Genomic DNA, 54,282 nt, shown 5'->3' on the forward strand with positions numbered 1-54,282 from the left:
CTGTGCTTCAGTGGTCACGCTCCTAGTCCGCCTTCATGTTCCATCGTGTACACCTGGCTCTGCCTTCTAGATAGCAGTAGTCAATTAGTGAAAGTACTAAAAGTCTCTGATATGCAGAAATAATGGCATAAGCTGTCTTTCTCTCTGTCTCCTCTCCCTCTTTGCCTTGGCTGCCAGGCAGGGAAGGGCCCCCTGTCCAGTGGACACGTGACCCATGTGACCTTACCTATTATTGGAGATGGCTCACACTATTTACCCTGCCCCTTTTGCTTTGTATCCAATAAATAACAGCGCAGCCAGACATTCGGGGCCACTACCGGTCTCTACGCATTGGTGGTAGTGGTCCCCCGGACCCAGCTGTCTTTTCTTTTATCTCTTTGTCTTGTGTCTTTATTTCTACACTCTCTTGTCGCCGCACACGGGGAGAGACCCACCGACCCTGTGGGGCTAGTCCCTACAGGCTGGGGCTGAACCGGCTAGGAACAGGTTTTAACAGGAGGGGTTTGGGTGGAGGAATGGCTCCTGCAAAGGCCCTGCCAGAGTCGGGTCAGGTGGATGGGCGAGAGGACCGGTGTGGCCAGGCTGCGGAAGCCAGCACAGGAGACAAGGGCGGGGGCTGTACATTACAGAGACTGCTGGGGGCTTGTCCAAAGAGCAGCAGGGGGCACGGAAGGGCCTGGGGACACAGACACGATCAGACTTGCATTTCATCAGGCATTCTTTAGCTGCCTGCAGGGTGGCTGGGCTGTGTGAGATGACCCTTCTTTGACCAGGTTAGGAATTATGACTGGTTTCCAGAGAGAACATTGGTTAGCAGTTGGCTATGGGGGGAGAGGGGGCATTGAGACAACTGGGGTCCCCCTGAAGTGCCAGCAAAGTCTCTGGTTTTCTCCAGGATCTGTTTCCTCAGTCCCTGGCAGGATTGGCTCCCCTGCAGGCCATGTCTTTGTGATCCCTTCCAGACAGAAACCAGGAGTGAATAAAGTGAATAATGACAAGCGCTCAGGCCACTGCCGTGGAGGGCGGTCCACAACCCAGAGCTGGTCATGCGCCGGGCACCCTGGCCTCCAGGTCCCTCAGAATGTCAGGAGCTGGAGGTGGGACTCGAGATTGTGGGAGCTGAGCCTGTAAGCGAGTAACCAGGAGCCAGCTGGGGCTGGGCTTGGTCACTGTCACCTCCCCCGGAGGTCGTGAGTGGGATGAGCAGCTGGGTGAAGATGCCTGCCTGTTTCACCAGTGTCCCTGCCCTCAGTCCCCCAGTCCATGAAGGGTGTCTGTGTGGAGACTGGGAGGATAAAGGGCAGCCCCACGTGACAATGATATGTGCTGTGGCCAGCTGGGCAACACTGTCGCCAGCTCCGGGGTCTGCCAGGTGGGGTGGGGACTGTGAGCCACAGCAGGAGCAGGCCAGGCCTCGGTTTGGACACCTGCTCCTCTGCCTTGTCCGGGTGCTGATGCAGGAAGACCCCTTCTCCAACCCTTGGTGCAACGTCTGACCTGACCAGCTTCCCCAGCCCAGCAACACTGCTCCCCTAATGTGGATGTCAACCTAAAGAAACAAACTAAACCACAGTTCATATAGAGAGTTTGTGTGGACCAAGGCTGACAGAGCTGCCCAGGACACACCAAGTTGCCGTGGGAGTGCTTCATTCAGCCTTATTACAACAAGTTTTTAAAGACTGAAGGGGACAAGGAGTGGGTTGATACGAAGTTAGCAGGAATTCTGACTGCTTTCCAGAGAGAACCTTAGTGACTGGCTATACAGTGTTGGACTACAGGGTAAGAGTTATGGTGTCCAGCGTCTGGCTTTTTATGTCTACTTGGCGTCAGTCTGGAACCCACAGAGCAATTGGCTTCAAGAGGTCTTTAGCTCAAGTGGGAGTGACATGTGACTGCTGTTTCATTCCAGTGCCTCTCTGGGCCAGATAATTAAAGGGGGCTCGCATTCCTCATATAAAAAGTTATTTTCTTTTGCATGGACATGAGCAGTGGGTCACTCAGGCATGGGGACTCCTGTGGGTCTTCAGGGAGGAGTCTCATCCCCCAGAGCCCCAGGGATGGGTGATGTGTGTGTAGGAATGGGGGAGCTGTGCGCAGACATGCGTGTCCCCTGTGTGTGTGCACACAGTGGGCCCCACGGCTCTTTACATCAGGTGGTATCCACCGAAGGCCTTTGCTCTGTGGCCACTGTCCACCTCCACTTAGCCTCCCAAGTCCTCCAGGCTGGCTGGTGACACCTTGGGTTAGTGTGGGGTGACTGGTGTGTGTTGGGGAGCTGCAGGTCCCCTATCTCTGACACAGGTGTGTCTGGGCAAACACCAAGTCTGTGGTTTGAAGGGATGGGAGCCTGTGTGTATGTGTGTGCACGTGCATGTGTGGCAAAAGGCTTTGCTGCGTGGCTTTTGTGTGGGTCTGTCTTTGAGTGTCACGTGTGCCTTTCTGTGTTTCTCTGTGAGTTTTTGTGTGTCAGGTTGTGTGTCCATTGTGTGGGCGGAGAAGCAGCTCTGCCGTGGGGCCTTCAGCCATTGCAGGATCCCCATAGGCCACGCAGAGGTGCACACAGCAGCTGACCTAAGCCTGTTCCTCCCAGAACATCAGGCTGCACCCAGGACACCACTCACTCCCTCTGTCTCCCGAGACTGTTCCTCACTGCCTGCCTCACTGGCCCTGGTGAGGGTGAGGCTCCCTGCCCCCCGCCCTCACAACAGAGCTGCAGATGAGGACGCCCCCCAGCTGCAGTCTCAAGGGGCTACTCCACTGTGGGTGTCCCGCAACGCATGCCCTCTGACCCCTTTTGTTTCAGTGCTGTCCATTTTAGTGTGTGGCACCAGGACGGCAGGGAGCTGCCACCTCAGGCTTCTCTTATTTTTACTCTGTGAGTAATAAGCTCTGAATGAGAGGGGCTCATTGTGTCTTTATTGTCAAGTCAGTCAGGCCTTGGCCTTGGCGTGTCTTGCGTGTGCTTGACAAATGTATTGCCCATGGGGTCTGGTGGAGGCACAGCACCCTTTTAGAAGACAGGGTCTGTGCGGACCAGTTACAGGTGACATTTCCTGGGCACAGCTCTTGCCTAAGTGGTGTGGGATGGGAGGAGGGCGGGGCCTCCCACTGTCCCACCAGCAAAATGGGCTGTGTGGCCAGCTCCTCAGGACCCGAAAGCATTTGCTCCAGGTTGATAAAATGTTGCGGTGTTGGGTGGCAAGAGTAGGATTGAAACCAGCCACCCAGTTGGTGCTTTGTTACCATCAGAAGTGTTTGCTGAGTCAAAGCAAATGGCCACTCAAAACCGAGTGGGCTGAGTGCGGTGACTCACACCTGTAATCCCAGCACTTTGGGAGGCCAAGGTGGGCAGATGGCTTGAGGCCAGGAGTTCAAGACCAGCCTGGGCAAAAGGGTGAGAGCCTGTCTTTACAAAAAATTCAAAAAATTAGCTGGCATAGTGGCATGTGCCTGAAGTCCCAGCTACTTGGGAGACTGAGGTGGGATCACTTGAGCCCAGGAGGTCCAGGCTGCAGTGAGCTGAGATCACACCACTGCACTGCAGCCTGGGCAACAGAACAAGAACCAAATAATAAATAAGTAAGTAAGTAAGTAAATCCATCCATCCACCCCAGAGTGAGTCAGCCGGGGCTGCTGTGTTGCTCCTCCCTCACCCACAGGATTCCCTGGTTCCAGCCAGGAGACGATGGTCAACAGCCACTGCTATAGTGGTGCCTAGTTAAAACTCTTTGGTTTCTGTTTCTGTAAAAAAAACTGTCTAATTGCATTTGGGCAAAAAACTTGCAGTGAAGAGAGAAAAAGAGATGAAAGCAACCTGTGAGGGAGGCTCGGGTTGACGTGCGGCATGTGCTGTTGTGTGAGTGTGATGGGTGTGTCGGTTTGCACTGTAGATGCTCAGGAAGTGAGGATGTGTGGAGTACTGACTGTATACATGACGCCTCCACTGGCTGGCCGAGTAGAGTTTCATGAAACAATGTTGGTGGACTCAGCCCTGAATCCCTCAGGCAGTCAGAGAGCAACCTCTGTCTTTTTCTTTTTCTTTTCTTTTCTTTTATTATTATTATTATTTTTTTTTGAGATGGAGGCTCGCTCTGTTGCCCAGGCTGGAGTGCGGTGGCGCGATCTCGTTTCACTGTAACCTCTGCCTCCCAGTTTCAAGTGATTCTCCTGCCTCAGCCTCCTGAGTAGCTGGGATTACAGGCGCGCGCCACCATGCCCGGCCTTCTCTGTCTGTTACAAAGTAAAGAACTTGAGGTTCCTCATGCCAAAGCTGCAACTCCTGTAAAAGCAGGTGTGTTTGTTTTGCAGAAAAGAGGCCACATGCCACAGGGCTTTGCCCTGCGTGCTCCAGAGAGATTTTAGAATGGAAAACAGGCCTGCCCAGATGAAGAGATGTCACTGTGTGTGTGTGTCTATGGGCTACCATAACAAAGGACCACAGATGGAGGCCAACAACAGGAATGTGTTTTCTTACAGTTCTGATGGCCAGAGGGCTGAGATCAAGTTGTTGGTAGGGTTGGGTTCTGTAAACCAAAAATAAAATTCTAAGACCCCTTCTCTTGGCCAAGGGCATTCCAGAGTTCAGGCAGTGATGAGAAGCAGAGGTTGGACATGTCTCGTTTTACCCTTCTCCCTTTTGGAATTCAGGAAAAGCTGACCAACATTAACATCAATATAGACCTTAAGTCTGATCAGAAACATTTATAATCTACTCTCTCTGAAGCCTGCTACCTGGAGGCTTCATCTGCATAAAACTTTGCTCTCCATAATCCTTTATCATCATAACCCAGACATTCCTCTCTATTGATGCCAGGTCTTTAGATAATAACTTCACTCTTTCAACCAATTGCCAATCAGAAAACCTTTAAATCTACCTATGACCCCAAAGCCCCCTGCTTTGAGTTGCTCTGCCCTTCCAGACCGAGCCGATTGTAAATCTGATCTGTACTGATTGATGTCTCATGTCTCCCTAAAAAGTATAAAAGCAAGCTGTACCCTGACCACCTTGGCCATGTGTCATCAGGACCTCCTGAGGCTGTGTCATAGGTGTATCCTTAACCTTGGCAAAATGGACTTGCTAACTGGATTGAGACCTGTCTCAGATACTTCTGGGCTCACAGTTCCTTCTGAGGGATGTAAGGGAAGGATCTGCTCTAGGACTCTCCTTGGCTTGTTGATGGCTGACATCTCCCTGTGTCTTCACAATGTCTTCCCTCTGTGTGTCTTGTTAAAAGAAAAATTTCAGCCAAATTACATTTAAAAGAGTTTAACTGAGCAAAGAACAATTTGTGAGTTGGCAGCCTCCCAAGCCAGAGTAGGCTCAGAGACTCCAGCACAGGCACGTAGTGAAAGACTTATGGACAGAAAAAGGAGAGTGACCTACAGAAAACAGAAGTGAGGAACAGAAACAACCGGATTGGTTATGGCTCGGCGTTTGCCTCATTTCAACACAGTTTGAACAGTTGGCCACATTTAATTGGCCAAAACTCAGTCATTGGCGCAAAAGTAGGCTAGAGTCTGTTTACAGTTCCATTTAGGTTATAGTTTACAATGTGCAGAGAAACCTTTAGGCTAAACTTAAAATACGTAATGAGGTAGTTTTAGACTAAACTTGATTTAACAGTCTGTTTCCAAATTTCTTCTGCTAAAGACACCAGTTATAGAGTGGGATTAGGGTTCGCCTCAATGACCATGAGGTCATTTAACTTAATTACTTCTGTAAAGACCCTATCTCCAAATACAGTCACCTCCTGGGATAACTGGAGGTCAGGACTTCAACACATGAATTAGAAGGGAGACAAAATTGAACCCATCACAGTCACAAGGGTCAGATTGATGAGTTTGTTCCATCAGCACCTCCAGGCTGTTGGGGAACGTGCAATCTTCTCTTGGCCCCACAGTCAGCCTTTGGGAAACTCTTCAGCTCCTGGCAACAAGCTCCTGGAGTGGAAGAGTAGACCCAGGCCAAGGGAAATGCCCTTCTGTGTAAGGCAGAGAAAAGGGCCACAGTGGAAAATCCAGACTAGGCTGGAGGACCCTGTGGGCCTGGTTGTGACACCAGGGTATTTCCAAAGAGATCGGTGATCTGCCCACAAGGGAGGTTCTCTCCCAGGCCATGGAAGGACCACACATTTAAAGATCCCCATCTCGGCCAGGTGCAGCGGCTCACGCCTGTAATCCCAACACTTTGGGAGGCCGAGGCGGGTGGATCCCCTGAGGTTAGGAGTTTGAGACCAGCATGGTCAACATGGTGAAACCCCGTCTCTACTAAAAATACAAAAATTAGCTAGGTGTGATGGTGGGCGCCTGTAATCCCAGCTACTCGGGAGACTGAGGCAGGAGAATCGCTTGAACCCCAGAGGCAGAGGTTGCAGTGAGCCCAGATTGTGCCATTGAACTCCAGCCTGGATGACAAGAGTGAAACTCCGTTAAAAAAAAAAAAAAAAAAAAAAAAAAAACGTAAATAAAAATAAAGATCCCCGTCTCCTTTGGTGTTTGCTGGGCGCGATCAGAGGCCTGGAGGCCCCAGACCCCTCCTGAGGCCTGTGCTGCTCTAACTGGTGTCTGTCCATCCAACACCTTCACACTTCCCTCCCTAGGCCTGAGAACCAGGGGAGCGGATGTGGAAATGCCAGTTTGAGGGCAGGAGAAAATGAGATGAGATGTCCAGCTCCAGTAGTGAGGGAGGGAAAAGGGAAGTGAATTCTCCTTCCCCAGCCTTTGTGCCACTCAGGCCCTCAGTGGATTGGGTGATGCCTGTCACACTGGGAAGGGCTGTCTGCTTTACCCACTGGCTAACATGCTAAATGCACCTGGAAATGCTCCCATGGACACAGGTGGAACAGTGTGCAATCCGGGCATGCTATGGCCCAGCCAGGATGGTCAACATAAAATCAACCATCACAGGACCATGGGGGTTGGTGAACGATCTCTGAGCTCACTAGAGAGAAACCTCCAGTGAACGAAGAGGAGGCACCAATACTCTGATTCCGATTTGCTTGCTCAAGTATTGGCGGCAGCTCACGCCTCACCTGGAGACCTTGCTCAGCTCATCACATAAGATCTTTTAAAAGGCAGCCACTTTTGCGTCGCAATTCAGCCAACAAGCCTAGAAACCATCCAACAGGCCATGCGTGTGGCCTTTGTGCTCGGTCCGGGCCTGCCGTGCACTGGCTGTGCACCAAGCCTGGTCTGGGAGGGGGTTTTCTCCTGTCAGCCCTGCCAAGTAAAGCCTTTGTTATTGCCTGTGGTCAGGACTGACAAATCACACACAGGAGCCGGACTCAATTATGACACTATGTGACATGTGTCATCACAAATAGCCAAAACTACGGACACAGACCTAAGACACATTATGCTGCTTTATAACATATGCTATTGTGAAAGTAGATAAAATGTAAAAGCTGCTGGGACCCCCCCAGACACTCTGAGCCTTGAGATAGATGTGACTCATCTGAGCCACATAAGCAGGTAGTTGCAACTTCAGCTTCTTAGATCATAAATTCTCTCTTCCTCATTGTTCATGTTCTGTAAATGACCAGGAGAAACCAGAGACCAGGCCTCCCCTTCTAGTCACTGATCTTTGTCATAGATTAACTGTGTCCTTTATTGTCCTGTACCTAACTCAGACGAGATGGTGCAAAAGATCCCATGCCTTTTACATCTTCATTGTGGAATGTTAAATGCCTTTCTCAAAAGGAATACTACCTTGACTAATCAGATTACTGTAACTGCGTGCTAGCCTTGAGGGAATATGTTGAAACCCTGCTAAGCTTCCCAAACCTTATTTATGTAAACGAGCCCCAAAACTTCTCCACTTTGGAGCACTGAATTCCATTCTTTGGAATCTGTGTTCCTAGGTGGCTGCCATCAAGGTTTGTGCTCAAATAAACTCTACATTTAACCATATTTCCTGAGACTTGTTATTTAAGGTTGACAATATCATATGGCAGCCAAGAGATGGCCTGCAGATGTGAGTCACATTGTATCACTGGATGACTTATTTTAATTTTTTATTTTTGAGGCAGGGTCTAGCTTTGTTGCCCGGGCTGGAGTGCAGTAGCACAATCTCGGCTCACTACAGCCTCTGCTTCCTCAGCTCAAGCCATCCTCCCACCTCAGCCTCCTGAGTAGGTGGGAATGCAGACACACACCACCAGGCCTGGCTAATTTTTGTATTTTTAGTAGAAACAGGGTTTCACCATGTTGCCCAGGCTGGTCTCGAACTCCTGAGCTCAAGCAATCTACCCACCTCGGACTCCCAAAGTGTGGGGATTATAGGTGTGAGCCACCGTGCCTGGCCCACTGGATGACTTATGATATCATGTGTGACACTGTGACATCATGTGAGTCAGGGATGTACCCCATTCTCAGCTGCTATATGCTATGTTACACTGACAGAATGGGAATGAGGAATGTGTCCCACTCTCTCAGCTGTTGTATTATATCATACAAGGTGCAGTGACTAAATATGTCAGCTGTGTCCTCATCCTACATAGCATATGAGAGTGTGTGACAGGAGATAGGATGCAGACCTGAGAAGCATTAAACATCTAGGCAATAAAGGTGCCAACATCAGCTGAGAGCGCAGGCAGACCTCAGTCACATTTGTCACTGTGTAACTAAAAATACAAAATTAGCTGGGTGAGGTGGTGCACGCCTGTGGTCCCCACTACTCAGGAGCCTGAGGCAGGAGAATTGCTTGAACCCAGGAGGCAGAGGTTGCAGTGAGCTGAGATTGCACCACTGCACTCCAGCCTTGGGGACAGAGTGAGACTGTATCTCAAAAAAAAAAATAAAATAAAATAATCTAGGACAACCAAGAGAGGGACTCAGGCTCACCTTACTCTATGTCACATGTGATATATAACACTTGAGGGGGACACACACTTGTCACTTTGTATCACTATGTCCTATATGATAGCCAATGATAACCCAAGAGGGGGAGGCAGCCCTGTTCACACCATGTCACTTATGATATTATATGACATCAAGGAGCCCAGACCTCAGTTGCATTATGTCACTATGGCACATACAGTATCATACAACAACTGACAGAAGGGTTGCAGGCCTGATTCACAGTGTATGTGAGTCACAAATGTCACTTATGACATCATACAGCAGGAGAGGTGATAGTCATTACTCACCTCGGATCACATTGTCACACATGATACCATATGATAGCAGAGGGGGATGCAGAACTGAGTTGTATTATGTCACTATGTAACCTGTGATAGATGATAGCTGATGGGGGTGAAGACCAAAGTCACATTTTGTACCTACATTATATGAAATATACAACATGCATGAGGGAGATGCAGACACAAATCACACTGTGTGCTGTGTCCCATATATGTGTTTAATTTCTGTGTTTAAGAGAGCTGGGTTCATGAATGAACTTAGTCACTGCACCTTGTATGATATAATACAACAGCTGAGAGAGTGGGACACACTCCTCATTCCCATTCTGTCAGTGAGTGACCACACCTTGTGTTAACTGTATGAGCCACTGTGTTTGGCCGTGTATAGTGCATGTGGCACATTGTTCACTGATACATATTTGCTCCGTATTGAAGTGAGGCAGATGCATGAGTGATTGAGAATAATGCTACCTCGGTGAAGCATTGCATTAGAAGCATGAGGTTCAGGTACTACCGTCTTCTGTGATCCATATTTAAATGTTAATTTTAACAGTTAGGTCTACCATGAGTGAATGAGCCTCACATTATCTTTGAGAATCGATGTGTTTATCAGGGTGTGGTTCATCTAAGATAGCCTTCTTTAATACATGTTCACTATCTGTGTTTATTAGAAATAGGTTTGTGAGTGACTTAGCATAGTGTTTTCCCTATGAAACCCTGTTTATTTATTTATTTTTTTTTTGAGATGGAGTTTTGCTCTTGTCACCCAGGCTGGAGTGCAATGGTGTGGTCTCGGATCACTGCAACATCTGCCTCCCAGGTTCAAGCAATTCTCCTGCCTCAGCTTCCTGATTAGCTGGGATTACAGGCGTCTGCCACAACACCCAGCTAATTTTTGTATTTTTAGTAGAGATGGGGTTTCACCATGTTGACCAGGCTGGTCTCCAGCTCATGACCTCAGGTGATCTGCCCGCCTCAACCTCCCAAAGTGCTGGAATTACAGGTGTGAGCTACCACACCCGGCCGAAACCCTGTTTTAAGAAGTGTGTGGTGCAGGTCCTACATTCTTTGTTGTTCCAAGTTCAAACCCTGTGTTTAACAGAGACAGGTACAAGATTGCCTAGGTGTAGCATAGACTCTTGGAAATACTGTGGTTAGCATTCTGTGTTTTCTGTAGTATAGTTTCAGTGATGCCTGTTTAGATAGTTTATCAGATCTAGGTACTAGTGTTATCTCAGTGAAACACTGTTTAGCTGCATGTGGTGCATGTAATACTTCGTTCATTGATATTTGTTTAAATCAATCAGTGTCTACCAGAATTAGATATATGAGTTACTGAGAATAGCCTAATCGCTGAAAATGTTTTCCAGCCTATGGTGCATGTAATATACTCTTCTATGGTACCTCTTTCCAATTTTTTTATTGTGGCAAAATATACATAACAGATTATACCATTTTTAAGTGTAGAATTTAGTGGTAGTAAATTTAGAGAGAATCTTGAAAGCAGCAAGAGAAAAGTGACTTCTCATGTGCAAGGGAGCCTCTAGAAGATTATCAGTGGATATTTCAGCAGAAACTCTGCAGGCCAGAAGGTGGTGGGATGATACATTGAAAGTACTGAAAGAGTAAAGCCTGCCAACTGAGAATACTATATTTGACAAAACTGTCCTTCAAAAGTAAAGGAGAAATTATGACAGTCCCAGATAAATAAAAGCTGAAGGAGTTTATTACCACTAGACCTGACCAATAAGAAATAATAAAGGGGCTAGGCACAGTGGCTCACGTCTGTAATCCCAGCACTTTCGGGGGCCGAGGCAGGTGGATCACCTGAGGTCAGGTGTTCAAGACCAGCCTGACCAGCATGGCGAAACCCCATCTCTAATAAAAATACAAAAATTAGCTGGGTGTGGTGGCACGCACCTGTAATCCTAGCTACTCAGGAGGCTGAGGCAGGAGAATCACTTGAATCCGGGAGGTAGAGGTTGCAGTGAGCCGAGATCACACCACTGCAGTCCAGCCTGGGTGACAGAGCGAGACTCCATCTCAAAAAAAGAAAAAAGAAACAATAAAGGGAGTCCTTCAAGTTGATATGAAGGGATACTAGACAGTCGCTCAGCCTGATGAAAATATAAAGGTAAATACATAAAGATTAAAACCTGTATTATTGTAATTTTTGCTAATAACTCAATTTTTAATACTTTAATGGAATTTAAAGGACAAAAGCATAATAATTATAAATCTGTGTTAATGGATACAAAGTATATAAAGTTTAATTTGTGACATGAGTAGCTTAATAGTGGAGCAAAGATGTAAAGAGTAGAGTTTTTGTATGTGATTGAAGTTATCTGTTTAAAATAATAAGACAACTTTAAGATGTTCCACGTAATTCCCATAGTAACCACAAAGAAAATACCTACAGAATATATGCAAAAGGAAATGAGAAGGAAATCAAAGCATAGCACTACAAAAATCAACTATAACACAAAGGAAGACAATAAGGGAGGAAAGAAAGACAAAAATGCTCTAACACATACAGAAAACAATGATCAAAATGGTGGTAGTAAGTCCTTCCTAATCAATAATTTCTTTAATGTATATAGGTTAAACTCCCAATAAAAAGACATAAATTGGCGATTGGATTTAAAAAAACAGGATCCAACTATATATGCTGTCTACAAGAGACTCATTTGAAATCCAATATAAGTGGGTTGGAAAACGAGAGAATGGAGAATAATCCGTGCAAATAGTAACCAAAACAGATCAGGAATGGCTGTACAAGTTATGGCTGTACAAGTTGTTGGGGGTTATGTTACTGAAGAATGAACAGAGATGAGTAAGTGAAGGTGTTATGTAAAGGCATACTGTACTCAAAATGTGAAGACCTGCAGCAGATTTAAATTCCAACTCTTATTATAACTTTTTAAAAGATGGTGAAAATATCAAAATATAGATGAATCAAGTTTTAATGTACTGTATGATGGGTGGATGAGGCTGTCCATTGTACCGTTTGTTTGACTTCTCAGGTATGGTTTGGCAGTGCAAGAACTCTGTAACATTAACAAATTCAATAAAAAGTAAATATATGGAAAAAAATATATAGACAAAATGGATTTTAAGTAAAAAACTATTACAAGAGAGGGTTCTGGGAAGAAAGTGGAGTAGGAAGCACCAGGAATTCATCTCCCCACCTAGAAAATAATCACACTGGCAGAATCTGTCTAATATAACTATTTTGGAACTCTAGACTCTATCAAAGGAGGCTTGTAACCTCCAAAGGAAGGCTTAAACTATAATTTTTACTTAATTTTGGTCAATTTCAGCTCTTAGCTCAGCAGTGTCTACCCAATCCCCATGCCCCAGCTTCACGGCAAGAAGCTTTGCATGTGTTCCTGAGGCAGCTTGTAACAAGCTTGTGGGAACAATCGTGGGCAATAAGCACTCTGTCCTCCAAGTGTTAGGATCTGTGTTCTGGTTGTTGATTGCTACTTTTGATAATGGAAGTGCAAACACAGAGGCAGGGAGCCATTATTGCTCACAACTACCCACTCCATTGTTGCAAGCCCTTACCAGACTGAAGCAACTTCTGGAAGATATAAAAGGCCAGAACCCCATTTCCCTTCCCCTTCATTGTTCTCTTTTCCTTTTTTGGGAGCCAAACATTAAAGACTAGGACACTCAAAAGCAATGGCATACACACAGGAAATTAAAGTTACCACACATCCTTGGAGACAGGAGTGTGTGCCCAGGGAAAGGAGCAGCTTCAGACCTCAGAAGACCTTAAGTTTACAACTCAGGGCTGATCCTCAGCATGGAGACAACTTACAACAATGTAAAACATAACAAAACCCCAAAACAGCAAACCCTGAGGAAGAGGAGGGTCTCATCTCCAGAGTTACTGCATTATTAGATTCAAATGTCCAGTTTTCAATACAAAACACAAGGCATACAAAAAACAAGAAAATATGGTCTTTCAAAGGAAAAACAACAACAGAAACTGTTCCAGAGAAAGACCAGATGGTAACCTACTACACAAATACTTTAAAACAACTTTCTTAAAGATGTTCAAAGAACTAAAGGAAGATGTGGAGAAAGTCAGTAAAATGATGTGTAAACAAAATGGGAATATCAATAAAGAGATAGAAAACCTAAAAAGAAAAAAATAATAAATAAACTCTGAAGCTAAATGTGTAGTGATTGAAATAAAAGTTCACCAGAGGGATTCAAAGGCAGATTTGAGCAACAGCAGAAAGATTCAGTGAATTTGAAGATGGGACACTTGAAATGATCAAGTCAGAAGAACAGAAATAAAGACGATTGTTGAATAGCAAGCAGATATGCATTGTGGGAGTCCCAAAAGAAGAGAGGGAAAGGGGCAGAGAGATTATATGAAGAAATAATGGCTGAGGCCGAACACGGTGACTCACACCTGTAATCCCAGCACTTTGGGAGGCCAAGGTGGGTGGATCACAAGGTCAGGAGTTCGAGACCAACCTGGCCAATATGGTGAAACCCCATCTCCACTAAAAATACAAAATTAGCCGAGTGTGGTGGCGCATGCCTGTAATCCCAGCTACTTGGGAGGATGAGGCAGGAGAATCACTTGAACCCAGGAGGCAGAGGTTGCAGTGAGCCGAGATCACGCCACTGCTCTCCAGCCTAGGCAACAAGAGCAAAACTTGGCCTCAAAAAAAAAAAAAAAAAAAATCACACAATCAAAATTACTCCTTAACGAGGACAGACCATTTAGAGTTAACTGATTAAAATGACATTACTTTCTATAAACAAGTTTACAGATTCATTAGACATAAATATTCATCTTTATAAAATATGGCAAGTAACCCTAAAAATAATTTTAATATTAAAATCTGGGACTAGGATAGTCTAGTATCTGTTATCTCATATACCTTTTTTTCGAGTAATATTTTAAATGTTATGTTGTTGATTATTATATATTTTATCAACAAATTTTAAATATCTTTTAGAACAAGACAATATAATAATTAAACAATAATAATATGTATTTTTAACAGAATTCTGAATTAATTTTATTTATGTAGAAGAGCAACAGATGTTGAATAAACTAATCATAAATTACTCTATATTTTCTTTATATTCCATGCATATTAAGATTAAAAGTGTATAATTAAAAAATGATTATATACACATAAAAATTGTGATTTAAATAAATATGCATTTACTTATCAGTAGACGTATTCACAGTTAAGAGCTTGTATTATTTAAAAGAATTTGACACTCTACAAAACAGATTTTTTTCTCCAGTTAAACCTCAGAAGGTAAGTCAGCTATTACAAAAAGTATCCTACATACTTTTAGTATAAATAGTTGAAAGATTTATTTAAAACTAGGATGTCATACCTCACACTGCAGAGCTCTTGTTCCCATTTAACTTTTTGGTTCTCTAACTGCTATTTTATTTCTTTGGCTTCTGATAGTTCCTTTTTGTAGTACGCAAAACTTATTTTTCATTTGTTTCATTTTTGCTGTAAGTTGTTCACAGTGATATTTTTTAAGTTCCCTTGCTCTTTCACAAGAAGGAACTGCATCCAAGAATTTGGATAGGCTTGTTGAATCCGTCTCGAGGAGGAGATAGAAATAAAGCATATAGTCCTTTGGGATATAAAGGACTGCATATTTTAACAATCACTAATTCATACACTGAATATATATTGATTGCTTACCATGTGGAAGGCATTATACTAAGCTCTGCAGATTAAACAGAAAAAAAACTCTGCTCTTGTTTAGTTTAAAATGTACTGAAAAACAAAGCCCCAGAAAAGTGACAATTATAAATTCAGATAGATACTGTAAGAAAACAGATTGCTAAGAATTAGATCTACACTAGGCCCACGGAAAACTCCCCCAAGGAATGTATGGCTACACTGAGGAATGAAGATTGGAAAGGAAGCAGCTGAGCAAAGGAGGAAGGAAAGCATTTTAGCCAGTCTGTGGCATGTGCTGAAACGCTAGTGTGGTCTGCCTCTAGCCAAGAGAGTACAACAGGTACTGATTTTTCTTCTTAGCTAAAATAACTAAAAACAAAACACACAAAATACATTAAACGATTTTACAGTCAATGGACATTAGGCAAAGAAGATAATTATCCTTGAAAAACACACAAAAAAATGGAAAGCAAATCTTTTGAATGTTTCAGCTTCCTACCTTGACAGAGATTCCAAGACATGACACGGGAAGAAAAAAACTGAAGTAGGGTCTACCAGACTCCCTTGGTTACAGTGATGAAGCTTAGAGTTTGGTAAAACCAAAACAGACAGCCGCCTGGAACCAATTTTTCAACTGGGAACCTGATGTCCACCTGGTGCCTGATGTCCATTTGGAAACTGGAGTCCACCTGGGAACTGGCATACACCTAAGACATAGTGTCAACCTGGTGTTTGATGTCCAATGTTCACCGGGCTCCAGGTGGACACCGGGCCCCAGATGAAGGCCAGGTCCCTGGTGAACATCAGGCCCCCAGTGAACATCAGGCCTCAGGTGAATATCAGGCCCCAGGTGAACACCCAGGCCCCTGGTGAACATCAGGCAGTGAACATCAGGCCCCAGGTGAACATCAGGCCTCAGGTGAACATCAGGCCCCTGGTGAACATCAGGCCCCAGGTGAACATCAGGCCTCAGGTGAACATCAGGCCCCCAGTGAACATCAGGCCTCAGGTGAACATCAGGCCCCCGGTGAACATCAGGCCTCAGGTGAACATGAGGTCCCTGGTGAACAACCAGGCCCCAAGTGGAAACCGAAACCCTGGATGTCCAGGCATTAGGCCCCATGTGGACATCTAGGCCCCAGGAAGTCATCAGGCCCCAGTGGACACTCAGGCCCCAGGTGCACATTCAGTCCCAGGTTGACACCCAGACCTCCGGTGAACAGCAGGCCAAGGAGAATTCCAGGCCCCAGGTGAATAGCAGGCCCTAGGTGGACAGCAGGATCTAGGGGGACACAAGGCCCCCAGGTGGATACATAAGACCCTGGTGAACATCAGGCCCCACATGGACACCCAGGTCCTAGAAGGACACCAGGCCTGACGAGGACACGAAAATTCAAATAAACACTAGGCCCCAGGCTGAAATCAGGTCCAAGGAGGACACCAGACCTCAAGTGACAACCTGGCCCCAGGTGGCTATGTGGGCCCCAGCTGGATAGCAGGTACCAGATTGACATCCAGGGCCCAGGTAAACACTAGGCCCCAGAAGGATAACAGGCACAAGGTAGACATAGGCCCCAGGTGCACACCAGATCCTACACAGGTATCTAGGACCCAGGTGAACAACAGGCCCAAGGTGAAAATCCGGTCTCCAGGAGGGCACCTAGCCCCAGGCAGACACCAGGCCCTAAGAGAACACCAGGATACAAATGGACATCAGGTCTCAGGTGGACACCAGGCTCCAAGTGGACATCAGCCCCCAGGTGAGTATCAGGCCCCAGGTGAACACCCAGTCTCAAGGTAGACATCAGGCCCTAGGTAGACAGTAGCCACCGGGTGAACACTGTGCCCCAGGCAGACACCAGGTCTCAAGTAGACACCCAGTCCCCAGGTGGGCACCAGAGACCAGGCAGCCTGATGAGGCTCCAGGTGGACACCAGGCTGCAGGTGGTATCAGGCTCCCAGCTGATACCCAGGCCCCAGGGGAACACCCAGGCCCCAGGTAGACAGCAGGAAGCCAGTGCACCCCAGGCACCCAGGTAGATACTAGGCCCCTGGTGAACATCAGGCCTCAGCTTGACACCCAGGCCCCAGGGAAACACCCAGGCCCCATATGTCAGGTCATTAGGTCCCATATGGACAACTAGGCCCCAGGAAGTCATCAGGCCCTGGTAGACACTGAGACCCCAGGTGAATATCCAGTCCCAGGCTGACACACAGGCCTCAGGTGGACACCAGGCCCTAGGAGAACTCCAGGCCCCAGCTAAAGATCAATGCCCCAGGTGGATACCCAGGCCCTAGCTAACTACCAGGCCCCAGGATTCCATCAGGCTCCAGGTTTTCATCAGGCCCCAGGTGGATACTAAACTCTAGGTGGACATCAGCAAATGCCCAGGTCCCAGGTCAAAACCAGGCCCCTGATGAACACCCCGACCCCAGGTAAACATGAGGCTTCAGGTGGACACGTGACTCTAACTGGACATCAGGCCCCGGATGGACATCCGAACCCCATATGGATACCTAAACCCCTGGTGAACATCAAGTCCCAGGTGCACCTCTAGGTCCCAAGTAAACACCTAGGCCTCAGAAGTCCAGACATCAGGCCCCATGTGGAGATCCGGGTCCCAGGAAGTCCTCAGGCACCAGGAAACACTCAGGCCTCAGTTAGATATCTGGTCCCAAGTTGACACCCAGGGGCCTAATGTCCACCTGGAGCCTGGTATCCATCTAAAGCCTGCGGTCTGCCTGGGGCATTATTATGTCCCTTGAAGACTAAGTATCCAACTAGGGCCTGATTTTCACCTGAGGCCTGGGTATCTGCCTGAAGCCTTGGTATCCTCCTTGGGCCTAAAGTCCATCCGTGACATTCTGTCCAACTGGGGCCTGGGTGTAAACCTGGTGCCTGATGTATACCTCAAGTCCAGTGTGCACCCAGCTGGGACCTGATGGCCACCTGAGGCCATATATCCACCTGGAGCCAGGGTGTCCATTTGAGGCCTAATGTTTAGCAGGAATACCTAGGCCTCAGAAGTTCAGACATCAGGCCTCATGTGGAAATCCGGGTCCCAGAGAGTCCTCAGGCACCAGGAAATACTCATGCCTCAGTTGGATATTCGGTCCCATGTCAGGTGACAAAACAAGTCTTAACAAATATGAGAATATTAAAATAATACCAAGTGTCTTCTAAGAGCACCATGTAATAAAACAATAAATCAAAAATGGAAAGCAAACAGAAAAATTTGCAAATATATGGAAACCAAATGACACTCTCTTGAACAATCATGGAGTAAAAGAGAACATCAACAGCATATTTTTAAAATAGCTTGATACATACAAAAATGCAAAATAAAATGATCAGAATTTATGGAATGCTGCGAAAACATTATTAAGGGTTTATAGCACTGAACACCAACATTTTTTAAAAAGAAAGATCTGCATAAATCAATGCAACTCTACAACTCAAGGAACTAAAATAAACACAAAGTCAGCAAAAAAAAAAGGAAATAATACTGACTACAGCAAAAGTAAACAAGGTAGGGAGAAAAACAAATAGAAAAAAAAATGAAACCCAAAATTGGTTTTTTAAAAGATAAATGAAATTGACCAACCCTTATCTAAGATAGAAAGTTAGAATACTCAAATAAACAAAATCAGCAATTAAAGAGTAAATGTTGCACTGCATAACACAGAAATAAAAAAGATCACAGGGGATTATTATGAACAATTATATGCCAACAAATTGGATAACCTGGAAGACATGGATAAATTCCTAGAAACATACAATTTACCAAGACTAATTTAAGAAGAAATAGAAAGCCTGCACAAACCAATAAGAAAAAGATTAAATCTGCTCTCAAAGACTCTTCAACAAAGAATAGCACAGTACCAGATGGCTTCATGGGGAAAGTCTACCAAACATCCAAAGAACGATTATCAACTCCTTTTATACCCTTCAAAAGACAGAGGAACAAACACTGTCAAATTCATTTTGTGTAGCTTGATTCCAAAGCCAGGAAAAGGAAATGCAAGAAAAGAAAACTACAAACTATATCCCTGAACAGAGCTGGAGCCACCGCACTCTCTGTTCTCAAAATGTACTACATAGTTATAGTAATCAAAGTAGCGTGTTACTGGCACAATAAAAAGACACATAGGCCAATGGACAGAATAGAGGACCAAGAAACAAAACCACACCTTTACAGTTAACTGATCTTTGACACAGGTGTCAAGTACACACAATGGGGAAAGGACAATCTCTTGAATAAATCGTGTTGGGACAACTGGATATATACATGCAGAAGAATGAAATTAGACCCTTATTTCACCTTATCTTTCACAAAAATCAACTCAAAATACTTAATATACTTATGTCTTATACTTGAAACTGTAAAACTTCCAGAAGAAAACATGAAGAAAAACCATCTTGGCATTGGTCTTGGCAATAATTTTCTGGATATTACATGAAAACCACAGGCAACAAAAGCAAAAATAGGCAAATGAGACTACGTCAATCTAAAAATCTCCTGCATAGAAAAGGGAACAATCAACAAAACCACAAGGCGGCGGGGCCCAGTTGCTCACACCTGTAATCCCAGCACTTTGGGGGGCTAAGGTGGGCGGATCACAAGGTCAGGAGATCGAGACCATCCTGGCTAACACGGTGAAACCCCATCTCTACTAAAAAAAAAAAAAATACAAAAAATTAGCCAGGCGTGGTGGCGGGCACCTGTAGTCCCAGCTACTTGGGAGGCTGACACAGGAGAATAGCATGAACCCAGGAGGCGGAGCTTGCAGTGAGCCAAGATAGTGCCACTGCACTCCAGCCTGGGTGACAGAGTGAGACTCCGTCTCAAAAAAAAACAAAAAAAAAACAAAAAAAAACCCACAAGGAAATATAAAGAATGAGAAAAATATTTCCAAACCATATATCTGATAAGGAGTTAATATCCAAAATATATAAAGGATTTATGCAATTCAGTATCAAAAAAACTCAATTAAAAAATAGTCAAAAAGACTTAAATAAACACTTCTCAAAAGAATATATTCAGATGGTCAAAAAGCACATGAAAAGGTACTCAAAATCTCTAATCATTAGGGAGATGCAAACAAAACAAAAATTGAGACACCTCACACATGTTAGGATGACTATTACCAAAAAGACAAAAGACATCAAGCATTAGAGAGGATGTGGAGAAAAGGCAACCTTGTACACTGTTGGTATCCCATTTACAGGTACAGTCATCAGAGCTGATCAAATTCAGTGAAAAAAGAAAACAAAACAGGAATCTTGAGTCCTTTTGAACCAGGTATTTATAGTTTTAGTTTTTTTTAATCATGAAATATAATTTTTTTTAGTTGTAGTACCTTTAATATCTGATATGAACAATCTCACACAAGGAGAAAATAGTAAATTACATCTAGCAAACCACCACTGATAAAAGAGAATAAAATTGTACCATGTCAGGCTTATAGAATAAAAACACGGTTGCCATGAACATTATGAATACAGTAGGTGTGAGATAAGCTACTGCATTTTTATTCTTACCGTCACGGCTGTGGGGCAGGAGTAAGAATTCTCCATTGTCAGACATGTATCTGATCCCCTAATCCTGGAGACAAAAATCTGTGCTGGTCGTGATACCCGCAGTGAGTGGTGCCCAGTATGACTCCGCAGTGGCAGTATCAGGTGTGCATTCCTCAGTGGGGTCCCTGCCAGGGTGGTTATGCTCAGAATTCAGTTAAGTGTGCTAGGCTTCTTGGTTAAGTATTGATGGTGGAAAGTGTGTTTGTTTTAAGCTTAGGCAATATTTCAATATCACAGCCCGTAGTTTTTCCACAGCTCACCACCAGGTGGGCTGGGCGCGGTGGCTCACGCCTGTAATCCCAGCACTTTGGGAGGCCGAGGCAGGCGGATCACGAGGTCAGGAGATCGAGACCATCCTGGCTAACAGGGTGAAACCCTGTCTCTACTAAAAAAAAAAAAATACAAAAAATTAGCTGGGCGTGGTGGCGGGCGCCTGTAGTCCCAGCTACTCGGGAGGCTGAGGCAGGAGAATGGGGTGAACCCGGGAGGCAGAGCTTGCAGTGAGCCCAGATTGGGCTACTGCACTCCAGCCTGGGCGACAGAGCAAGTCTCCCTCAAAAAAAAAAAAGAAAAAAGAAAAAAGAACCACCAGGTGATAAGCTGCTCTCCTTTGAAGGCTTTCATAACAACTTTTTCACCTTTTGCCTGTGTATCAGCTTTTCCTGCCTAATAAATCACCTCTAAAACTTTGTGTTTTAAAACACCTAAAATTGATTTATTAATAGCTCACAATTCTGTCACTCCGCTGGGTGGTTCTTTGGGCGGCCTAGGATATGCTCGTTCATGTGCCTCTATCTAGTTGGCTTCCAGAGCAGCTCAGAGTTGGTTGCTCAAGGGGGCCTTACCTGGGGTGGCTGCTCCAGGCTCCACGGGTCTCTCATCACCCCCGGGCTAGGCTGGAATTGTTCCTATGGTCTCAGAAGGCTTCAAAAGTTGTCTCTGAATAATGAAATCTCCCAGGTTTTCTGGCCTGGTCTCCATCTTCTACTGTTACTGGAAGATTGCAAAGAGGCCATAGCTTCCGTAAAGACGACCTGCAAGCAGGACGCCACCATTCCTAGTCGCTACCCCTGGGATTCCCTTATCTGACCTAGAGGACCCAGCCTCGCGTAAACGCTGACCCTGAGCATGCGCAGGCAGTAACACAGCCTCGCCCGCGCCGATCTCCCTGCCCGCTGCGGCGCCCAAACGGGAATGACTGTGCTCATTTTTCAGTTGAAAAATAAAATCTAAGTTTCAGTGAGGTTGGAATTTGTTCAGCGCGATTGTTTCAAAATGTAGAGAAGTTCTCCACAATAGATCTTTTCTGAAGTCATGAGCTCTCTTCATAATGACATGTTGAAAAATAATATCTAGGCCGGGCGCGGTGGCTCACGCCTGTAATCCCAGCACTTTGGGAGGCCGAGGCGGGCGGACCATGAGGTCAGGAGATCGAGACCATCCTGGCTAACCCAGCGAAACCCCGTCTCTACTAAAAATGCAAAAAAAAAAAAAAGAAAAGAAAAAGAAAAATAACATCTATTGAAAAAAAATGTGTCAAGGAAGACATGAGGAATTTGTTTCCATCCGAGGTAAACATAGTGAATACAATCACAAAAGCCATTGATGACAAATGACAACAGGGCCCCTCCCCAGGTCGGCTCTGCCCCGGGATTGATTGTCCCTGTACCAGCAGTAGAGACTTACAGTTATTTATGGATGACAGATAATTTCATTGGCTTTATGCTTACTGAAATCTCTGATCTGATTTTAACTCTGAATTTAAAAATAAAGAAGTGTTCCCCCAACCTCTCCTCAATCTGTCAAAATCCTCAGGCTTTTGTTGGAAATTCACTATCCTGTGCTTTTAGAAGGGACATTTAAGTTTGGAACACGTGGTATAGCACAAGCACCCATCAATCACCACAGAGGCTGGCTGTGGAGCCAAGCGTCCTTCCGCTGTTGGGTCATGGGGAGGGCGCACGGAAGGTGCCAGGGCTCCAGGGAATAAATAGGCTGGGGGAAGAGAGGAGTGGAGAGGGAGTTGTCGGACGGCTTGGAGTAATGACCGCTTTCTCACTGGAAAACAATATTTTAACATTTTAACACCAGTATGACTCCACTAGTATGAATCAGTTAAGTTTTAAGATTTTGTGAGTTCATTAAGAGCAGAGACTGTTTTATTGTTCATTAAACATCACAGTTCCACAAGCCTTTATGTGCAATTCTGAAATCTAAAAACTTGAAGAAAACAAAAATTGTCTCTATAACTTCTCTGGCTGCAAAAGCTGGTTTATTTTGACTGGAGACCATTTATAAACTTTATTATTCCTAAGTGAATAGTCATGATTTTCGTCGTGACACATTAATGTGTTTGATTATAGGATACTCAGGATATAGGATTATAGGATACTCAGGGTCCCCCTGGGGAGTATTTTGTAATAGAAGATGCATGCACTGTTTTACTTTCCTAAAATTTGAAAAAAATTGCATTCAGAAGCACATCCGCTCCCAAAGGTTTTGATAAAGGATCGTATACAGATACCACCAGCTTGGTGTGTGCTCTGGGGCAGAGTGAATGGGTAGTCAACAAATACTATGTTGTTCAGTGAAACTGACTATGTGCCTATGTAGTGTTTTTGGGTTTTTTTTGTTTTTTGGTTTTTTTTTTTGAGACGGAGTCTCGCTCTGTCGCCCAGGCCGGAGTGCAGTGGGGTGATCTCGGCTCACTGCAAGCTCCGCCTCCCGGGTTCATGCCATTCTCCTGCCTCAGCCTCCCCAGTAGCTGGTACTACAGGCGCCCGCCGCCATGCCTGGCTAATTTTTTGTATTTTTATTAGAGAGGGGGTTTCACTGTGTTAGCCAGGATGGTCTCGATCTCCTGACCTTGTGATCTGATCCGCCCGTCTTGGTCTCCCAAAGTGCTGGAATTACAAACGTGAACCCCCGCGCCCGGCCACATTTGCGTATAGCCACAAACAGTTTGTGTTATGATATGTGCTTTTAGAGTTCCCATAAATTATATCATATTTTACATAAAATTTTGCATTTGCTGTTTTCAGTCAACATTATTTTCCATGTTGATCCATATAAATTCAGACGATTAATTTTAACTGATGTATAGTTTTACGCTGTATGCACATACCACGATTCACTTTTCCATTTTCCTAGTAATGAGCTTTAAGTTTATTTCCAATTTTTAGCTATTACCAGTAATGATTCAACAAACTCCTTTGGACATCTCTTCTGCAAATGTGTATGTACTCTCTTGGGAAAGGTTTACCTTGTGGAATTTCTAGTGTGTATGTGTATGTGTGTGGATATATATATATATATATATATACATATGTACATATTTTCAACTTTACCATATATTTCCAAAAAACTCTCCAAAGTGGCAGATTCAAACTCCCCTTCGCAATATATAAATTCATGGTTCCTAAAGCCCTTGGCATAGTTTTGTGTTTTTATAGAAAAAGGCATAAAGTCTTATTGCTGTTAAATTGTACCTTGCTCTTTTAAATTGTCTTTTCACAATAATTCACTGTTTATCATCTGTTGTGAATATTGTGTAGTAGTTCTTAATCATTTTTTCTACTAAATTATTTATTTTATATCATTAATTTGTAGAAATCCTCTTTATATAATTGATATTATACTTTTCAATTATATATTTTGTAAATATTTTACACAATTTTCTGGCTTGCATTTAACCTTTATTTAGGATGCCTAGGATTTTTCATTTTAATACAGTCTAATTTATTTTTCTTTTCTTTTCTTCTTCATGCATTCTGGCATTTGATTAATAAGCCATTTGTTGCCCAACGTCATTAGTTCTCTGTATATACTTTTAAATATTTTAAACATTTAATATTCATAAGTAATTTCACAAATAGTTTAAGATTTGAGTCTTTAACCTAAATCGATACAGGATTTTGTGATATGCTGTAATATACAGATTTTTATTTATATATGGATAAAAATTTGTATATTTGTTCTGACATCATTTATTGAATAGTATAATTTTTCTACTGACTTTTAGTATCATATCTTCCATTACAAGTCCAATGTATTCAGCATATCTATGGATCTATTTCTTGGTGCTTCCATTTTTTCCCATTGTTTAACAGTGTATCATTGAGCCAAAGCAAACCATTTTAATTATTATAATTAAAACACATTTAAATATTGATAGGCTATTATTCTTCAAAATAACTTTGGTTCTTCCTTTCCATTGATTATTTTAATATGACTTTTCCAATCAAGTTCTAAGAAAATACTGGTGGTATATTTATTGAAATAACTTTAATAAAATTAAATGAAAAATCATGTATTTGTTTTCTGAATTAATTCTTAGATACATTAATGTTTTATGTTACCATGAATGTGATATTAGAATACAATATTTTTAATTGGTTGCTACTGTTTATAAGAATTTCATTTTCTTTTTACTTTGCCTTCATATCTGAAAACCTTGCTGATTTGATTAGTGCATCCACAAATTTTCTTTGATTTTCTACGGGTAATTTAAAAATCTCCGCACAAAGAGGTTGCAGTGAGCCAAGATCGCGCCACTGCACTCCAGCCTGGGCGACAGAGTGAGACACCCTCTCACAAAAACAAATAAACAAACAAACAAACAGAAACTCCACACAATGACAACGTATGTGTTTTCTTTTTTTCTTCCTCTTTCTATAATATTTCTTTGTCCTATCTTAACTGAACTGGCCAGAAACCCCAGGACAATGATAAATACAAGCAGTGTCAACAGACATCTCATTCTCTTTCCTAGCTTTTATAAAAAATAGTGATTATGCTTCAACATTACATATGGTGGTGTTGATGGTTTTGTTATAGATAAGCTTATCAGGTTAAGAAATTTGTCTGCTTTTCCTAGTTTGGTATAAAGATTTTAATATAAGTGAATGTTGTATTTTATCATCTTATTTTTTTCCTACATCTGCTAAGGTAATCCTGTGTTTTCCCTTTTTCAATCTCCTAATGTGGAGATTAAATGAAGGCATTAAAATACCTTCTATTGTTAAAACATTCTTGCAACGCTGTATAGAACCAATGCCTTTGTTCTGTATTGCTGATGGATTTTTGAAAAATATATAGGTGGACTTAGTTTTCTAAGGGGAATAGAATTTCTAATATATTTGAAAGATTTTGCATCTATGTTCTGAAGGACATTGGTGTGTCGTTTCTATACCAGCTGGCTACGAGAGGAGCCGACTGAAAGTCACACTGCTGGAGGAGGGGAGAGGTGACTCTTCTCCTGTTTCTGGTGTTTGTAGCCATCTCCAGTGGTGGCTGCAGTGATAATAATGCTGCAGTGCTGACAGTTCTGGAAGGAGTAACAACAGTGATTTCAGCAGCAGCAGTATTGTGGGATCCCCACGATGGAGCAGTGGAAATAATTCTGGAAGCAATGACAACATCAGCTGTGGCTGTAGCAGCTGAGATGTGAGTGCTCATGGTGGCAGCTTCAAGGACAGTAGTGATGGTCCAGTGGCGCCCAGACCTAGAAGTGCACATTTCCTCAGCACTGGCTCCAGACGCTGAGCTTGGACAGCTGACGCCTTGGATCATCTGCCACTGATCTCTGGTCAACACTTTTATCACCCAACACAAAAGAAGCAGAGATTTATCAAGTTACTTAAACAACCTGACCCTTTCATCTTTTGCTGCACATACTCTTGTAATTGATCTCTCCATGAATTGTTTTCTGTTTAAAATATCTAGAATGTTTTCTGCTTCCTGACTTAACTCTAATATTGTATAGGTACTAGAAATGGTTCTAGAAATAGATCTTTACAGATGAGAATCTGGAAGTGGTTTGCTGACCTGTTTTAGTCTGAATGAAATCCTGACCTTCTTGTCAGGAGGAGACAGAAACCTGATCATCTGTAGTGTACGGTGGTATCATGATTACTGAAATCATCAAATGTGGTTATTGGGAATGATGTGTTTTTTAAAGTGGTATATGAGAGGTAAAATTGCTATTGTAGTTGACTGTTGCAGTTATAATATTATCAGCATGGTCAGTAAGGGTGCAATGGAGTCGGCAGGTTCGGTGGCTCACGCCTGTAATCCCAGTACTTCGGGAGGCCGAGGCGGGCCGATCACGAGGTCAGGAGATTGAGACCGTCCTGGCAAAATACAAAAAATTAGCCGGGCGTGGCGGCACACACCTGTAGTCTCAGCTACTCGGGAGGCTGAGGCAGGAGACTGGCATGAACCTGGGAGGTGGAGCTTGCAGTGAGCCGAGATAGTGCCACTGCACTCCAGCCTGGGCGACAGAGCAAGACTCCGTCTCAAAAAAAAAAAAAAAAAAAAAAAAAAAAGAGTGCAATGGAAAGCTGGTAGAAAATGCACATTGTTTAAAGACCAAAACAACCACACTATTTTGCTAATTCCTATCAGCTAAAGCCTAGAGAATATATGAGGCATAGATTTACATGGTGTTTGACTAAGGCATGCAGAATATAATCTTGACATAGGCTAAGTTTATCAACATGGATACATAGAGATTCTGAAGTTAAAATCTTAGCCCAAGAAGTTAGAAGGGGTGCTCAAGTTTGTTTGTCTGACAGAAACTGTGAATCCACGCTGGCCTGCTTATTTTGAGGTTGTGTTGCCAGAGCTTTCCTAGCATAATAAAGAGAGGTGCATACAAAAGAATAGGAATAGTAGGAGGTGTAGATAAAAATATCAGGTGTGATCCACATGCCAAGCTGACCCCCACTGTGTCCCACAGGAAGGCCCAGAAGATGTTTCTCTAAGAAATTAAGGATTCATTTGTTGGGGAGGGCTGCTGGCGTGCTTGAAAAGTACAGTGATGGCTGAATTTTGTGGGCTTGGGGAGATTGTGGTTTCTCTGATTTCAAGGGGAATGATGTGATCCTAGAGTTGCAAAGAACAAGTGACAGTGGAGGCACTTATTCTTTGTGATTGCACTAGAGACAAGGAAGACACAACTAGAATAATGGGTAGCAGGAGTGGCCAACAGAATATCTGACTGTTAGGGATCTTTGATGAAGGCTGATTCTCAGGGAGTGAACTAGATCAGTGACCAACTATTTGTCTTTATATAACTGGGTAATGTGGAGGGATTCTAATAAAGGGACTACTTACAGCACAGCAGGAAAGACACAAAGAAACCAGACAGAAGAGTGTAAGTAGTAAGCGGCAAAGCAGTCACCTGACTAGAGACAGTGCCAGCTTGCCAAGAAGGCACCAGACAGAAGCTGTGATTTTCAGCAAAGGGACACAGTCTGCCTGTACTGACCCTGCAGGGGCAGAGGTGGGGGATAAACACACTCTTCTCTCACCTATCTTCTGCCACCCCCTCCATTAGCTGAACCCCAATAAAAGCATGAGGGTAAGGGAGATCTCTGAAGTATCCAATTCAGGTGAGCCTCCTAAGGAACAAAGCAAAATGCAGAAAAATTAAGAGTGGGTCTAGGGAATAAAATAGAGATGTGCACCAGAGTATGCTGATGTGTCTGGGAAAGAATATACAAATACTTTTGAAATTACTAGACAATAAACCTGAGATGACACTAATACAGGTAAATTTCATTTAATGGTAATATATTCCAAGAAATGCATCATTAGGTGACTTTGTGGCTGTGCGGACACCAGAGTGTACTTTATACAAACCTAGACAGTATAGCCTACTACATACCTAGGCTATATCGTACAGCCTATTGCTCCTGGGCTACACACCTGTGCAGCATGTCACTGTGCTGAATATAGTAGGCCAGTGGTCCCTAACACCTAAGCCATGGACCAGCACCGGTTCGTGTCCTGTTAGGAACTGGGCACAAAGCCGGAGATGAGTGGCTGGCCAGCCGAGCATTACTGCCTGAGCTCTGCCTCCTGTCAGATCAGCAGCAGCATTAGATCTTCACAGGAGTGCAAACCCTATTGTGAACTGCACACACAAGGGATCTAGGTTGTGCGCTCCTTATAAGAATCTAACTAGGCTGGGTGCTGTGGCTCACGCCTGTAATCCCAACACTCTGGGAAGCCAAGGCAGGTGGATCACAAGGTCAAGACAATCCTGGCCAACATGGAAACCCCGTCTCTACTGAAAATACAAAAATTAGCTGGGTGTGGTGGTGCATGCCTGTAGTCCCAGCTACTCAGGGGGCTGAGGCAGGAGAATCTCTTGAACCCGGGAGGCGGAGGTTGCAGTGAGCCAAGATTGTGCAACTGCACTCCAGCCTGGTGACAGTGGGAGACTCAGTCTCAAAAAAAAGAAAAAAAAAAAAAATCTAACTAATGCCCGATGAGCTGAGGTGGAACAGTTTCATCCCAAAGCCATACCCACTCCATGGAAAAATTATCTTTCACAGAACCAGTCCCTGGTGTCAAAACTTTGGGGACCACTGCTCTAGGCAATTATATCACAATAGTAATATCTAAACATGGAAAAGATACAGTAAAAACACAGTACATTGGGAGACCGAGGCGGGCGGATCACCTGAGGTCAGAAGTTCAACACCAGCCTGACCAACATGGAGAAACTCCATCTGTACTAAAAATACAAAATTAGCTGGGCGTGCTGGCGTGGGCCTGTAATCCCAGCTACTCAAGAGGCTGAGGCAGGAGAATCACTTGAACCTCGGAGGCAGAGGTTGCAGTGAGCCAAGATCGTGCCATTGCACTCCAGCCTGGGCAACAAAGTAAAACTCCTTCTCAAAAAAAAGAAAGGAAAAAAAAAAATATGTATATTACAAAAGTTAAAGAGAGTGGTACACCAGTATAGGACACTTACCAGGAACAGAGGGTGCAGGACTGGCAGTTGCTCTGATGAATCAGTAAGTACTTGGTGAGTGAATGTGAAGGCTTAGGACATTACTGTACATCACTATAGACTTTATATGCACTGTACACTTAGGCTACACTAAATGTATTTAAAATTTTTCTTTCTTTAACAAGTTCATCTTAGCTTATCATAACTTTATTTTATAAACTTAATTTTTTAAACTTTTTGATTCTTTTATAATAACACATCTTAAAACAAAAACACATTGAACAGCTGTACAGAAATACTTTATGTCCTTATTCTATAAGCTTTATTTATTTTTATTTTTTATGTTTTAAACTTTTTTGTTAAAAACTAAGATACAAACACACACACTAGCTTAGCCCCGTAAGGGTCAGGATAATCAATATCACTGTCTTCCATCTCCAAATCTTGTCCCAGTGAAAGGTCTTCAGGGTCTTCAGGGACAATAACATCCACGCAGCTGCCATCTCGTATGATAACAAGGATTTCTTCTGGAAGAACTCCTGAAAGGCCTTCCTGAGGCTGTTTTATAGTTATTTTTTTTTTATGAGTAAAAGTACTACACTCTAAAATACGAATAAAAAGGTATAGTATTGTAAATACTGTTGATCCTTGAACAGTGCAAGGGTTAGGTCACCAGCTCCTGTGCAGCTGAAAATCCATATATAACTCTGGGCTATCCCCAAACTTAACTACTAATAGTCTATTCTTAACTGCAAGCTTTGCTGATCAAATAAACAATTAATGCATACTTTGTTAATTATATACTGTATTCTTATAATAAAGTAAGGGAAAAGAAAATTCTATTAAGAAAATCATAAGGAGAAAAAAATATGTTTACTATTCATTAAGTGAAAGTGGAATCATAAAGGTCTTCGCCTGTGTATTCATGTTGAGCAGCCTGAGGAAGAGGAAGAAGAGGAGAAGTTGGTCCTGTTGTCTCAGGGGTGGGAGAAGCAGAGGAAAATTTGCATATAAGTGAACTTGTGCATTTCAAATCCATGCTGTTCAAAGATCAACTGTACATAAACTAGTCACATGGTCATTTATTATCATTACCAAGTATGACACACAGTACATAATTAGATGTGCTAACCTTTAATGCCACTGACAAATGTAGTGGGTTTGCTTATACCAGCCTCACCGCAGACACATGAGCAATGCGTCGTGCTATGATGTCATCATGGCCACAGTGTTACTAGATGGTAAGAATTTTTTTTCAGCTCTGTTATCTTAAGCGACCACCATTGTATGCAGTGTAGCATTTACCAAAAAACCATTATGCAACACAGGACCATATTTGGGGCTTTTAGTGTTCCCTGTTCCCAAGATCCTTCTATTCAAAATGTGAGCTCATGCATGCTTTAAAATTTGTGATGGTATGCAGTGGACACATGGGGGATTGAGATATTTTTCTCTTTACTTTTGAATAGTTTGTTTTTGTTTTTTTTTTTTGAGATGAAGTCTCGCTCTGTCGCCCAGGCTGGAGTGCAGTGGCGCGATCTCGGCTCACTGCAACCTCGCAAGCTCTGCCTCCCGGGTTCATGCCATTCTCCTGCCTCAGCCTCCTGAGTAGCTGGGACTACAGGCGCCCACCACCAGACCCAGCTAATTTTTTTTTTTTTTTTTTTTTTTTTTGAGACAGAGTCTCACTCTGTCGCCCAGGCTGGAGTGCATTGGCGCGATCTCTGCTCACTACAAGCTCCGCCTCCTGGGTTCAAGCCATTCCCCTGCCTCACCCTCTCCGAGTAGCTGGAACTACAGGAGCCCACCACCACACCCGGCTAATTTTTTTTTGTATTTTCAGTAGAGACGGAGTTTCACCATGTTCTCCATCTCCTGACCTCGTGATCCGCCCGCCTCGGCCTCCCAAAGTGCAGGGATTACAAGCGTGAGCCACCGCGCCCGGCCGGCCCAGCTAATTTTTTATATTTTTAGTCGAGATTGGATTTCACTGTATTAGCCACCATGTTCTTGATCTCCTGACCTCGTGATCCGCCCGCCTTGGCCTTCCAAAGTGCTGGGATTACAGGCGTGAGCCACCACGCCCGGCGGAGGATGACTTCTTAAAATAGACACAAAGTATGAAAATACTTGTATCCCAAGTAAATTCTCATTAGACGGAATCCACTAAAGAGGTGTAATCATATGCATACAATGACATGTTATATAATAGATGTTAGTCAGCTGATACTTGTTCAATGGGCTCATGGACAAATGCACATGATATTAAGGATAGAAGGTATTCACGACTTTACATAATCAAATTGTATCTGGACCAAGGTAGAACAACTCTAAGGCTAATATGACAGCCTTCCCTCAGGGGCCACCCAGTCAACTTGCAGATTGACAACATTGAAACCCATCCCTCAGGGATTTTGTTCTCACTGAAGTAGACACTTATTCTGGGTACGAACTCACCCTTTACATTTGCAATTGTTCTGCTGGTACTACCATGCGTGAACTTAAATAATTTGTTATTCACCATCATGATATCCCATACAACATTGTTTTTGACTAAGGAATTCATTTCACTGCAAAAAATATATATATATATATGGTACTAGGCTCATATTTGTGCAATTCATTGGATTTACCACATAATCCCCATCACCTAGAAGAACCTGACATGATGGAATGGAATCATGTAACTCAGTTAATGCTCCCAGCTGGTAAACAACACATAGTGAGGTTGGGATGTTGTCCTACAGTGTGTGGTATAAACTTAGAATCAGTGACCACCGTGTAGTGTTATTTCTCTTACAACAAAAACACATGAATCTGAAAATCAAGGGGAGGGGGCTCCCTGCACTATTATGCCTAATTTGCACTTGCAGACTTTTTCTTCCCTTTTGTGAAACTTTGGGTTCTCCTCATTTAGAGATATTAGTTCCCCGGGGAGGAAACTAACCTTTTTTTTTTTTTTTAATTTACAAAAGGTAGGCTACGTTTATTAGAGTCACACACAGTTGACTGTCTCAGTGTGACTCAAGACCACAAAAAAACCATTTTTCCTTCACTTCTGAGTCCTGGGATTAAGACCTAGACCAGCAAGCGTACTGCTTGAGGTCCATTCACAGGTTTACAAGTTTTTCATTGAGGGCAATCTGTGACTGTGTGAGGTTGGCCAGGTATGCCACCATCAACAGGTCATTGATGTTGCTGTTGAGCATGGTCTTGAAGTCATCGGGAACTATTTTCAGTACTTGGTTAACCAGGCTCATCAGGAAGTGGCCCACCTTCCTGATGGTATTGTCAGCTGACACCTTTCCAGACAGTACATCCTCTGCATATTGCAACACTGTTCTCAGGGCATCCTGGATGCGAGCTGATGCCCATCCTACTTGCTGCAAGTCACTTGAGAGTCCAATCACTCTGTTGGGGCTAAAGCAGGTCTTCATGATCAGGTCAACTCCAATGCGTTCAGTGTCATAGTATGCATATTTCACTGTCAGAGGTGTGAACATCACTCCCATAGTCCTCCCAGGGACACCCATTAAAGTGCTGACATAGGCTTTGATGCTCATGCGGCCGTTCTGGAGACTTGTGTCCACAGTGAGGTGGATGGGGTTGGGGGCCTTTCGGCTGTAGTACTCACGGATCAGCACAGAGTGCTCTGTGATGTCATGGCCTGTAGCGTACCAGCCCAAGATGAGCTCATTTGGAGAAACTTTTTTATGCAGTTCATACATGTTCTTAGCAAATTCCATGTCAACAGCCACTTCATCTTCTGACTCATTGTGTGGCACTGAAAAGCAACTGGTGAGCTCCACTGAGAATTTGTCGACAGTTCCCAACAGGGTCCTGATAACTCCGGCAGCACCCTCGTTGCGTCTCTCGTAGCTGTCCACAATGGAGGCCAAAATGACTGGGTGCAGCCTGACCACGCGGCCACCAGGGAAGGGCCCTGGAAGAGCAGGACCAGGCAGAGCGGGCGCTGGGGTCTGCGCTGGAGCTTGCGCTGAGGCCAGGGTCTGGCTTTAGATGACAGGTTTCATTAAGTGGAAGCTGAAATACCATTTGGGGATATTTAGTTCTTCTTGAAACTAAAGGTAAAGAAAACAGTAGACCTATTAACAGGTAATTGATCTAGAGATAGCTAAGGTGAAATTGGGTTTCTCTATTCAATAGGGGCAGGGAGGACTATATGTGGAACGCAGGATTATCTCAGTCATTCCATGTGTAATAGTGTATGAAAGAGCAGTTGTAGTGCTGTTCACTGTGCAAAAGTATCCCTTCTTCCTAACGTGGGAGGGCTGCTTTTGCAAATATGTCTGTGCTATTTCTCACTGGTCCTGCCTCTTCTGTTCTTGGAATCAAACTCAGTCCACGGCAGATGCCACTACTAGCTGAATTTCTTTATTAGTCCTATTGCAAACAAAATTTTGTATTAGCACCTCAGGGGATTTCATTAATTTTGCAAAAGTATGTCATCCTAATTTATGATTTTTTTCCTAAGATCTGGCAATGAGCATCGGTTCTCTGATTCCTATCTTATCCTGCTTACTCACAGCTGCTTCAGGTGACCTCCTTTTTTTTTTTAGATTCAGAGATATGGCTGACCTCTGTTTTAATCAAAACAATGTATTTTGGTTTCTCATTTTGTTTATTCCTTCTATCTTCAAATTAGAAATCCTAGAGCTCATTAGATTTACTTTTATGTTTATTTTTGAAAGAGCATCCTGCTCTGTCACCCAGGCTGGAATGCAGTGGTTCAATGACTGCTCATTGCGGCCTTGACCTCCTGGGCTCAAGTGATTCTCCTACCTCAGCCTCCCGAGTAGCTGGGATTATAGGCACCTGCCACCATACCTGGCTAAAGTTTGTATTTTTAGTAGAGACAGGGTTCCACCATGTTGGCCAGCTGGTCTCGAACTCCTGATCTCAGGTGATCTGCCCACCTTGACCTCCCAAAGTGCCGGGATTACAGGTGTGAGCCACCGTGCCCAGCCGATTTTTATGACCATGAGTGGGGACAGATTTCTTAAACAGATCACAAAGAGCCATAGTTTTAAGGGAAGAAATTGATAAATTAGACTATATTCAAATTAAAAATTTCTGTTTATTAAGAGACACCACTAAGAAAGTGACAAGGCAAGTTGCAGAGTGGGAACAGATCTATGAACACATAGAACTGACAGAAGGCTCACATCAACAATATGTAAAGAGCTCTTAAAAATCACTAAGAGAAAGAAAAATGGGTAAAACACTTAAACATGTAATTTATAAAAGCAAATACTTGAATGTGTTCAGCTTTCTTAATATTCATGTAAATGCAAATTAACATCACAACAAGATAACACATCCTCCAAAACGGCTAAAATTTAAAAGACAGAACACCAAGTGTTGGAGAGAATCTGGAGCAACAAGAACTCTCATCACTGCTGGAGGGAATACTGTGTTTGGCATTGAATACTGATCAAAAGATCAGCCCACCTCCACCTCCCAAACTGCTGGGATTACAGGTGTGAGCTACTATGCCTGACCGATTATTTTCAAAACCAAGAAAAGAAATAAATATAATTAATGCTGGTGCATGGTATTAAATCTAGTATTTTAAAAATTCACACATAAACAAGGCAGAACCCTATACCCTCCATGATAAATGCAGTAGCAGTGTATGTGGGTCTGTGGAGGTTGAAAGGGACTTGGTAGATGTCAAGAAGGTAGTGGCAGTCCTGCTGGGCTTTTAAAGGGTCTGAAGAAGTGACAGGATGCTGTGGTTGAATCCTAGCATGTATTTTAGCATTTGTTCATTTGGAGTTTGATTATTTCACGTTGCTTTCATTTGCCATTACCTGGAAAGCCAAGGGCTCTACTCTCATTTCCTTCCTGCTCTTTCTTTGCCTTCCTTGGTCCATGAAGAGGATGGTCCAGGAGAAGCTCATTCCATGCTTGTTAACCAGGCACACCCCTAAGTTCCAGTCCTTGAGTCATTCATGAGTAGCACCACCAATGAACTGACAGCCACGCTGTGTTCTTCCACATCCCCTAGGTGACTCCTTCGAGCCTTCCAGAAAGCATGTGAGAAGGAAGCCCTACTCTACTACCAAGGTAAAGTAGTAGATGTCTTTGCCTAAGATGTAAATGCTGTTTTCTTGGTTCCTTTATTTTTCAGTTGATATCAGCTATGGGAAAATTATCCACTACATTATAGATGTTAGATAATATTTCCTTGGGGATGGAGGAGGTGTATCTTACCAACTGACACCTGATTCCAGAGGACATACACAAGTGTCAGATAGTACACTGCATGTTAAGGGATGTTTTCTTCAGGAACAAGCTTTCCACTTTAGATAAGAATTCTGCAATTGCTACTCAAAAATTACCTAGACAGAAACATTCTTCAAGAAAAGCTCCTGTGCTTTCCTAAGGGAACTCTACTCTAGAGTTGGGGCTTTTGACTTGAATATTATTTCCAATCTTGGTTACCCAGAGTTTCCAAGTGAAGAAAAGACCTGTGTGAGCCATCCATAGCATAGCCTGATTCTCAGAGTGTTTTCCTTCTCTAATTACAGGTGACTTCAGGGAGCACATTCAAGGGTACGTATTCTGGAATCACTCACTGGCTGTTAGAAAAAGATTCTATAGGAAATCTGGAGCCTAACTGCTGGCTTTTGTCTGGAGAGCCTCCATGATCCAAGACACCTGGTGGGAATGAGGATGTGGAGTATAGTAAAAGAAACTGGTTTTCCAGGTGACAAGCTCTTTTTATCTATGTATAGTTCCTGGGAACATGTTCACATTAGGTGGTGTTCACATTAGGTTGTGTGTGGGTATGTGTGTATTAGGGCAGGGGTGGGGTGAGGTGGTCTGTGTGCAAGTCTTCATGATTTGTTTGTGAATGTGTGTCTATGTGTGTTTCCCCTAGAAAAAAATGTTGTGTTTACCCAGCACAACTCTCAGTGCCATTTTTCTTAATTTAACAAATCAGACCACATGCTTTACTTACTTTAGTTCAAACCTCATCATTGCCATATGTTGTGAGCTTGTTTATTGAACCCCCATACCAGATGGAGAAACTAAGCCACATAAATAAATGTGCCCTGGTTCACTTGCTACAAAGTGAAGAGTCAAGATGTTTACTCATACGGTGCTAATGTTGAAGGCCTGAACTACAACCTCTATTTATCAGCCAGTGAAGGGATCACTATTCACCATGCAGTGGAGTTCCAGCACCCTCTATGCCTGGAATTACCCAAGCCTGCAGACACCCCAAACGCCATCCCTCACATAAGAGAGCCTCAGTGATCTCATAATCCAGGTAGCTATGTAGACATCTTCCTGCAGGTGTCACATTGTCCTTAGTGTGAAACCAACATAGAAAGCCCATGTTTCTGATCAAATCACAGGTTCTGAAACGCTAAGGGAAGCACTAAGTAGGACAATATGGTGCCTGCGTGTCATAGCTGGGTCTCTCCTCAAGACATGGATCAAGTCCAATAAGAATTGGGGAGATGCTTTAGAGTCTTGACGGAGTTATCACCACAAGCCCTCTGAGCTACACACTTTAGGGATGATGACCATTAAGTACTCAAATTACCATTTGGTTGTTATCTGGGTATCCATCATCCTTGTGGCAACTCTCTTGTGAAGCTGGCATGGACAGCCTCAGTGTTGGAGCTGTGCCTCCCTTCTGAATGGACCCTCCCTGTGTTAGCAGGTGGGTACAAGCATGGGGGTCAGCACACTCAGTGGATTTACACACACAGCATTGAAGAGTAAGGCTGGGCTTGGTTATTTACACATTTTCAATAACTGATGATCTTCATAACATAAAATCAATGATGTACTACACTACAATACTGTCCCTAGTATTGAATCTTGTCTCTCAACAAAGGGTTGCTTAAAGTCACATGAGAGGTTCCATTCAACTGATGATACATGCTGTAGCAGCAGTTAAAGCAGTCATTTGAAAAGGCTTTTACTATAAACTTACGTGTGAGCCTGAAGTGGGGGATAAAAGAGGTGATTAGCTCCCCTGTGCCATGTTTCTATTATGTGCGTGGTGGAGGAAAATTACACAGGAAGGTGATGGAGAGAACAGAGCAAAGGATTGGACAGGTCCATTGAACCCATAAGACTATGGTGAGGTTAGTGAATGAGATTGGTCATTTTAGGTCAAATTTTACCCAGAGCTGGTGCAGCCACTGCCCATTCTTAGCCAGACTTTATTGCAGGTGGCTCTGATCAATAGTCAAGGAGGCAGTGGGGGTTGCAGACTTAATTCATTAAATCACCAAAGCACCAGCCCACACGGCCACTTTTCCAGTTAATTCACAGTAGCTTGCATATTCAGGTTTGATCAGTGGAAGGGAAGTTACTCTTTGCAGACCCATCTTTTGACAATCATTTTGCAGTATCAGAAGGTCTGAGCAGCCTTGGGAGGCAAGCAGACCCTGGTCCGTCAGTGTAGTCACTGGAGGAGACAGTCACTGAGAGGCAGCTGGCAGGGTGAAGGAAAAGGGGATGCAGGCCACAGAGATGACAGCCTTTAAGCTGTCATATTGGGGAGGTCAAAGATCTGAAAGAGGAAGGAGAATTCTTTATCATTAAGGACGTGTCCTTATCTCTGGCATCTCCTCCAGAGCATCACCTTTGTCCACCCACACACCTCTGGCTAGGAGGACTGGAGAAAGACAGTGAGGGGTCTCTTGGGTCTCTGGCACAGGGCATGATGTAGAGGTGTCAGTTGTTGAGGAATCTCTCTCTCTAGGGAACCAAATACATTTCCCATCTCAGATCCTTCACTCAGCAGGGTTGAGGTTCTGCTCGTCACTTATCATCTCTAAATGTCAGCACCCTCATGTGTAAAATCTCAGCCACAGCCCCTCCTCTGCTCCCCCTGCAGGGCTGATGTTTTCCATAAGCCATAAGGCATCATGCCCACGGAAAAGCTGAACAGGAAACCATGCTCCACTGCCCCGGAGCCATCCAAGCACTCTCTCCATATTCAGCCACTGCTAAGTGTCCGGCTTATTCCTCCTGGCATGTAGTAAACACTTAGAGAACACTACTGAAGTACCAGTCCTCTCTAAGGTTTTCCTGTATTTAGTGATTTTTTTAGCCCTATACTGTGATAGTAAGAAGTAGGGCCTAAAAAGCATTGCTGAAATTACATTATGACAGTGCAGAGAACTGAGGGCAGAGGGACGACATGAGATTGCCAGGTCCACGTGGCTTAGTGGAATTTGAATCCGGGACCCTACTCTGCACCAGCCCTACACTCGCAGTCATCTCGCTGTTTTCTCCTCTCCAGGAAGGCACTGCCCACGCAGTCTGTCTGATAGAGGTGTTGAGTGCTCACTGAACTCTGTGATCTTCCGGAAACCAACTTTGATTCAGCGGGCTCTGCTTGGAAGCCTGTAAAGAACAGGATCATAAGTTTAAACATAGAACAGATTATCACTATTTTCCCTCTGGTCTTCTGTCAGCAAGATGTCAACAGCCCTCTCTATTGTGAATGCATTAACCAGCATCTTCTTTGATAGAGGTTTTAAGAAGATACGCCGTGTACACCATCCAGCATCGGAGGCATCATGACTCCTGGGTAAAGAAGAAGATGTACCCACAAGAAGGTACTGTGGAAGTTCATTAATTAAGTTGAATCAAGAATCGCAATTGCCGGGAGTATTCAGCGTCCCATATGTGAGAGGAAACTATGAAGAGACTAAGCCGTATTTTTTAATGTGTCAGGATTCTAATTTGCCTGGTCAGTAAATATTGCTACAACCACAAAAGTAAACATCTTCTTAAAGGTCAATTTTGGTTCATGTTTAATGATAGACAATGTTTCAAGCTAATGTCTAGAACTTACCTGGTTGTTAAGCATTAGCATAGATCTTCCTGAAAGAGTGGTGCTATATTATTATTTTTCAATTAATATATTTCTTTAGAGAGTTTTAAATTGACATAAAAACTGAGCATATGGCCGGGCGTGGTGGCTCACACTTATAATCCCAGCACTTTAGGAGGCCAAGGCAGGTGGATCATCTGAGGTTGGGAGTTGGAGACCAGCCTGGCCAACATGGTGAAATCCCATCTCTACTAAAAATACAAAAAAATTAGCTGGGTGTGGTGGCAGGTGCCTGTAATCTCAGCTACTCAGGAGGCTGAGGCAGGAGAATTGCTTGAACCCGGGAGGCAGAGGTTGCAGTGAGCCAAGATCATGCCATTGCACTCCAGCCCGGGCGACAAGAGTGAGACTCCATCTCAAAAAAATAAATAAATAAATAAATAAATAAAATTGAGCATATAATACACGAAGTTCCCATATTATTCTGTCTCCTCACCCTCACTTCCTAATTTCACCTATTAGTAACATCTTACATTACTGTGGTACATTTGCTAGAATAATGAGAAAATATTGATACATTATTATCTGAAGTCTACATTTGCATAATGTTCATTCTTTCTGTTATACATATATATGAATTTTGAAATATTTAAAACATTATGTTCACCTTTATGGTCTCATAAAGAATATGTTCACTTCCCTAAAAATCCTCTCTTCTCATTAATCTCTGTCCTCTTTCTCCAGAAACCTTGGCAACTATTAATATTTTTACTATCGCTTCAGCTTTGTGTTTTCCAGAATGTCATATAGTTGGAATCATATATTATGTAGTTTTTTCAGATGAATTTATCGCACTAAATTGATGTACACTTAAGCTTCTTTCATGTCTTTTTTATGCCTTAATGGCAAAAAATGGCACATTAAATCACCAAATAATATTGCATTAAATGGATTTTTGTCTTTTTATTCACCTGTTGAAGAATTTGGTAGATTTCATGAGAGAAAACATCTGGGTCTGGTGCTTTCTTTTTCGGAATGCTCTTAATGTGAATTCAACTTATTTAATAGACATAAGTTTATTCAAATGATCTAGGATTCTAGTGTGACCTTGGGAAGATTGCCTTTCAAGGAATTGATACATTTCACTGAGGTTATCAAACTGCGGTCATAATATTCCTTTTAATGCCTAACAGTTCAGTAGAGATGGCTCCTCTTTTATTTCTGAAATTGGTCATTTGTGTTATCTTCTTTTTCTTGGTTAGCCTGCATATCAATTCATTCATTGTAATGAGCATCTCAGAGAACCAGCTTTTGGTTTTAATGATTTTCTGATGATTTCAGTGTTTTAATTTTATTGACTTCTGTGATGTTGTTTGTTACTTCTTCTACTTTCTTTACATTGCATTCCTTTATTTTCTACAGTTTCCTAATTGAAACATGATATTACTGATTTTATATCTTGTGATTTTTAGTATATTGCATCCAAAGCTATAGATTTCCCTCTAAGGACTGCTTTTGCTACATCCAGAAATCTTGCCAAGTCACATTTTCATTTAATGTAGTTAAAAGTATTTTTAATTTTCTATTGAGACTTCTTCTTTAACCCATGAGTTATTTAAAAGTGCATTGTTAATTTGCAAATATTTAGGGATTTTCTGGCTCTTTTACAGTTGTTGATTTTTTGTTGTCAGGTATGTGTTGAAAAAGCCGTCATCTATCTCATCTTGCCACCACCCAAGATGGCCCAGGATGTGGGCTCTCCCTGAGTGAATCTTTGGCAATCTGCCAACCTGATGTTGTTGTCCTCCTTCTTTAGTCTGAGCTTGCCTTCTGCTTAGAAAGGGCCATTCTCAGTTCTGGCAGGGAGTTTTCCCAACATTGAGAAGGTGGCATTCTTACTCCCCAGTGCAGCCTGCACCTCTGACCGGTGGTCAGCAGACAGGACAGAGGCCCTCAGTAGACAGAGTTGAGCGGGGTCTCTGACCAAAGTGCATCTTCAGAGTCTGCACCTACCCACTGTGACCATGGGCAGGCTCTGTGTCCTAAAGCAGGAGGAACTGTGCGACCATCCTGATTGGAAATTTGTGAGGATCACCGTGTTACTCAAGTAAGGTCTTTGGAAAGTGTCATATTACTACTGTTTGTTAACTGCTTGTTGGTGGCCTGGCTGAGCCACACCCTTTATGAAAACCAGGACCCCTCAGCTGGTGTGGGTGTCTGTGCAGCCTGAGACCCTCATGTGAACAGCCTCATGGCAGCTGTCTTTTCCCCTTGCCACCATCAGTGCCTCCTTGTTCCTGGGCACTGCTTTCTCTGATGGGTGCTGGGTGCTCCACTGTTTTCCTGCACCTCAGTGTCTGCAGCTGGATGTCTCTTCTGGAATCTAGGTGAGGGGGCATCAATAGCAGTTCTGCTGTGGCACTGCCCTCCTTCTTAGCTTGTCTTGCTCTGTCTCAGGCTCCCTCAAAGATCCCACCCTTCAGGTTCTTCCACGAGTTTCTTATTGAAATCTGAGCAGAAAACTATGACCAATATGATCAATCCTATACCCAGTGAAGACATGAATGAATGATTAAAACAATTCTCCATGGACTGTACCATATAGATCCCTAGAATTAATTTATAAAAAAAAAAAATCAAGGAAGATGTAATAGTTTTCCATAACTTAGAATACCCTACATGTACAATTAAATGAAATGGCTAACATAGTCTTGAAACCAAAACCAGATAAGGTAAATTAAATTTTGTGATATTTTAAAATACTGTAAATTCTGACTAATGTGAGTTAATCTCAAAATATGAAATGGTGGATTAACATTGAAAATGCAATAAATAAAATTAGCTACCTCAAGAGTTTAATGGAAAAAAATGTGATTATTGTAATAGATTCAGGAAATTCACGGATAACATTCACCATATATTTGTAGGACAACTATCTTATTTAAGTGACCCGTGACAACCATTTGAATTAATGCTGCTTTAACAGCATATCTCTTGGCTCGTTAAAAACCCAACAAGAATGTCCATAACATTAATTTATTTTTAACATCTATATTGGGTGTGAACCCACTGTAAATTTTGCCCACTGAAAAGGTATACAATTTGATGCTTTATTAAATTGATACTGTGTGCACCCATCACCACCATCTAATTTAAATATGTTTCCCTCACCCAAGTTCTCTCTTGCCCACTGGCAGTTAATCCCCACTGCCATCTCCAGCCCTAAGCAATACTGCTGTGATATTCCATCTCCATACATTTCCCGCTTGTTTAATAGAAATGGACATATATATATATTTGGAATCTGACTTCCTTCATTTAGCCTGCTATATTTGAAGTTAATTGACGCGTTAGCACGTGCTCGTCATATGTTTTCCTTCATAGTCTGCTGTGTTTATTCATACAGATAGTGTTTATTCATTGATCAGTTAATGGACATTTATTTTTGTTATTTTCTGTGATGAGTAATGTAGCTTTGAGCATCATATACAGTCGTGTAATGCATAATGACATTTTGGTCAATTTTTTTTTTCTTTTTTTCTGAGACCCAGGCTGGAGAGCAGTGGCACAATCTCGGCTCACTGGAACCTCCGCCTCCCAGGTTTAAGCAATTCTCATGCCTCAACCTCCCAAGTAGCTGAGACAACCGGCACATGTCACCACGCCTGGATAATTTTTGTATTTTCAGTAGAGATAGTATTTTGCGGTGTTGGTCAGGCTCGTCTCAAACTCCTAGCCTCAGGTGATCCACCCACCTCTGCCTCCTTAAGTGCTGGGATTATAGGCATGAGCCACTGCACCCAGCCTAATTTTTTTAAGAAACAAGGGAACTATTTTCTAAATTAGTTTTGCCAATTTATATTCCTACCAAAATGCATAGCACTAATTTCACTGTACAATGTATGGTAGGCCTCCCCATGTAAGAAATGATGAAAGTAACACATAAAGATTAGTATAAAACAAATAAGATTATCATTGTTGCTATCATCTTTGTCAAATTCTCAAAACAATCTAAGAGTATATTTTATATAAATATGCTTGGCAACATAGCTGAAAAAAGCATTATCAGTTACATTTATCAGTAACAAAGACATACATTTGAAGGGGGAAAACACTTGTACTAACAATGCAATGTCAGAATTAACATAAAAATTCTGCTGGTCACTTTGGAATATTTAATTGCCTGGGGCAGTGTTTAGTAGACAAACGAACATCTATGGAGCACCTGAAGTAGGGGAATCAACAGAACTTGGGTTTCAAAAGTTATCTGGGTTTAGAGCGTGAAACTTTGTTGGAGGACACACACCTTGCATGAGCGAGGTGCCTCGGTGTGTGTGGACGTGTTGGAGGTACAGCAGAATGGTGGCTTCCTCCAGAAAGGGACATTTGGGGTGGATTCATTCCATCTAGACAACACAGCCTGATGTGGCATGGACATGAATGAAGGTGAAATGGTCAGTAGCTGAGAGGATCAGTCCTGGCAAAGTCCGAGGTGAAAAGCCTGGGAACCCCTTCAGGTGTGAAGTCTTCAGTTGAAAAAGGAGGTGGTCACAGGAAATACTGAGATGGGTCAGCAATGCACGGGAGACAGAGTGCTTTGCCCTGTGGAGTGAGTAGTGTGGGTTCTCAAGTTTTCTCCTCTCTCCATTAATTTCTTTCCCAATGCAGATGACTTCCATCATACAGTTTTCAGCAACCTTGAAAGACTGGACAAGCTTCAGCCCACTCTTGAAGGTAAAGGAAGGCAGCTAACAAGACTGGCATCTGGGCTTGGCTGTGCGTGTTTTCTATTGTGGGGAAATATATATAACACAATATTTATCATTTGAACCTTTTAACCAAAGTGTGCACTCAGTGGCATTCAATATATTCACAGTGTTGCATAACCAACACCACTATCTACACCCACAATTTTGATGATTTCTTACAAAACCTTGTCCACAGTAAGCAATGTAGCGCCTTCCCCCTATTTCCAGCCCATGGTGATTCCTATCCCACTTTCTCTGGTATGAATTTGACTATTCTAGGCCCTTCATATAAGTACAATTATACAATATATTCCTTTTGTGTCTGGCTTATTTCACTAAGCATAATGTTCTCAATGTCCACCCATGTTGTGTCGTCTATCAAAATTATGTTCGTTTTTTACAGATGGATGATGTAGCATTGCATGCAGACCACCTTGCTTTTATTACATTCATTTGTTCATTGATGGTTGGATTATTTCCACCTTTTGGCTCCTGTGAAAAGTGATGCTACAAACATTAGCATACAAATATCTGTTTGATTTCTGTTCTCTATTCTTTGGGGTGCCTAAGAGTAGAGTTCCTAGGTCCAACAGGAGTTCTATATTTAACCTTCCGAGCCACTGCAGACTATTTTTCAAAGTGGCTGCAACTTTATCCATTTCTACTATCAGTGTATCAGGGTTACAATTTCTTTACATTCTTGTTCACACTTATTTTCCTTTAAATCATCCTAGTAGGTGTATATTGGTGTCTGCTTATGTTTTTCATTTGCATTTCCCTAATGACTAATGATCCTGAGCAGCTTTTCCTGTGCTACTATCTGTGGCTGTATCTTCTTTAGGGAAATATATGTTGAAGTCTTTTGCCCACTTTTAAAGAGTTGTCTGATTTTTATTTAGTTAGTTTGTTGTAGATTTTTGAATATATCTTAAATATATTTAAAATATATTCTAAATTTTAGTCTCTTACAAGATAAATGATTTGCAAATATTTCCCCCTTTGTGTAGAACTTTAGATTCACAAACTTCATTAATTTGTATGAAATCCTCAGCAGTTGACCCCAAACAGATAAGACTGAAGCAGTATTTTAGGAATAGTTGAAAGTATGATCACCACAAAACATAGGCATAATCAAATCCTGCAAGCTACATGTAAGGCACAATGACAAATAAGGCAGCAAAGGGCCATCTGGTGATTAGTTCACCACAGTTGCTGCAACTGTTTGTGCTGCAGACTTAAACATACCAGCATTCAACCTATGTCCCCTCTCTTGAAGTAAACTGTCCTATGTTGGCTGGCCTGAACAAGAGTAGATATTCTCCATCCTCAATTAATAGGCATGCGTGACAAAGAAAAGGAGGCCTGGATGAAAAAATATTGTGTGATTAATAATTATGCTTTAATTAATTTTAAAGGATATAATTTCAGTATTTCTAATTCTCCCACCAGCAGTGATAACAAAGGATTAGTGAATAAATACAATAGACTGCTTTGCCTAGAATTGAATCCAATCTGTCTATTAAACTTTGCTTTTATTCAAATGCAAAATGCTAAAACACATAACTGCAGTGACAGCCACTGTGGATCCTCAGAGGTAAAAGTAGTCTTGGGACATAAATCCTACTAGCTAATATTGGTTTACAGGGTTTAGAAAAACATTTAGCTGGGTTTCAAACCTCACGGTGTGAGCAGTGGGACTCTCATCAAACTATAGCGTGTGCTTCAGTACCATTTGTAGACTGACTCATTCCCGTTGCCTTAAGTTGCCATCAGCAAAATGCCAGGGACTCTATTTCTTGCTCCTCAGCTCCTCGTTCTTGCCTGTCTTTCCATGAGGGAAGATTTTCTAGCAGGAGTTCAAGCTGTGTTTTTAATGAAACACATCTGCACACACTGTCCTGTTGTCCACATTAAGCAGAGCTCCCTGAATAACTCATGAACAAAAGCATCTATGACTAACCATTGGTCTGTGTCCTCCTAGCCTCTGAGGAGTCTCTAGTTCACAAGGACAGAGGAGATGGAGAGAGGCCGGTCAATGCGAGGGTAAGGTTGCCTTTCTTTCTCTGAAATAGAAATGTTCCTTTCTTAGCATCTTTCTTTTTCAGCTGACTTTACATGTGAAAAAATGACAATGTCCATTACAGGTATTAAATGCAGTTTTCTGAGGGGGAGGAAGAAGTGACTCTTAGCAACTGATATGTAATCCAAAATGGCATTTAGCTATGACGGCTTCAGGTTGTAGACTGTATCCTTGGGGCCCTTGTCCTTGGAAGCAATGTCTTCTCCTTGGATTCAGTATTTTGCACTTGCCAACCTACGTGGACCTGAGAGATCCACCATCCAGAAGCTGATGTCTTTTCCAGTGTGTATCCTACCCTTGTTTTGGAGGCCTTGAAGTTGACTACACTTTCTGATCAAGTTTTCAATATTCATTGAGAGAAACAGAGCCTTGTGCAAATAATCCACAACATGAGGACCCCTCAAAAAGCTTTGTTTCTGTATTGCAGGTGGTGCAGGTGGCCCCTCTGAGGTGTGAATCTAGTAAGCTGGAATCACTTGCCAAGAAAACAATCTGGATGCCAAGAAAGGTGTGGCATCCTTGCCTGGTTTCAATGTGAAGAGCCACCCTGATCCTGCGGTTGTGATAGGAATAAGTATAGGGGAAGAGTTTTTTTAAAACCTGAATTCCCTGGGGAAAAATTATGGCCAAATTTTGAGGAAGCAGCTGTGCTCCCTTTTGGGTGGTGCTGAGTTGGGTGCTTGAGGATTGGTGGTGTCTTGTGTGAGGTTGCATTGTGTGGTGTGAATGTGTGTGTTTCTGTATAGGTGAGGCAGTGTGTTTTCTCAGGAGAGATTTCCCATTTATACAGCCCAATCGCCAGTGTCCACTTCTAACAATAAAATCCACCCCGCTCTACTCTCTCTGCACAGTGACTCCTCCACCCTCATCAGAGCCATCCCCGGGTCTGCCTTATTATCCCCACTGCTCAGGTGGAGAACATGAAGGGCCAAGGGAGTGGCCCCAGCTCCTCAGTTCCTGAATGAAAAAGTGAAAACACAAACCCAGGAGTGTGGGCCAGTGCTGACACTGACATGCACTTAGTCATGGGGTGTTCACCACCACACAGGGAGTCCAGCATTCATGTATAAGCCCTAAAGCACTGAGCCCAAAAGGCCCCAGACACTGCCCATCATCATAAAGTGGTTTCCGTGGTCACAAAACCCAGGGCAGTTATAGGCACATCTCCGCACGGACCGGCATAGTCATCAGTGTGTCAAAAGCACAAAGATCCCCAGGTGTTTGGGTCAGCTCACAGATCCTTTTTTTTTTTTTTTTAACTTTTAAGTTCAGGGGTACATGTGCAGGATGTGCAGGTTTGCTACATATGTAAATGTGTGTCATGAGAGTTTGTTGTACAGATTATTGCATCACCCACATATTGAGCCTATTATCAGTTATTTTCCCTGATCCTCCCCGTCCTCCCACCTCCCACCCTCCAGTAGGCCCCACGCTCACAAATTCTAAGAGGAGTGGGGGACCACGCAGGCCACTGCGGCCCACTTCAGTTGTGAAGTTAACTTGCTCAGCAACTGGCCAAAACCTATAAGGATGGGTGATGTATTTTAGTAGATTTAGTAATATTATCTTCCCAAGCCCTAAAATGCTCAAATCCTACCAGCCAAAAATGATGAGAAGGGACAGATAGGAACTCTGTGCGGCACTTGGTTATTAGCCTGGCTTCCAACCCCTCATGGCAACTCTCTTGTGCATGTGAGTTAAGACTCTCAGCCTCAAGCCAAGCCTCCTCCATGAGGAGCCATCTCACTGTTGACTGGCTAGTGCAGTGTATGGCCACCAGCCCAACTGAAACAAAACGTTGCTTTAAAACAAGTGTAAATCTCATACAACAGGCAAATGCAGAAGCAGCATGGTCTTGCAAGTTGCAAAGAGGACAGTTACAATTTCGCTGGACTTCAACCTGGGTAGAAGACATGAGGGAACTCTCACTGAATCACGGCAGAGTTCAAGGCCACTTGTAGACTATTGCATGTTACAGAAGGTGACCCTTAGCTACTAAGCAAAGGCCTCTGTTTCTCATTTCTTTCCTGTTCATCTTCTTGGTCATCCTTCTTCTGCAAGGGAAAAGAGCCCAAGCAAAAGGCAGTTTCAATATTAATTTGACCGAGGTTTTGTGCAGTTTATTATCATCCAGGTAATCAGGTGTAACCCGGTCTGCCTACCAGCCCCCCACCCCTGCTCTGTGTTTTCATTTAATAAATATTTTGGTCTACTTACTATGTGCCAGATTTTCTGGAGACCATAAAGTAAATGAGATTGAATCTTTATGTTGACAGCTAAGTCAGATTTAACGTAACTGACAAAAATTAAAATTTCTGATTTCTTGTAAAAATATTTTGTATGTGTGAATGCATACTGAATGTAAAGTGGTTAAAAAAAATCCACTTGCCCTCATGGAAGGCTCTTCATGAATTTGTCAATTTCTATTTTTTTATAGTTCCCCCCTTCACTGGATAATGCATACCTGAACCTGGAAACTGATTCCCACTGCAGAAGGTGTTCTGAGTCCTGTCCCTTAGCTTCACTAGTGCAGGTCTGCCCAGGAGGATGGCCCAGCATCAGGTCGGCCCATGCTGTGATCAGCTACCTCCATGCACCCACACCAAGCAAGCTCCCTGGGTGATTCACCACCAGGGCACTGACCTTTACTCTGTGTTCTCCTAGCTCCCTGTGGGGACGCTGTACAAGACATCTCTAAAGAAGACACTGTATACGACATCTATAATGAGGACACTGTAGACATCTCTGATGAGGACACTGTAGATATCTCTAATGAGGCTCCTGTACATGACATCTTTAATGACGCTGTAGACATCTCTAATGAGGCTGCTGTACGTGACATCTCTAATGATGCTGTAGACATCTGTAATGAGGCTGCTGTACATGACATCTCCAGTGAGGACACTATAGAAGACATCTCTTATGAGGACACTGTATATGACATCGCTAATGAGGACACTGTACAAGACATCTGTAAAAAAGAAGATGCTGCCAGTGTAAGACACTTTCCTTTGTCTTGAACAGAAATGTTGCTTTCCTGGCTTCTTTCCAATCAGATGTAGACATGAACATCTGCCAATGTGCATTATCAATGTCATCTGCAGTTTAATCAAATGTAGACATGAACATCTGCCAATGTGCATTATCAATGTCATCTGCAGTTTAATCAGATGTAGACATGAACATCTGCCAATGTGCATTATCGATGTCATCTGCAGTTTAATCAGATGTAGACATGAACATCTGCCAATGTGCATTATCGATGTCATCTGCAGTTTAATCAGATGTAGACATGAACATCTGCCAATGTGCATTATCGATGTCATCTGCAGTTTAATCAGATGTAGACATGAACATCTGCCAATGTGCATTATCGATGTCATCTGCAGTTTAATCAGATGTAGACATGAACATCTGCCAATGTGCATTATCGATGTCATCTGCAGTTTAATCAAATGTAGACATGAACATCTGCCAATGTGGGTTATTTATGACATCTGCAGTTCCCTTGGTGTGATGCTATTGATTGGCAGCCTCTCACCAACCCATGCCGGGCACACTGGGGCGTGGTAGATGGCAGCATCCACGATCCACTGCAATGCAGAGGTGTTTCCCTCCACAGCAGTTTTCCCCCATGGATACACTTTAAATACACTTTAAAGATAAATTCTGTGGGAAAAGGTCTTGTCTTTTCCACAGGTGTCCTCCGTGCTAGTTTTGGGGGACTTCAATCTTTGACTCAATCACTATACCCCTTCTAATTTTCTCAAGTTGTTGAGAGAATATCAGATCTGTGTGACGTGCATGGCATCATTTCACCCTCCTAATGTTTTCTTTTGTATAATTGCAGGAGCCATTTATACTGGGGAATGGTACGTACCCTGAAATAACTCACTTCCTGAGGAAAAAATGCCCTCTCTAGGGTACAGAAACCTGATTCTGGGCTCCTTTTGGGAAGGAGGATTTGGGGTCTGGTGAGAGCAGATGATTTTGCAAGTATAAAACAATATCCAGAGAGGTTGTAGGGATATCTTGAGCCCAGAGGAAACACCAGGGGATCCTGTGTGAAGCACCGGGGCTTCAGCTGGGGTCGAAGGAGTGAGTGGGCCTCTCTCTAATGACTTATCCTGATGTTTGTGTTTTAAAGATCTGTTTTTGGAGAGTATATCCGATAAAGAGGATTTGTAGGTAGGTAACTACTTTCCATGTAAGTTCCAACGGGAGAGAGTTCCCAGGGCCTTTGGGGTATCCATGCTGCTTGGGAGATTGAGGGAAGGGGCATGAAATCAAAAAGAAAAAAGAAATATGTGTCAAATTGGATTTGGTCTTTTCCAAGTTTATTGGCATAATAGTAAGAACTGTCTCTCTGGGCTGTGAGGGTGCTGTGTTATTTGAAGGTGATCTTTCCCAGAACACTTGGCCTTTTCTTTTCTGCCTCTGCCAAACATCACAGCCTTTGGGTTGGATTAGTCAGCACCCCTTGGGATTGTGTGGAAGAGGTTTGGGGTTGCATCAAGTGTCACCTGTGGTGAACAGAATCTGAGGGACACAACTCTCTCACAGGCACTTACTTCAACCTGGAGACAAAGTTCTTCTGGTGTGTGCCCAGGGGCGCAGGAGAAATTGACAGTCAGCCTCTGAACTTGTAGGACTTTAAAAAACACTCACGTTTCCATCCTCGCTGTTGACTACTGGCTTAAAGGGAGCTCCCGGGGTGAGTGACAGAGGCGGGATTGGACCCTGGCAGTCTGACGGCAACACCTGTGTTCCTCTGCAATGGGCCATGGACAACATTACACACCTTTGTGAGAATCAGGAATTACACACCTTTGTGAGAATCTGCATCTGGAATTGAGATGGGCCTTGAGTCATATAAATAAATTGGAAAAGATGTACTTTACTACCCTATTGAAAGAAACCATTTATTTCTCACTCCAGCAGGATAAATGGTTTTCAGTATCCACTTAACTGCTCATTGACTCTTACTGTAGATGAGGAGGTGGCCAGCAGCCCCTGCCCTCCCCCAGTTGTAGGCCCAAGGTAACTAGCAATTGACTGGATGTAATGGAAGAGTGGTGCATTCAGAGGTATCTGTATTAATGGGACCCACATGATATGGGTGAGAGCTATTAGGGTGAGAAAAAACCTGGGAGCCCAGTGAAATATTTAAATATCAAACAAAACATTGTTGAAATCTCCATGGTACTTTAGTAGTTGAAGTCATTCTTGTGGTCATCACTGCCCTTCCCAAACATAACAAGCTACTTAATATCACATAGACCCGTGCCATGAGGAATGATGATCAGTTTGTAAAATGCCAGTAAAACAATTGCCTATATAAGCCACAATATTTCATCCATATATTTCAATTTCCATGTGTAAATATAGTTCAAATGTCAGAAATTTATTATTATCTAATAGAATATGCATGGTATATCAATGAGCAATAACCATTATTCTATTTCTATTAACTATTATTTGTACGATGAAAAAAGCAGACTGCCATTCTTGGATTTGTCTCAGTTTGCACACATTAGCACGACAGCCCCATGTCCACCTGACATGTGTCAGCAAGAGGCCAGGACCAGCAGGCTTTTCTTATTAACTAAGATTTCTAAATGTATTACATATTCGTGGTTAGAAATAACTCTAAATATCATAAAAGGTTAGCAAGGAAGTTTCCCTTCCACTCTGAACTTCCAAACACCAAGTCAACATTTTTGTTTGCATATCATCTTTACAATCTATGTGCAAATAGAAACATGCGCCTGGAATACATGCTGATGGATGATTGTGTTTATACAAAGTCCTCTGCCCCTCTGCATATATCACTGGGCAATGCACCTTAGTTATCATTCCACATTTCAAATGTAAATCCATTGTATTTTTTCAGAGCTATAAAGTACTGCACCCTATGACTATTCCCAAAATTACTTAAGCATCCATTATGGGTATGGTATCCATTTGTTCTGTTTCCAGTCTTGTTTTTACAACCAATGCTGTAGTGAATAGCACTATGTTGAGTAGAAGTGGTGAATGTGGGCATCTTTGTCTTGTTCCGGTCCTCAGGGAGAATGCTTTCCACTTTCCCCATTCAGGATAATGTTGGCTGTGGGTTTGTCACAGATGGCTTTTATTACCTTAAGGTATGTCCCTTCTATGCCGATTTTGCTGAAGGGTTTTAATCATGAAGAAATGCTGGATTTTGTCAAATACTTTTTCTGCATCTATTCAGATTATCATATGATTTTTTGTTTTTAGTTTTGTTTATGTGATGTATCACATTTATTGACTTGCATATGTTAAACCATCCCTGTATCCCTGATATGAAACCCACTTGGTCATGGTGGATGATCTTTTTGATATGCTGTTGGATTCAGTTAGCTTGGACGTAGCATTTCTTATTATTCCATCTGTGGAATGTATTGGTTTAAGTAATGAAAACATGTTCTATCTTCACTGCTTAGCACTTTATGTTTCTTTAACAGACTTCCCAATAGGGCAGCATAAAAGCAGGAGCCCTGCTAGTCTCCCCTTAACCTGGAATCCCCCCTTCTCCACAGCTCGCTCACTGGACAGGACAGACTGGGCGCCCAGGCCTCAAGGTAAGGACGTGCTCTGTCACCTAGAGGTGCAGTGCCTGGGAAGGCCAACCTTGGAGGGTTGCCTGTCAGCTTTACAGTGACAGAGGTGTTGGGAGGGACTGACCACCAATGCATAAGGCTGTGCTTTGTTGGTGACGTAAAGGATTGTTTCTCAGATTGTTGGGGAGGGACAATCCCAAGGCCTCCCCTGGCCCTGGTCCTGGCTCTGCACAAAGGCAGTAAGAGAGGAATGCTGGTAAGGGCTGACCTGTTGCAGTGCTGGGGAGGAAGGTGCTAGGCTGAAATTCAGGAGGCTGAGGATGACCTGTTGCTGTGCTGGGGAGGAAGGTGCTGGGCTGAAATTCGGGAGGCTGAGGATGCAGCAGTCCCATAGGAGGTACATGACCTTCAGCATACATTTTCTTCATTGATGATCAATGGAAATGAGAAATCATTGACTATTGTTTCTATCATTGGAATCTACTCTTTACCGCTCGTGCTGTTCCTGTCTTTTGGGGAAGATGGAGGATCGAATCAGTGTGTGCTGCACTGAGCGGATGGAAGGAGAGCTGCGACAAAAACTAAGGGAGGATGAGGGATGGGAGGACCCTTCATCCAGGCGCTCGCAGAGTCCTCCCGAGGAGGAAAGCCCCGTGGCTCCCTGGGGGAGGAGCAGGGAGGGCTGCGTGACTCCCACAGTGAAGGGTGTGGTATGTCTGAGGACACCCAGGCTGGTCCGTGGGGAGTCAGTGGCAGAGTGAGAAGCAGCAAGGCCAGGAGGGTGGCTGGAGGCCAGGCTCTGGGTCATTCTCCATGTGTTTGAAACAGCCAGACCCCAGTGGGCTTGGAGGTGCAGGACCCAGTGGCTGATGACAGAACAATGTGGAGAGAGGCGTCATGTGTCAAATCCTTACTTTGTTCTGGGCATTGTGCTAAAACTTCCTGTGGCTCATCCCATTTAGGGGCTGAAAGTTTCAGAGGTTTAGGAAGCTCACCCACGATACTGGAGCGCCCATCTCCTGCCCTAGTGCTGTCCCCCTTCTCACCCAGCCACCACTTGTTTCAGGGCAATACACAGAAGCGGTAACCTCTTATGGATAGGCAAGTAAATTCTGCTGTTTTTGTTATTCACAGAAAAAAAACACTGGCTCGTGTGGGTTGGGAAGGTGAAATACCAGAAGTGTTTCATCTGGTTATTTCTACCTATGCGAATCCTATAGTATTGAAATGCATAGGTTAGCGTTTTTGGCCAATTTACTCAGCATTCTGGGTTAAAGGCTCTTATTTTATTTATTTATTTATTTATGAGATGGAGTTTCGCTCTTGTTGACCAAGCTGGAGTGCAACGGCGCGATCTCGGCTCACTGCAACCTCTGTCCTGGGTTCAAGTGATTCTCCTGCCTCAGCCTCCCAACTAGCTGAAATTATAGGTGCTTGCCACCATGCCTGGCTAATTTTTTGTATTTTTAGTAGAAACAAGGCTTCACCATGTTGGTCAGTCTGGTCTCGAACTCCTGACCTCAGGTGATCTGCCTGCCTCGGCCTCCCAAAGTGCTGGGATTATAGGCATGAGCCACCAAGCCGGGCCTAAAGGCTTTTAAAATTCACTTGTATAAGCTGACTTAGTTTTCTTTAACCTTGTAGAAAAATACAAAAATGGCAATCTCTTTTATCACACAAATAATGTATTTTTAACAGTTTTTTTCTAATTGATGTCTTATGTACTTTTCATTCACTAATTATTGCTTACATTTGAAGTGTTTTATGAATTAATATTTAATTGCATAGATGAAGATTACTAGTCATAGGCATTTTACTAACCAATACTCATTAAGCATAGCGTGGATTCATGTGATGTTGCAGGCTGAAAGAGTGAGGGTTGTGATCAACTCA

At 43.1% G+C, this 54,282-nt stretch overlaps 2 protein-coding genes across 2 annotated transcripts; one reads left to right on the forward strand and one right to left on the reverse strand.

Annotated features, from left to right (window-relative positions):
* Positions 1-16,527: 16,527 nt before the first annotated feature.
* On the forward strand, positions 16,528-51,244 carry LOC100455180 (uncharacterized). Its single transcript, XM_054543935.2, has 12 exons — positions 16,528-16,581; positions 17,672-17,741; positions 20,080-20,124; positions 35,177-35,235; positions 35,700-35,724; positions 38,673-38,759; positions 43,646-43,711; positions 45,707-45,768; positions 46,233-46,313; positions 48,243-48,801; positions 49,656-49,677; positions 49,953-51,244. Exons 1-10 carry the CDS (start codon positions 16,528-16,530, stop codon positions 48,426-48,428), a joined length of 735 nt encoding a protein of 244 aa, XP_054399910.2. The 3' UTR covers positions 48,429-48,801; positions 49,656-49,677; positions 49,953-51,244.
* Positions 32,209-35,069, reverse strand: LOC100936301 (eukaryotic translation initiation factor 3 subunit F-like). Its single transcript, XM_054543580.2, has 2 exons — positions 34,980-35,069; positions 32,209-33,155 (listed from the first exon to the last, which is right to left on the reverse strand). Exons 1-2 carry the CDS (start codon positions 35,067-35,069, stop codon positions 32,256-32,258), a joined length of 990 nt encoding a protein of 329 aa, XP_054399555.1. The 3' UTR covers positions 32,209-32,255.
* Positions 51,245-54,282: the final 3,038 nt, after the last annotated feature.

Source organism: Pongo abelii, chromosome 23, assembly GCF_028885655.2.
Source record: "Pongo abelii isolate AG06213 chromosome 23, NHGRI_mPonAbe1-v2.0_pri, whole genome shotgun sequence".
In the NCBI taxonomy this organism is placed as follows: Eukaryota; Metazoa; Chordata; class Mammalia; order Primates; family Hominidae; genus Pongo; species Pongo abelii.

Coding starts and splice junctions, on each gene's coding strand:
- LOC100455180 (XM_054543935.2), top strand. CDS start 16,528: ATGGACATCAGGTCTCAGGTGGACACCAGGCTCCAAGTGGACATCAGC. Junction 20,125..35,176: donor CTTGAGTCCTTTTGAACCAG/GTATTTATAGTT, acceptor CACATCCCCTAG/GTGACTCCTTCGAGCCTTCC. Junction 43,712..45,706: donor GCTTCAGCCCACTCTTGAAG/GTAAAGGAAGGC, acceptor GTGTCCTCCTAG/CCTCTGAGGAGTCTCTAGTT.
- LOC100936301 (XM_054543580.2), bottom strand. CDS start 35,069: ATGAGCTTCTCCTGGACCATCCTCTTCATGGACCAAGGAAGGCAAAGA. Junction 33,156..34,979: donor TAGAGCCCTTGGCTTTCCAG/GTAATGGCAAAT, acceptor ATCTAAAGCCAG/ACCCTGGCCTCAGCGCAAGC.